Here is a 71,582-nt window from a genome sequence, read left to right on the forward strand (position 1 = left end):
TGAGCCAAATAAATAAGTAAATAAATAATAAGGATGGGGTGTTATGAAAAAACGTGAAATTAAAAACGTGTGGGGCCATGAATATGGATAAGGCTAAGCGAGGAGTTTCGACAGTTACACGTAATGGCATCGATCAAAGATACGAGAAGATAAAGATACTTGAACGTGTCTTAATTTTGAACCACGACCACACTTTCCTCTTGCCACCTGGCCCCACCTCTTTATATTTCTTTTGTCCCCTCGTATTCTAACATCTGGGCTTCACTTTTGGTCGGCATTTACTTTTACTTTTCCTTTTTCTTTCTTCTCTCTCTCTCTCTTTTTTTCTTTTTTAATTCACTAATTTATAGATTGCTGTCTGAAATTACATGTTAATTACTTACATTCTTATGTTGTCCAAAGCAAAACTTGTTATAATAATTTTCTTTCTAAAGAGAGAAAATCTATACGCAGTCACATTGTACCACAAAGATTTTACACAAACGTTTTTCTATTTGCATATTTTTTCTTATATTTTTTATTTATTTTTTCAAATAAATTTCCAAGGAGGCACGTTAATATTAGTGAATCAAGTTTTTTTTTTCTTTTTTTTGTCATTTTTACAATCAAATTATTATTTTAAGATGGAGGAGTGATGGTCAGAGAGATTTTTGTTCACTGTTTTTATTTCTTGAGTTTTTGTAAAAAATCGGCTAGTAAAAATATAAGAGGTCAATACAGATTAATTTGAAAATTATAGTGACCTTTAAACCAAAAATCAAGTCAGTCATTGCACGGAGTCAAATCTGAAGTCTTGAAATAAACGTTGTTGATTATGGGAATTCAAATCTTCAATTTATTCATATTAACACTGTCTTTAAGGCACATGTTAGGAAAATTCTTCTTTCCTAATACTATATATATATATACACCGATCTTTAAAAGATTTTAAGATATTTGAAAGTATAATAATTATTGTTTTTTTAAGATGTTTTTTATTTACAAATATAGTAATATTTTTATTTTTAAAAAAATATTTTGAATATTGATTCATAAAAATAATATAAAAGGATTAATTTTAAATAAAAAATATTTTTTTATAAAACTTCGTTGTTTGAAACTGCATCTAATATATTGGGAAATGGAGGCAATTTTTCAAAGCAGCCATGGTACCATATCCTTTTCCCTCATTTGTATATTAGAGTTGCAAGCAAGTCATTCTAATTGTCAATTTTGGGCAGTTTCTTCAATTATTAAAAATAAATAAATAAAAATTCAAAACAAAATCACCATCACACACATCCATGATTTTCTTGTTATTTTAAGCATAAAATCCGACACCACATCTAATTCGACCTTTGTAAAATTGTCTTTAATCTTTACATGGAGGAAATAGGGCTGCCCCCCCTTTTTTAAATTATTATAAGAAGCTACCGTATTAGGATATATTTAATAATATAGAAAGTTCAAAGAAACACGGAGGATAATAAATGTGCCTCGGTAATCTTATCTGCAAGAAAATTATTATTATTATTTCAAAGAAGAGAAGTATCCCATAATTAACCAAAGAAGAGAAATAAATGGGATTTATTTCTATAAGTAAAATGATATTCCAATAGAATAATATTTTTTACACCACGTAAACAGTTTGGTTCCGTGGAGTAAACACAGAAATATTCCACAGACAAGTATATAAAAAAAGAAAAAGATAAAAGATAAATAGATAACAAGAACAAAGCATCAAATGTAAAACCAGAAACACAGGATTGCAGCAGCACCAAATTTTTTTACGTAATTAAAAAAATATATATATACATATATATACAGGAAATTGTGACGTCCATCCACGGGGTAGATAAGGATAAGGCTAAACTAAAAGGAAAAGGAACCCCCTGCTTTTTCTCTGCCTTATTTATTAATCATTAAAATTTCAAATTTATTTATTTTTCTAACAGATAGTTTGCTTTCATTTAATTAATTAATTAATTTATATTTCATTCTATATATAACTGAAATCAACACACCACCACATGTTGTCTTTCTTTATTCAACGCCAATCCTTCTTAAACAAAAGGCAAGAGCCCAGCAAGAAAAACATCCTCTGTTTTCATACCCACAGACACACAATAAAGAGGATTTTGTTTTCTTGTCTATCTAGAATTATGACAATAGCAGTGGATCATAATAGTTGTGATAGCGGAAGAATAGGGTGTGTGGCGTCCTCGTCGGTGGAGAGGAGGAAGGAGATGGCGGAGGAGTGTAGTCCGTCGTCTTCGACGACATCTTCTTCGTCGTCGATCGGGAAAAATAGTGATCTAACGGATGGTGGAGAAGATGGGTTGGAGGAAAATGAGGTGCAAAGTGCATATAAAGGGACTCTTGATTCCATGGAGGCTTTGGAGGAGGTCTTGCCTATCAGGTATTTTTTTATAAATAAATAAATAAATATTTCTTTAGGCTTTGCAAGAACCATTCTGTCTTTCTTTTTTACTTGTAGTTTGGAATAAATTAGTTTTTTTCGGTAAATCTTAATTAATTAGACGTTTTTATTACTGCATTTGATGAGAACTTGATTTTCTTTACATGAGCGTTTTGCTCTTGAATAAGGGGATCTTTAGAAGTGAAGATCTGAGCTTTTGATTGAATGGGATATGCCCTTGGTGTTTAGTTATTTTCTTGACCAAGGAAGCAAAGCCAATTTCAGTCACTGCTACCGTTGAGTCTTCATTTAGATCATTATTATGTGCTGGGAAGATTTTTTACCATTTCCTATTTTCTTTCCTTTTTCATGGTTATTGTTTGCAAGATATGAATAGTGAAACTTATTTCCTTAGAATGGCATCTTATGATTCGAGAATAGCACTGAAAATAGTGGGACATTTCATATACAGATTGGCATGTATCAGATTTCTTTAGGGTTTGTCTTGTTTTGGATGTTTAGCTAATTGAATCGTGGAATAATTATGTTGTTTTGCATTATTTTGGACTGATGGTTGAGAAATGTTTGCAGGAGAGGTATATCAAATTTCTATAATGGCAAATCAAAGTCTTTCACAAGCCTGTCTGATGCATCCTCTTCTCCCTCCATAAAAGACATTGCAAAACCAGAGAATGCGTATACGAGGAAACGCAGAAACGTAATTGCTTCCTCTCATGTTTGGGAGAAGACCAGGAGTTTCCCTTACCGAAGTGGGATAGCAAAGAGACCGATTAGCAATAGCAAAAGCACATTGGCTTTAGCAGTTGCCATGAGCAGTTCTGAAAGCATCAGTAGTGCTAGCGATGATTCGACTTCAACTTCGAAGTCTCCCCCAAATCTTCCACCTCTGCACCCAAGATCCAGGGCTTCTCATAACAATCTAACCTCATTACCATCCCCACGACAAAAATTTTCTCCCTGGCGGTCGTTCTCTTTGGCTGATTTGCAACAGTGTACCATGGTAAATTCGTTTTGTGACAAAACTGATCACTAACTTGACACTTCCATCTTAGTTTGTGCTGATCCGGAAAGACTTTCAATGTTTTATGGGGATGCAGGGCAATGTTTTCTCGTTTGTCATGGTGCTTGCCCCCTGTGCTTGTTTTGTGTTGATGGAATGCCTAAAGGAATACGAATATTCTCTCGTTCTGTTTTTATCTTTTTGTGATGCTGTTAGGTCTTCAACTACAACCATATGATGATAGTTTGCGCCTATTTTCCCACCTTGTCTTCACATGTGAATAAGCAAGGAACTAGGAGTAGGCTTTAACTCGAAACAACCACTCCCTTTACCACCGCGATCATGTGGAAAATGCTGATGTAGCTTGGTACCTTGGCGGGTAGACAGCAGCAAGTCCAGAACCAAGCACTCTATAAGCTCTTGCCAGATGAAGCAGCAGGAGTGCTTCTGTTCACGATTTACCAAGCCTAAAAGTTAAAACGAGTGGCAAAGCTATGATGCTCGGAACCTGAATGGAGAATTTAGAGTCACATTGCGTGGAAGGGAAAGGAAATAACTACAATAGTTGACTGTCCAGTTGTCTTTGTATGGATGACAAACGAAAAATAAAATCATAATACAATCAAGCAGATGTGTCATCGTTCAACACGAGATAAGATTCCACAGCGCAGAACCAAGAACTGAACACCTACCATGAGAGAATTCAATGTTGAAGGGATCTGTTACAGGAGGTGTGCCATATTGATAGGGAATTGAATGCTGCAAATACAAATTGGAATAGAAAGAAATAAAGAGACAACAAAATACTATGTACTCGATGAATATTCCTCTGAAAACACATCAGAAGATAGGTTTGAAAATAATTCAATGGTAAATCCGAAAGAGAACAAAGATGATCATCTTTTTCAGGAGTAATCAAACAGTCTGCCGATCCAGGCAGATAGAGCTTTTATCAGATACTTCATGACAAATATTTTTTAATAAAGTTTTGACTCTAAAAATAGAAGAAATTCATTTTAACTTGACCTCAAATATACTAATTAAACATGGTTTTACAGCAATTTTCCTTGCAGACCACCTAAACACGAACCTGTTGTTAACCCAAGTCTCTTGCACAAGCACAAGAAATTTTACCTGCACGCTCTGCAGTATCATCATTCGGTCCAGTTGGTCAATTTTTCTACATGTAACTATGAAACGATTTGCAAAATAAAATACAAATTTATATGTTAATCGACAATTACGCATTATATAAGAAGAGAATCACCATCAAAATCATTTAATTCCCACTAAGAGATTAATAATCCAGCCTCTTCACTCTTAACACGTTGACCATACTGTTCAAGTACACATATTTGAGAAAAATCACTACCAAAATCAATGATAAGCAAATCCTACTCGTTGCAGACTCACCTGAAGTGAATGGAAGAAAATAAAAGATGAACTATGTATAGTTTGGATCAAGATTTATAATATAAAGATTAGATTTGCAAGTGTAAAGTTGTTGTTGATAGCTAATTTAATTGTGAGATATTAATGTTTTTATCTATTATCTTGTTAATATCAAATAAATGAGATAACATCATAAGGTATTCTTAGCAAGCAATAATAAAATCATAGGCATTCTTAGCAAACAACATTCATAGTGGAGGGAAAAAAAAAACTCAAGCATATCAACAGTCACACATTATTAGCACCAATGTCAACAACATAAATTTCTAGTTGCAGCTTATCCACAAAAATTATATAATTTTTCATAAACAATAATAATTAAATATATAATATGGTTTTCACAAAATTAATGGTTTTTTTTATGTAACCTTCAATCAACAATGTAGCTATTTTAGATAGAGTGTTGAAAGGACTTAAATGTACTTTCATGCATTTAAAAAATGATATAGATTAGTCAAAGTAGATATTCATTAACATTTGACACATCAAACTTATCTTTTAGAATAGTATGGAGTACTTCATTTGAGATATTTGAATTACACTTTTTATAAACAATAATCTTTTAACATCTTTGATAATTGTTAACCTAATTCAACTATGTTTTTCTTTTAAGGATTTAACTATGAATGTATTGGAATAAGAAATGAGAGAACCATATATTTGCCACGAACAACTCTCGTTTATACATTTTTCCGTAACCTTTTGTTTTTTATTAATATACATTTTTAAGTGATAACTATGTTACACTTTCTATTTTTGAAATACATCTCTAAATTCATTGATATTGCTGAAAACCTAAGATTTTAAAATTTAATAGAACCATTAACTCACCTGAAATTTTTTATATTTAAATTTAGTTGTTGGATCAGTTTTTTTTTTTGTCTATCGCTTACTTATATTGATATTATCCTTATTAATAAACTACTCATTATTATCTCTCAAATTTTTTATATCTTATAATATCATTATCATTATGATTACTACTAATGTTTCATTTATTTTCTAAATCTAAAGTATCATATAATTTTTATTACTAAAATCATCGCTTAACAAGCTATTAATCCAATCATGTTTAACATCATTTATAACTAATCCTTTATCATCATAAGGGATATAGTCATAACCTTTTTTTTTATCATTCTTATTATCACTACATATCTGAATAGCAACATCACCCAAAACAACTTCAAAACTAAAACTTTTTTTAGTTTTAATATCATTAGCATTACTATCAATAAAAGTACTAATATCAACATCAAGATCATTCGGTTATTTCAAATTCAACACCATAACCACCAATATAAGCACATGTTTTTCTTTTTCTTCTTTATGTATACTAATTACCTTTAACTTTGAGGTATCATTTTCAATCATATTTTTGTTTTATCCTTTATTTTTAAACCATGCAAGTTTCTATCAAATACTTGCTTGCATATGAACAAGATATCAAAATAAAAAATGTAGTATGAAAAATAATTTTTTTGAACAAATATTGAGCTGTTATGATGAGCAAATATATGAAGCATTGTATATGTATACTGCAATAGTAAAGGATATAATATTATTACACTAATAGATAAACAAAAATTCATAAGTAAATTATTGATGAGTATACATTGCACATAACTAAGCTATAATTTCTGAGTTTTTAATAGGATTATCAAAAATAATTTGCTAATTAGGCTAAATAATAGTAAATCACAATTAATATAAGCTTACTCGCATTGATCAATCATGTAATTAAGCAAGAATTACAAGATTAGGGTTCTTTAAATAGTAACACCTGAAGAAAAATTGGAGTTTTTTAAGAGTTTTCACAAAAAAAATAACTAATTATGGTCAATAATATAATGGGTTAACATACTTAACACAATGGTTTATTGCATATAATCCATGTTATAAGAAAGATAAAGAAATTAGGGTTTTTATGAACAATGATCAATTCAAATTAAAAAGGGGGTTATCTTTAGGTATTTAGATAAACAATAATAAAGGACTTTTACTACCAAAATCACATTTTTTATATTGATTATTTTTTATTAAAAAAATACAATTTGTTTTTAGGATTTTCTAGCTTTTCAGGATTAATAACAACAAAATTGCACAGAATTATATAAAAATTATTTTCAAGTGTAATTTTTTGTTGATTGACATGGGAGAGTGGATTCATTTTCCAGTGTTTGTGAATTGTTCAAAAAATATGATATGTCATTAGTGTTTATATATATATGGATAATTTGATTTTTTTTTATTTGAAATTTTCTTTTGATATAAGATATATATTATAATTCTCCAAAACATGGTGGGTAAGTGTGATTTTGATCAAATTATAAAATGCAAGAGCTAATTTTATCATTTTTTCTTAACATGCTTAAAAGAGTATTTTTGTAATAAATAGTATATGATATTAATAAAAATATTTTCTAATATAATTATAGAAACCAAAATGAAAGGAACCTTAGTCAAATAAGATGGTTAAATATTTTTAGGGATATATAATCTCTAAGGAGGTGGCTTGATTCGATGTGGGGTCCCTAAGAATGCCACAAGATGGAGCCTTATGAAAGGAATCCTATTTTAAGATAATTTTGGCTTGTTTCTTTGCTAAAAAATATTTTTTTTTACACAAGATGGAGCCTTATGAAAGGAATCCCATTTTAAGATAATTTTGGTTTTTTTTGTTTGCTAAAAAATAATTTTTTTAAAGTAAATTCTAGAAAAATAAATTATTTTTTGATGTTTGACAGTATAATAAAAAATAAATTAGAAAATATTTTTCAATATTTGATTATGTCATGAAAAATAAACTGAAAAATAACTTATTAATGTTTTATTTTTTTAAATTTATTAAAATAATTTACAAATTAAAAAATTAAATGAGAATGAAATTAAAAAATAATAATTTTATAAATTATTTAAAATAAAATAAATAAAAGAGATCAAATATAAAAGATAAAAAAGTTGAAAGATGAAATTAAAATAATAATAATAAAAGTTTATAAATTATTTCAAATAAAATAAGTAACAATAAAAAGAATGAGGACTAAATTTGATAGATAAAAATTTTTAATAAAAAAATAATAAGAAAAAAATAAATAACAATTATAAAAATAAGAACTAAAATTAATATAAAAATTAAATTTTAAGGGATAAAATTGAAAAACAAATATTTAAGTCTATATATATATATATATCAATTAAAAATTTAAGAATTAAATTTAATATAATTAACAAATAATATAATATTTTTAAATTTTTTACAACTTTCCTTTTCATCCAAAATAAAAGGAAAATATTTTCCTGAAAATTAAACCAAATTTTATTTTACTAAAAAATATTTTTTGTTGATTAATTTTTCTAATAACAAATAAATACAATAAAATTAAAAAAATAAGTTCTCAAAAATATTTTTTTAAAAAACAAACATCCCCTTCATGATAATTTAAATTATTCTTATAACATAATTTATCGTACCACGTTAAAGAGTCCCCTCTATATATATTTATTAATCAATTGTACTCTTAACTTATAAATTAGATCAATTACACTTAACCTACGCAACTCAATTTTATCCAAGTATATACGTTGATGATTTCAATATTATATATATATATGGGACGTTAGCCTAATCAATCTGTAATAATATGGTGAATAATTAACACCGATACAAAAAAGAAGAAAAGTAAAGGGGGGAATTAAATGCAAACCTATGCAATTTATACATGGTTGGAGGGTGAATCTAGAAATATTAAGTGATTGTTTGTTTTTGTGTTATGAATTGTTTTTAATTTTTTATTTAAAAAATATTAATTTCATATTTTTATTTAATATTTTTAAATAATTTCAATATATTGATAATGAAAATAAATAAAAAACAATCTAAATTAATCATTATAAGATATTTTAAATTAAAAAATATTTTGGTTTATAATAAAGCTACCAAACCAAAACACGTGCAGTTACACACAGGCTCAGGAACTCTAAAGAGTAACAAGGCCGACAGCTCTCGCCAAAGCATCAAATTTTATTAGCAATCGTGATTAGGGAAAGGCAAAAGGTCTTATGTTTATTCTCTATGAATAAGATTAAGAACAGTTACTCTTGTTGTCTAAAGACTGATACTTGTTTTTGGTTTTCTTGATCAGTTAAATGGCTACAAATCCCAGCAATGGACTTGAAGGTGACAACACTCTCCAGTCTATCTGCTACCACCGTGGTTCACTTCAGCTTCTTGATCAAGTCTCTCTCTCTCTCTATACCTATATATCTTTATTCGTGCTTGCTTAGGTCTTTTTTATCGATTAGTACTGTATCTCACTATAATAAATATGGTTGGTGTTTTAACAGAGAAAGCTTCCTCTGGAGACTACTTACTTAGATATCAAAGATACTTCTGATGGATGGTATCATCATATCTTAAGCCCCTTTTGGTTTAATTTTCTCAATTTGTTTATTTTATTTTATTTTCTTAAGTGAATGGTTTATTTGTCTTAGAAATGATTAGGTTGTTGTAAAAATGGGGGACATGGCAATATATATTTTGCATTTCTTGATTTTATGTCAATTTTTCCTCCACGTTTTGTTGCAAGGTTATTTTGCTATTTAATTGGGAATTTCCAACTTGTAAGTAATTCTTCACTTAATCTATCAGGTTGGCCATACGGGAGATGGTAGTTCGAGGGGCGCCAGCCATTGCTATTTCAGCAGCACTTTCTCTTGCCGTCGAAGTTTCTAATTTAGAGAATTTTAGCGGGACACCTGTTGAAGCTGCTTCTTTCCTTGCAGGGAAACTGGATTATCTTGTTTCAAGGTAATCGTTGTGTTTGTATCCGACACTGTGCCTGTTGTCTGCATGTTTGGTTTGATTGTTTGTTTGAATGGTAGTTAAACCGACCAATCTTCCCTTTCCTATAGATGATTAGAATAGGTGCTTGCCCCCAAGAAGTTAAGATTGTGATTATGCCATTTCTTAGATTTTTGTTGGGATGTAGCTGATTATGGCATCGTCTCTTGTATTTTTCTTTCAGCCGACCAACTGCAGTCAATCTCTCAGATGCTGCAACGAAACTTAAAGAAGTTGTATCAAAGGCTGCTGCTGTTGCTTCCGACTGTCAGAGTGTTTTTCAGGTAGTATAACTCTGTTTAGTTACGTTTCAATCTTTATGCTGTTAATGACGTGGTCTGAAATCTATTGTCAATGACATGCACTTGGTCAGAAATCTATCCTGGGGTTTACTCATTTGGTGAAGTCTTGATAGCTAGACTCCACTTACCTTCTTTCATTTGTTTTAACTTTATGTTGTAGAAAGTTAAACTGTATTCTTACCTGCTCCCCATAATGCTTGCTTCCAATCTTTAACCATGTAGGCTTACATAGAGGCAGCTGAAATTATGCTAGCAGATGATGTTGCTTCAAACAAAGCAATTGGCTCATATGGAGCAAGGTTTATTCAAAACCAACAGAAAGATCCTACAAAACTGTCTGTTTTGACCCATTGCAACACTGGCAGGTACCCCATACGCTTCACAGTTTGTTTTGTCCATGATCCTATCTTTTTTCTACATAATATATTTTCTTTTGATTGGTAAAGAAAGATAAGAAAGACGGTGATTGAATTCATATGATTAAGTTCAAAAACTGGTTCATTTTGTTTTCCCAGTCTTGCAACAGCTGGATATGGTACTGCCTTGGGTGTGATTCGTGCACTTCACAGTGAAGGAGTGCTCGAGAGGGCCTATTGCACAGAAACTCGTCCATTCAATCAGGTGATTATCTGCATAGTTGCTTTTCAGTTATTCTTGCGAACAAACTTTGTTTAACAAAGAGATATGGAGAGCACTTGTCATGTCAGAGTTGAGTTCTTTGGTTTAATGAAAGCTTCAGAAAGTACAGGAAAGCAGCATTAAAAAAATACAAGTAGATCGTGCTTAAAAAAATATATGTAAAGACATTTGCTTATTGGAATGGCTATAGAAAAACTTGGTAAAGCTTGTGCTAGCTGATAATTTACGGGCTAAGATAGGCACCTCTAAGGTTAATTGGGCAGTTGCATGTAATCTGCAGGGTGGTACTGCTGACAGTTTCTACCACCCGGGTTGGACACTCACTAATATAATACTGCTTTGACCTTTGCCACCTATTAGATACTTGAAACGCATGGATTCATCTCAATGCCCATACATCTGCCACCTTGAAGAGTGAGGTTGTAGGACTGGTTTGGTGAAATACTGATGTGAGTGTGGCTGTGATAGTGTCCTCAATAAATTTGGTTATCTATTTTCCAAACACCTAAATTGTAATAGGTTTGTGATTTGGTTGTCATGAGCTGTTGGATGCTATAAATGGTGAAGGATAATGACCAACTTATCTACATTTTAGCTGACTATACCTTCTTTCAATTATTATTTATTACATTTGAATATCTAATTGCAGGGATCTAGACTCACAGCTTTCGAATTGGTACATGAGAAAATACCTGCCACCCTTATAGCAGACTCTGCTGCAGCTGCATTAATGAAAGACAGTAAAGTGAGTGCTGTTGTTGTTGGAGCAGATCGTGTGGTTGCAAATGGTATTGAGTTAGCAGAAAATACAATTCATTTACTTTTGAATCCTAGTTCTGCAAGTGTGTCTTACTGATTTCTGCAATGTAATTGTAGGAGACACAGCTAACAAGATTGGAACCTACAGCCTTGCCTTATGTGCAATGCATCATAACATTCCATTTTATGTTGCTGCACCACTTACCTCCTTTGATTCATCCCTTTCTTCGGGAAAAGAGATCATTATAGAGGAAAGATCTCCTAAGGAAATGTTGAACGCACGTGGAGGACTTGGGGAACAAGTTGCTGCATCCGGAATTTCAGTATGGAATCCAGCTTTTGATGTTACCCCTGCCAGCTTGATAAGTGGTATCATAACAGAAAAGGTATGAATCCTTTTGCAACTTTGATTGGAAATGATCACACAACATTTGGTGGATTTTGTCTGATCGTTTGCATCTCTGAGCAGGGTGTCATCACAAAGACTGGCACTGATGATTTTGACATTAAGGATTTCATAAATAGGGCCGTCGGCCAGTGTATTGCATAAGAGGCCAATGTAGTGAACAAGGTTTTGGTTGGTAACTTGAAGAGCTATCTGCCTGCATTGTATTCAAGCTTCTATGATTACAGACCCATCTGATTGTTATAATGGTTGTAATTTCAGTGCAAAAGCACATATTCTATACGTTCTTCTTGGTAATTGGTCATCACAAGGCAATGACGTAAATGTTTTGGTCATGCCAAAACCTGAGAATATCTTGTTCTTGACTCATTTTTAGGATTTGAGGCATCCCACCTCAAATCCTTGCATCTATCTAATGACGAATTGAAGTGTGCTTTGCATTGTGCACTCTTATGCATACAGTCAATGTCATCTATCTAAGTCATCTATCTAATGACGAATTGAAGTGTGCATTGCATTGTGCACTCTTATGCATACAACTGGAAAAGAAAAAAAGAAAAAAAGGTCGTCCTGTGATTTTCACAAATTCATGAACCCTAGTCCTGTGCTGATTGCTAGAGAAATATGTACATTGATTGATCATCTAAATTGCTGTCTGCTAGCCAGTAGCCACCCATATGTGGTTAGACTTAACCATATGAATATTGTCTTGGTTTTGGAAAGCTACACAAGTTGACCCCACGCAAGCATGGCATGCTCAAGGCCGGGCATGCAACTTGCAGGGTTATTCTTGGCTTGACAGTTCATATGCGTGCCTCCACATAATATAATAACACGAATTTGTTATTAATTAATTGTATAATTCTCCTTAATTCTTACAAAATAAACTCCATTATTTTCCGTCTGACAAAATCTAAGAGGCAGCGCGGCGCACACCCGTTCCATATCTGAAATAAATCTCCAGGATCATCACCAGCGATCAAGCCATTCATCATCTTGGATGAGCGGCTCATTTGATTTTTTTTTTTTTAATTAACGTGGATGTTCAAGTAGTTTAAGTTATATTTTAATTAATTTTATAAATTTTAAAATTAATAATTATGTAAATCTCTAATAATCATAACTCAAACTCATAAATTCAAAACTTGAACTAAGCTACTTTTCAAGGTTGGCTCATTCGATTCTTCTCAAAATGTAGAGATATCCTATTTAACAAATTACAGTAAAAACGGATGAAACAAATTATAGTATTATCATACTTATACGTTAACTGAGATTCATTTTTAGTGATTTTAAGAGTAAATTCTCATTTCAATCCAGTACATTCAAAAAAAAAAATTAAGTCTTTTTTTTTTTTTAGTAATCCGAAGTCTGCTTCTCTATTTCGGCTTAATATATTCAGAAAAATTTAATAAATTCTTGTTGTCCCTAAGGTTTGAAGAAAATAATTAAGAAACATATCTTTTTAACCACCGAACCAATCCCTTGGAATTAGAATTATGCTTGATTTTATAGCTTTATATCCTAAAAACTTTTCAAAAAATTAATACTCACTGCATGTTTATATAAAAATATACTTAGATTTAATTTAATATTTGAAGATTGGCAGAAATCATCAAAGACAATAATGCTGTTGGCACCAAAAAGAATTTTAAGTGAACTTGTCAAATGCAGCGTGTGTGTAAGAAAATAAATTTAATTTATCAACTAAAAATAAAAAAATAAAAAATTGTATACTTGTCTTAATAATGAAATTTGTAAAACTTGTACAGATATGAGTTGCTCTTCAAATTGAAAATAATTATATAGCAGATAGGTGATTTGCATTTCGCTGCTTATCAAGTTTGTTTGTTTTGTAACTTAAAAAAATGTTCAATTAGGGTGTTTTAAAAAGAAAAAAAAATCATGCGAATTGATTTATAGACCCTACTGGTCTAATAAGATGGTTTAATTTTATTATATCACAAAAAATTAAAAAAAAAACTCGAAGAAGCAATGATAGTAAATATGCTAAATCTAAAGAGAAAAAATGATAACAATGACATGTATAAAAGAACTCTTGTAAAAAAAATAAAATTATCAAACTGAATTATAAGATAAAAAATGTTAAAGAATGAAATTGAAAAAAAAAAAAAGACCTAAAGTTAATCCAACTTTTCATGGCAACCTGGTGACCCGAGTTGTGAAGCCAAATTATTTTTATAGAAAGTAAATAAAAAAAATTAAAAAACTTGATCTTTAATAAACTTGATGCTAAAGCCTTCAATAAAAAAAATGGTGTAAAAAATATTGATATCAATTCGGGATAACATTTTATATATGTGATCCAGGTCATGAAACTGGGATTATAGTATCAAAAAAAATTATAAAGCATAATTCTTAATAATTCAATTTTGAAGGATGCAATTAAAAAAAAAAGATTAATCTAAAAAAATCCAAAAAAAAATAATGATCAAATTTGATATAAAAATAAAATGTGATAAAACATTGTAAAATCCACAAGTCAATCCGAGTTAGCATGTTAAATTCATGAGATCATGTTATCCTTATATAATGAAATGTGAAAATAAAAATAAAGAAAGCTTTATCTTCAATAAACTCAAGGTTGATGGATGAAATTAAAAGAAAATTAGTGTAATTTTTTTTTTAAAATGACCAATAACAATCCGGTTTAACATATCATACTGGTGACCAGGGAGTAAAAATAATTAAAAAAATACCAATAACAATTTAAGTTAATATATCATGCTCATTATCCAAGTCATGAAACAGGATAATCACACTGAAAAAATTATAAAATTCAATTATTAAACAATCTAATGTTGAAGTATAGAATTAAAAAAAGAATCCAAAACAACAAAAAAGAAAAAGAAATTAAAAGAAAGAAGATTAAATTTGATATAAAAATAAAATAAAATGATTTAAAAATATTAAATCAATTTTAGTTAACATGTCAAATTCACAACCTAAATTATGAAATTGGGTTTTCCTCATATAAAGCAAATAAAAAAGCTTAATCTTTAATAAATCCATATAAAAGGATGAGATTAAAAATTAAAATTGGTGTAAAAATAATTTTAAAAAAGATCAATTCAAGTTAACATTTCATACTCGTAATCCAGGTTATGAGATTGGGATCATGACACCAAAAAAATTACAAAGTCTAATTCTCAATCAATTCAATGTTAAAAGATGAAATTGAAAAAAAAATATTTTTTAAAAAGAAACCAAAGCAAAAAAAAAAAGGATTAAATCTCACACAAAAATAAAATTAAAATAAAATAAATAATTAAAAAAATGATATAAAAAATATTAATCAAAAGAATAAAAACTAAATTTGATATAAAAATCAAATAAAATCAAATGTTAAGGAATAAAATTGAAAGAAAATCAATCAAATAAAGAACAATAAAAAAATAAGGACCCCAATTGAAATAAAAACAAAAATGAAAGGAAAATTTTAAATTTTAACTTAGTTAATTTAATTTTCAATGAGAAGAAAAAGAAAAAAAAAAGAATAAACTTAATCCTCAAATCACCACAAATAACTGTATATGTGCCTCCTTATAGGATGTGTTGCTTATAAAATGGCACCGCTTCTTAACTTTTTGAATGACATGGTAATTGGATGTTGTTGGTTATAGAAAAGCTCTAAATGTATTGTCTAAAAAGCATAAATATCTTACATGCTAGTGTCACACGTCAATTAAATAATATTTAATAGTTTTTAAAATACTGAATTACTTATTAGTCCACTTGATAATTAAAATAAAATAAAATAACAAAAAAAACCTTAGACAAAAGCCTAAGAAAATTGATTTTAAAAATAATTCAGTCTTTTTAATTTTGAAGTTAAAATGAACTTCTAAAAAAGCCCTTAAATGAATTTTGCTTTTAAGATCTTCTTAGTAATTGTATTATGCAATCAAATGAAAATACAAGATAAATGAGATGCGTCTTATCAATTTGGTAATTATAAATTGATTTTGTTAAAAAGACTAAGATTGTGTTATCCCTCAAGTCAAGTTATTTAGTTTTATTTTAAAATAGTAAAATGGTCATTTTATTATACAAATTTATAATGAAATGTAAGTGTGTACGCAATGAAATACTGACCCCAATTATACATGTAGCAATTTTACTTATATAGAAGCTAGTTTCAGTAAACAAAATAATTAGGTATTAAAAACATAAATAATGTCTGGATAATAATAATTTAGGAATTGAACTGAAGATAAACAGTAAGGGTTAACAATAATTATTCTTTAAGCCACACGTCAAGCTACTGAGTTCACTTAAAATCTTTCTCCCATGCTTTTCTTACATGCCATGAATCAACTTGAGAATCTCAATCAAGAACTAATCTCAAACTTTTTGTTTTAGAAGTAAGACTTCACCTTCCAACTTTAGTTCTTGCATCAAATGATATTAGAGTTTGAAAAAGTATTTACATTTGAATTTATTAATGCACTAAATGGTTTTTACAAGGTCTACTAACACGATTAATAAAACTAAAAGATGAAAACTGATAGTTTTTCTCTCTCTCTTTCTACTAACTTTTTACATCTCAATTTATTAACACACTAAACATCACATCATTAAACACTAATTTTTACACCATTGAAGATGAATCTTGTAATAATTATTTCCATGACTCCATTTTAATGACTCATTTTACCCTTTCACCCAACACCATCCAAAGTCAGGTGAATGGTATTTTAGTGACTCATTTTTCACTTTGAGTAAAGCTCCCCTGTAGAGAAGGATTTTAGAATAAATTGATAGAAAAACAAACTGTCAATGATGATGGGGTTTTTCTTTCAGGACTTCATGTTATCATGACTTCCCTCAAATTTAATTTATTTTCTATGATTGAACTGCGTAGACAAAGAAACTTTACTTATTTTTCGTTTACCGATGAAGGTAATTAATCTCAAGTTTTTTTTATCATTTATTTCAATATTTTCATTTGCAATCAATTTGTAAAATATATTTCGAAAATTGAACCATCGGACCAGCCCTGGGTTAAAAGAATCGATAGGTCCCACAAAGGATCATGAACTCAAATGAATGGCCTACCTTTGAGAACAAGCGGGTCTATAAAAGTGGAAATCGACGAGGATTTTCGGTGGCAGCCTCGCGATTGCAAGGTTTGATGCGTGTCTGCAAATCTTGTTGATTTCTATGGTTTCGATTTGGCTGATCAGGAACCAAGCAAATTCCAGTGTGTGCTGGGTTTAGACATCTGGATTCAAATTCAACTTCGAAGTCTCCCTCTTGAAGCTATTCTTTCTTCAGCTACACAGCACGGCAATCCTGCCCCTGAAGGCCTTTCATTCAATACAAACGAGAAATGATCTTTACTGGCATGAAGGGCGATTGGCACCAATGCGATACCTGCAGCGAATAGGAGTCAACTAAACCAAACAGTGGTCACCTTGAACGGTAAAAATGGTGGAAAATATACAGAGCGTAGGAGGGGTGAAACCAACAGGAAAGCTTCAACTCCTTACAAAATATACAGAGCGTAGGAGGGGTGAAAGCAACAGGAAAGCTTCAACTCCTTCTCAAATTGGTGTGTGTTTACTTTTATGAACTAATGCTGCTGTTAAGAAAAAAATAAGCTAATCAGTAGCTAAGCTCCGAAGTAGGAACCTGAATGAACTAAATATGTAATTCTATATATACAGATTCCAAATTAGGAAGGGAAAAAAAATCATAATCATAATACAACAGGACGCCATTCAGAAGTGAAAACATGTACAAAGAAAGAATGAGCTTCACACAAAAAATAGAAGCATCCTTAACCTATGATGATCACCGACCATGTAAAGCTGACTAGATCTGAAAATAATGTATCTATCCATTAAATAACGCCAATTGGATCCCCAATATCCAAACAGAAGTATCTATCCAGCAAATGGGCAGTATATAAAATCAATATACTGACATTTTGATGGTCACTACTCAAAGTTGTCTTCCTGTAGAAACCAAATAAAATGGTCTTCAAACCTCCACAACAAGCTAGACTTCCAAGGTTAATTTTGCGGTTCTTTTGCAGCTACAAGACTAATCATTTACGTTTGACATAGGACCAGAAACTGAGCACAAGGATGTTCTGTCAACAACTTTGGGAGTTCAACGCTGGAAGGATCTATTACAGGAATTGCCATGTCTATATCCTCAGTAGAGAATGGAATGCTGCAACAAGAAAACGGTTTATAAGCTTAGAAAATAACAGACTATGATGCAAAATACCCATTTTGGGGCTGAAATGCATTCAGTGGTAAAATTAGCATGTTTCCATTAGCAATGAATACATTCAATCAATTTGTGCACCTAAAATTTATGTTAAAAGGACTAATTTCTTTAAACTAAATGAAAACAGAGGGACAGCAAATGAAATAAGTGTCAAAGGATAGGTTTATTAAAAAATCATTGATGGCGTCATAAGATTTTAATAAATTGCTGAAACTAAAAGAGAACCCAAGCTTTGATGAAGCACCAAGTATTGCAACAACAAATTTTCATAAAAATATGAACCTGGCTTATGCAAAAATCTGTCTAGATATCACTTTGGTCGGGATAACTGCAATAATTGAGCAACCAAAACACAGTCCCGCAAATCCAAAGACAAGAATTCAGAAGGTACACCAACACATACCCCCAATCCATTAAACCCCCTCTTAACATGTAAAGGCCAGTTTGATCCCAAGTCTCTAGCACAAGTCCTAGAGATTTTACAAGCAGACCATCTGGTACCTTCATTCAGTCCAGTCAGCCATTTTTGTTACCAAGCAAGTTGGGAGACAATGCAGCATACCTGAGGTCATCATCCAACAAGAAAGAGTTTGAGGTCATATTCTGATTGTCCTTGTTCAACATTTCTCTCATTTGGGCAACCACCTGCAAATGAATTGAAGTTTAAAAACCATGAGACCATTATTTTTGACATATTTAGCCAAACAACAAAAGGTACCAAAACAGAAACTTGCCTCATTTGACACACTCTGAGTGCCATATTTATCATCCCAGTACATGGTACTTATACGATAGATTTGGCGAACGGTCAATGCCTGTCCAAGTGTCATGACACGCTAAGCCTTAAAACAACTTCATATCAATGAATGGACAGAAAATTGAAAAGAGCAGTGAGTGAGATCATACTGGACACAGATCTTGCATGATTTCTTGAAGAGACTTTTTTCTCTTCTGATGAATTACCTAAGAGAATTGCACTATCCATGAGAAAAAGAAACAACTGACAGTCCACAAGTCAAGCAAGAAAAGGGTAGAAAAATTACCAGAAACCCAACAGCTTGTCTAATATAATTTAGCTCATGCCAAGATGTTCCTGCATACTGCATTTTGTACAGATTCAGACAAAAACTGTTGATTTTAACCTCTGTGGCAACTACTTGGCTGGTAAAGGACATTTTTACCTCTTCCGTTGCAACCACTATCCATTTCTCCAGTTCTGCTAGACCAGATTTCACATACTCCCCATTTGAAAATGAGCAACATTCACGTCGTAGTAGAAGGCTAAGAAAGAAATTTGTATTAAGCAACATAAGCAAAAACTAGTCATATGAACACAGAAGAATTTTTCAAATCATGATCACTCACCTGTTAAAAAGGGATATATTGACAAAAGAGAAAACCTGGGTGATGAGCTTACGGATGAAGAAAGATGGTACCTAAATGGATGGTTTTGAGTCAGTCACAGAATATCTGTTAAGTAACTAAAATTCACAGTTACAGCCTGCTTGTTTACCAGCAAGCATCAAGAGATAGGGAATTTAGAGCACAAAGATAAGGAACAAAGCCAAATTGAAGCTTATTAGGTGAGACCAATCCTCTCCGATGTTTGTTGGGGGTATTCAAGGCACTCAAAACAAACAAAGTAGACCAAAAAACAGTAGCAGAAACAAAAGAAAAGGAAGAACTCAAACAGACTCAGCACCTAGATAATGAAAATCAGACAGCAGATTTTCTGAAAGTTGAAGGATGCATGTGAATGTCAATCTATCCAAAGAAATTTTCAGCAGATGCATGTACAATACAAATGATAAATTATGCACGCTGTGAAAAAACTTTGCAATTGGCATGGATAAATGCATTCTGAAGGACTCCATGATAAGTGAATATTACAAGCACAAGGGCCTCGTATTTGAAAATCAATTAACAGGGAAGAATGAACATACATGATTCTCACGTAAACAGTCCATGAGAGAATCCAAAAATTTAATAATGCTCTCCCACTGGCTACTAGCTGCTTGTTGAGGAATGCCACCAGGTGATCTTGATGATTTCCCAGCATGCCGTGCAGATTTGGGTGCCTGACAAGCAGTCATCAAAACATAAATTTCTGATCAATTACTTTGAAAATAGATTCAAGAAACAGCCAAAAAAAAAAAGCAGGCAGAACAGAAACAACATTTCCAAGCATGTAAAATGATAGATGTTACTATAATTTTTTGCTTAAAGAAAAAGGTTTGGAGAAGAGCTCAAAAGATGAAAACAGTTACGTCAACATTATGAAAATTACAGCTGGAAAATATGCATAAAGCATATATACAGTTGAGAACACCCATCCATAGAGAAGGGAAGAATATTGTTTAATGGAAACAATTTGAAAAGGGAAAAAGATTATCCAAAAAGCATGAACTATGAATTATTTTGGGTGATAACTCCACACTAGAATAGTTAATGCTCCCAATTATCATGATTCACATGGTCAAAACTCCATCTGAAAAACCCATCATTCAGAGCACTTTGTTGGAACCAAGAGTAAGTGATTATTCAAACAACCAGTTTGATAGGAATGCAACCTAGAATACGGATTTTTTGTATATGCAATGAAATCTACATCCAAAATTACAATTAGGCACTCAAGACAGGGAAAGATAACTATAAAACTGATCATAGTAAGCCCATGCTGGATTTGCTAAAACTCACCTGAATACATAAACCCAGCAGTGGTGATAATTCTTTCTTCAAGTTGTCTCTAATCAAGCCAAAAATCTTCTCCACACATGCAGTTAGTTGTTGTTTAAATAGTATTGCTGGATATCTTGCTTCCACGTGTGACAGACCATCCTCATATCCCATGATTTTGAAAGGAGATTTAAGACCCTGGGAAGTATAGCAAACTAAAATCAGCTGGACTCAACTCAAATTCATCAAAAATAAATTTAAAATAAACAAAATGACTAAAGTCAAACAAGGAATAAAATTTCACAGCTAGTAAATTCAGAAAAATTGATGATGATTTGTGTCATGGGAAATGCTTGAATGCTGCATTTCTACAATAACAAAAAATACTAATTTCTATGGAAATCTCTAACTCTTGCATATCCAGCCAATAAACTTCTTTTTTTTTTTTTTGTAAGGCAGAGAAGAAACTAAATTGGGAAAATCCCTCTCCTGTAATTTAAGTTTAAGATTTTTGAGTGGCACAAAGCCAGCCATCTGTTTCTACGTTGTCCAGTTGTGTAGGACATGTGTATAGTGTTTGTTGTGTTCTTGTGGTGTACTGATTTGGAGGTTTTAGGGCATTTCCCTTAAAAGATATTCAGCAGGATTAGAATGCCTTTCATACGTTCTCCTTTAATCTGCACAAGAGTACCATAAAAAAGCCTTGAAAGAATGTATTACATGTATGCATTCTGCAAACAACAAAAAAAAAATTCAATTTTACACAAACTCACATGAATGACCCTCCCTGATAATCCAGAAGATGTAGAAGATGGAACAGCTGCAGTCAAAAAGCCATTTGACCTTAAGTTCCTTTGGAGAAGGCAAAGTAGTGCTGAGGCATTTGACAGCCAATATGGTAACGTAATGTTCTCATCCCCAACCTGAAAATGTCGTGACAGGATAAGTTTATAGATGTATATATTGTATCCTAGAAAAACAATTCACGGTCAGACTCTCAGGGAAGAAAAATATGTAAGATACACTAAAATTTAGATTTTGGAGCGCCCCATGGTGTTTTGTCCAAAACAAAGTTTTCAAGTCAAAACATTAATAAATTGTACAGAGATGTTTTTTAGAGTGGGTGGTTAAAAAAGGAAAAGAAAGCTGGGTTTGGAAACTGAAATTTACATTTTTTGTAACCAATGAGTTACTAGAAAGTTCTGAATATTTCCTTGCAATGTTGAGATATCAGAGAGTAACAAATAATTACAGACAAGAGAGAGTAAAGTAAAATGCGAGGAAAGAAGAAGAACCAAGGCTCATTACCCAGACGCATTATCAGGTTGAGCAACATCACTTGATGCAAAAAGAACAATTTCTTTTACAAAAAAAAAAAAGAGTTTTCAGGACAGTTGTTTGAAGACAGAAGCGTGTTACTAACCTTCAGAACTTCATTTATTCCTTCAATAACATAGTCAAAAATGGCTGTGCGCTCAGATTCAAAGGCATGCCAGTGAAGAAGACATCTGTATATGATACAAGCTGCTAGTGGTTTGCCATCAATAAAACCCAAATCTTCTTTGATGCATTTTGAGAGGAATTCATAGTTCTCCTGTATGTCAAAGAAAATTCACTTCTTAGGTGATATCATTTCGAGAGGAATTCATAGTTCTCCTGTATGTAAATGAAAATTCACTTCTTAGAACTGAAGGCTTCACAAACAAGGAAAGAAACCTGGTGACGTTCAGCTGTAAACTTCGATCGACGTGATTCTGATAAACCATGCAAGGAAGGCACAATAAGTTTTGATGGTGTAGGAGATTCCTGGAGAGAAAACAATGTCCTTGAAAAACATACTATGGTTCACAACTACATTAACTCCAAATATTTAAGAAAAAATATCTTACAAATGCAGACTTCTGCTCAGAGCGGGCAAGAGCTAGCGCACTAGAGTATTTCTGTTTCGTTAACAAAACAACAGAATCAGTGAGCACTGTCACCCATGAAATTTTTGTTTTGTCAACAAACAAATAGCATTACAGCAGAAAATTCTCCCTATATCTAGGGAAATGGAGAATACATATCTAGTACCGCGACCTAAAACTAAAGTCTTTAATCAGAAACCAAGCAATAAAACCAAGCATGCATCCAATGTTCAGGTATATATGGGAGAATGATTTTTTTTTTTTTTCTTATGGGAGATAAGGATGGAATTGTGTTTGCGAAAACTTACTTCAGAAAATGCCCTCACAAAACCAGGGCGATTGCTCTTCAAGGATGGGGTCAAAGCTTTTTGTCGAAGGACGTGATTCTCATCTTCCAAATGAGAAAGCTTCTCCTCCAGACTGTAATATGGCAAACATCATGCACAAAGATAACAGGGTATAAGAGTTCATTACAAGAACAGCTTTATAACCCCACCCCCCACCCCCCAACTTGGAAAAAGTGAAAAACCACTGCAACAATAATCCACAGTAAGGTTCAGATGGATTACATTTATGCAGGTGGAAACCTTAAAGAGGCAAAATAACCAATTTATGAAACAACCATCTGTTTCCTCAAAGCATAAATATGCAAAAAATTATAGACACTCCCAATTCAAACTGTTCTGAAAATCAAGTCTTTGATGCAAATACCAATCAACATTCTCAAATTTGTGCCTTCAACACCAGCAACAAACTCCAGTAAATTCAGAAGAATAAACAATGCATGAGAAGATTGATCAAGTTGATGTTGCTGTTTACAAAATTAAAGGGTGGCTGATATTGTTATTTTCAACTGATGAGTACCTTCGAACAGTTTGTTGAAACTGAGAACATTTCTCTTCAATTTCCTGCAACTTCATAGTGGTATCGTTACCATTCTTTTGAGCTTTAATAAGCTCAAGCTCAATAGCAGAGTTTTTCTTTTCCAAGGCATCCAAAGAACTCTGTAAATGCAACAAATGTTTTCATTAGAAAACATTCCACAGTAAAGCAGATGGGACCATGGGAAACCAAAAGGTGAAACAATGAGAAGGAGATGGTGCTCCCCCTTTCAAAATTTATTCAAAGTGAAACAAGCAAACAATTCATCATATCAAACACTCCAAAGAATATCGTAGCCATTAAAATTGCATTAATATACATAAAGTTTCCATCATGAATCCTAAAAACATTATAGTCATAGCCATTAGAATTGAACTCAATATGCATGAAGTTTCCTTCATGAATCCTAAAATCATATTAGCCATTAAACTTTAACCACATGCATTCAATTTAGATTAGGCAAGCAAAGAAAATGTAAAATATATTCAAACAGCTTACACCTTGATCAAAATCTTGTTAATAAAAATGAGCTTGGTTATTTACTAGTGGAGACTACTATGATGTAAATATCACCAATACCGATTTATACTTCTGCCAAGTAAGTTGCTTCATTGACAAAAATTAGCTATTGTAACTCATTTACACAAGATATTCTGATGGTATTTTCATCCAAAATTTCTAATCCATGATGTTGAAAACATGTATATACTTCCAGTAAGTCCCGGAAAAGCTTTCTAAACATTTCTAAGAAAAAGAGGATACCTAATTTTAAGACAACTGAATGTTTTATAATAAAAGTTTATTCTTACAATATGTGGAACCAAAATAAAAGAGCAATGGGAACCCAGCAAGCATGGCCAATCAAAGCCACAATTAATAAACAAATAAATTTGCATATATGCAAAAACTTGTCAATCACCTTCAGTAAAGCATTTTCTTTTCTCAGTTCAGCCATCACTACAAGTTCTCTTTCCAAAGCTGATTTTTCATTCACTGTCAATTCTAATTGTTTTAGCAATACTGCATTTTTGTTGCATTCATTGATAGTAGCGAACTTAGCTGCATCTAACTCAAGGCTCATAGATGACACAGTATTTCGAAGCTTGGAAATTTCAACTGATTTAGCCTCATCATTTGATACCTGTGTTCCAGATACAGGATATTCAAAACAAACACAAAGTTATAAGAAGTTCAGTAAATGAGCATTGCAAGATTTAGTTGAAACAATCATAGCAACTAGCCAATCAAATCTGCTGAAAAATAAATTGTGCCATATTTAGAAACAAGTGAAAGCTTGAATCAGTAATTAACTCAGCCCTTTATTTATAGAAAACTTTCATATTCGTTAATTTGGAGTCAAGACACAAAGACAGGAGACAGGGAAACAAGGAATAGACTGTATTTTTTTTCTTTTGAAGAATGAAAAGGACATAAAATTTATGTCTACATGTACGTTTAATGATGTATAACTATTCAAATGCATTCAAAAGAGTTTAATAACAGCACCAAAAGAACATCACAAGAAAAATCAATACCCGCAATCTTTTTTCTAGATGCAACCGCCATGTGAGATCTTCTAACTGCTTCTCAAGTTTAGTCTTAGCTAAACGCAAGGCACCCGCTTCATTAGCCTCCTGCATGGTAATAAACAAAGAGACAGTAAATAAATGAGGAAAAGCTAAACTCAAATAGAAATGCAAACAATATTGATTTCCCACTTGTCTAAGCCTTCGGAGCTCTCTTTTTGCCAGCTTTTGCCTCCAACGACACTGTATTGCTATGATAGAAGCCTGGCGATGTCGCAAAGCTGAGCGGAACTTGTAAATCTTCCAACGAGCCTAAGCAATTTATTTTATAAAATAAAAACAGGAAATCAGATGAGTGTAGCCATGTGGAAAACAACCCCCAAAGGCATTGGCCATGACAGTGAAAATGACTGCAGATAACTAATTCAAGGTCCCAATAAAAATCACACAAAGCCCTGTAACACTCTCAGGAGACAATACCCCAACTTTTCCATAACATTTTAGCTATAGCCATAGAGAGCTATCACACATTAAAAAAAAAAAAATTTAACTAGCAATCAGAAACTAATTTAACACTTCACTGGCAAATGAAATAAAATATTTGCAACAAAACTGAGCATAGGGACATCTGATATATCCATCACTCAAAACAAGTGGTGAGGTGAATTTTAGGCATTTTATGCATTACATAAACATCCTTGCAAAGTTTTGTAACTAAAATAAATTCGCTTTAATTCCCACTGATATGACTAATGATTTGGCCTTATTATTTAGTACACAAATATGCAAAACATCACCATTAAAATATTAGAAAAAGGCAAACACAATTCTACACTTGGCTAATTTACCTGAATTAGGGTGACAGCTCTCTGCTTCTTTTCTTGCAGAAATCTTTTGCGAGTCAGGAAACCATGTATGTTTGACTGCATGAAAATAGCAGCTGAGAGCAGTTTCAAATAAGCACGCCTTAATAGCCACTTGCGGACATACTTCTGTATGGAAACGGCAGCTGCTCTCTCTCGTTTTGCAGCAAACATTTTTCGTGCAAGGCATCCTACAAATATATCTTATATAGCAACCCCAGAGAGCTAAACCAAAATAAAATAGAAATAGAGATGCAGGGAAATGTCCATCTGATAAAATGTGGTTTAATTAAAGATAAACCATTAACAAACACATAAAGGTAAGGGCAACTACAGTGATTGGAAAGTTAGTAGAGCTGCAAAAAAGAGTTTTGGCGCTAGATATATATAAATGCAGTAGGCAATTGGCATAGAAAATTAGTTGATAGAAATAGCAAGGCTGCTGGAATGACAAGACAAAGCATGGTAGTGGCACTAGTTGTAACTATGGGCTTTATCCTAGACACAGCCCTCATATAAAATCAAACAGATAAGACCCTGTAAACATTTATGAAACTGAAACAAGCCTTTTAAGCCTACACTAATTGATACAACATAACATTTTCAAAGTCACACAAATAATGACGAGCTATGTTGGGAAGAGTGGAGAAGGGAATGCTAATTTGTAAGAGAAAGAATCACATTATAAATAAGACTAGGTCAAATGCAGCAAGTAAAAGCAAACCTCTGCAATATGATTGAATTGCAAACGCAGCAGCACGTGTTGAGAAAAAATCTCGGCGTGCAATAAATGTGTGCAATTGACGCTGAATACGCTTTGCAGCACCATCCAGAACCTCAGCTCGTCGCAGGTCTAAAATGCCAATCTGACCAGCCCTAAGAAACACTTTGGTCCTACCTAGCTGCAAACAAAAATAAATTTAAAAACAGAGAACTCGAAACAATGACAGAATAAGCAAAACGTTAATGATATTACAAAGCTTGATGCCCAATCCTTAAACAGCAGTACCTGAAAATTGTCGAGCTTTAACTTGTGCAGAATTTTCTCCGTCCAAGTTTTTTCATCATAACTGCAACTGAGTAAAAGTAGAACTTCTTGGTACATTAGAAATGCAAAAGGAAAAAAAAAAGTTATCAGCAAACAAACTGTTAAGAAAAAATGGTAGAGAAAACAGTGCAGTGGAAAAACAAATCAAATTTTCTCAAGATCACTTGTGAGACACAAACAAGCATTCATGCATGCACGCACACAACTGATCATCCTAAAAATTTATGTCTCTAACCATTATCTATTGCCCTTTTTGTGAAGGAAACATGAAAAAATTAAAACATAATAACAAATAACTCCACCACTCATTCATAGTAACAAAAAACTACATCCTTCAGAATCATTGGTAAAGATTTTCCAAGAAAAAGCAGTGGTATTAAGAACAACACCTTCCATCAAATTCAGGAGCTAATAGTCCAAATCGATCCACAAACTCTGTGTAGCTTCTTCGAGTGGGATAACCTGCAAGACTTATCCGAACAGCTTCCAGCACACCCTGTCCCAAAATTTAATAATAATTATATCAACCTAATTTGCTAAAATTTATATTTAAAAGAAGCGGTACACCTCTTTCAGCATGCAGTGTGGGATAAAAATCTAGAATAAATGGATATGCGCAAGAACAAAATGCATAGCTCAAGCCAGTCTAACAATGAGGGATAAAAATCTAGAATAAATGGATATGTGCAAGAACAAAATTGCACACAGTGAATGAAAGAAAATTAAAGAAACATCTGCTTGTCTACATGAACAATAAGCAACCATGACATGAATTTTGTCATCACCATCTATTCAAGACAAGACCAGGTCATAGTAGCATGATGTGCTCATAGCATTCTGGTATCCTATAACACTGTATGCTGGTGAAACATTTTTTTACAGTACTCACTGTTTACTATTCATGTGATGCAAGTCACCACACCAATATCAGTCTAAACTCAATGGCAGTTACTTCAGTAAGACGGTCAGGTTTTTATGGCTATGCAATGCTTTTGACACATTGCATTAGAGACAATTTGATCACTCTATGAGAAACAAATGACAAATCATAGACAAAATAAACTATCATGGACGACTTTTGAATGATATAGACTGCATTACATTTAAACTAGGAAATATGACCACTCTTCTCTGAGCTCAGCCGCATAACCCCCTCTACCAGAATATTCCTACGTAGAGTGGCCATACATCTTATGCCCTAGGACCACACTTGAGTTGACTTGGACATACTCATTATACATCCTCATAAGTACCATGTCATAAACATCACTCCTCTGGACAATTTGGTGTAGGCTATGGCCTCTAGGCAATGACATTTTACACTCTCACGGCCTCTCTTATGTTCACTAGTATCTTATACTTAAACAAGCATTCTAACATGGATTATCACCACATATCAATGATTACTCCATGCATCTTAGTTTCTGACACTTCACCAACTATTTTCTAAAGCCTGGATCAAAAACCTTAAACTCCCATATCCAACTAGCTGGTAAACTATTGTATCATAAAAGGTGCTTGAACTAATCATTATATCTACAATCACATGGTTATTGTTGCTTGAATTAGGTTATACATTGGCCAATCTCATGTAATCTAGAACATGCATCTTACAACCCCGGCCATCCTTGTCTCACTTAGGGCCATTCTTCACTGGATTCAACCATACATCCTATAGTCCTTTAACAAGTGTCATTTGGACCAAATTATACTCATCATCTTCCCCACAGCTTTTCTTGTGTGGACTAAGTAATAGATCTAACACTCATGTCTAGACTTGCATGAGTTGAATTGGACTTTGTACACTCCCAGAGCCATTCCTTGTAAACTGGATCTCACGCCTTATGCTCACAGTACCACTTTGTGAGTACAAGGTGCACATTGTATACAAGTCAACTTTTGAGCAGCTGAACTATAATTCTTTTGTAGGTAAAAGCTTATGCACATCTTTGTGAGTGTGAGGTTTTTACAGATAAACCTCAACGTTTTAAAATTTTGATTTATACTCTCCACCAGACAATTAGTATTTGAACATTCCATCTGGATTTCTAATTTATAATTTTACAATTATAATCCAAGGACAAGATTTTGAGCAAGTTTTTGTCTCATACTGGTTGGGATCAACAATAAGAATCTTTTTCTAAATTATGTTGTATTATCATTAGGATTCATACTGTTAGGAAAAAAAGAATACAATGGTCTTTTACTATCACAACCTCCATTATGTTTTATGTTATTGTGGGCACAAAAAAAGTGTACCTTTCCAAAACCAATATAATTTTCATTTTATAAAAAAACAATTATTGAGAAAGTGTAAAATCTGGTATTTTTGCTCATCTGTGTGTGTGTTTGTCTAGAAATAGAGAGTACAATTGACATGTTATCATTTGTTATTGGATGAAAAATAGGCTAATTTTGACAGAAGGATCTAAAATACAGTAAGCTTCTGCGATGGAGGGGTGTAAATCAAACTTTTAATACATGGAAGGATCTCTTACAAACATTTCATAGTTGGTGGGTCTTCATTTTACCTTTGTTCTATCATCAACCAATACTTAAAAATATTTCAGTATTTTTGTAGAAAATATTCAAGTTTAATTCCTTCATTGCTCTCACGAGAATTCAACAAGAAACAATGAACATGTCTGCTGAAAATTCCAAGATCATGACAGCTCAACAATATTTAGCAGGTACACTTGCGAGCAGTCACTTTATCAGCCACAAATGAGGGGAAAAAACAAACTAGAAAATTCTAACAATGAGTGCAGTTAAAATCTAAGGAACACAAGCCATCCATTTAAACAAAAAAGATCAAATAAAAAAATAAAAAATAAGACTCTTATCTCATAAGAATCATGGATAATGATCATATACAATTGCAGAAACTCAAGTGAGCATAAGAAATGATGTTAAACAAGCAACATAAACACAATTACGATCTACTAACCCCACAGCGAAGTTGATGTAATATGCTTGAATTCTCAAATTTCTGAGGTCGGTTCATAGAGTTCGGCTTCACGCAACGTATATAATGAGGCTCTGTTGAATTAAGGGTCTCCATAAGAGCCTGAAGTTGTTGCTGCAAACCAAAAAATAAAATTATTTACAGCATCAACATTAACAAGTTATAAACAGCAAATCAAGCATTAATGTGCAAGCTGAAACCTAATGGAAAAAAAAAGAAAGAAAAACAGCAGTGAAAAAAAAATCTTGACATCATTCCCACTCCAAAACTATTAAGAAGAGAAATAGAGGAATGAATCCAAAACAATCAAAGAACAAAGAAGGGGAAGTGATAAGCTTCTTCCTCAGATTACATTGCTCTCTCTCCCTCCCTCCTTTTGGTGGTTTAGCAATCCACCCAACACAATTTTAACTGCTTAGCATGCATAACGGATCCATATCAACAAAAAATGTTGATACCATAGCATAAACTAGAAAAAAAATTCACCATTGAAAGGGACAATGCCTTGTTCTATAAAACCATACATGAAGCCTTATGGTTCACTCAACCCAAGGGTTATATTCAAAAAAAAAAAAATCATCATGGCTATTATCATTAATTTGCTTAAAGCATCTTAATATAAAGTCAACAGTCGAAGTGGTATGAGAGTTGTTTCTTCTTTCACTGCTCCTTGTTATTGTCTATTCTGCAAACAACCAACCAAACTGATACCTCAATTATAATGGAAGAAAGGTAAAAGTTTTCTACCTTAAATCTTGAGGCCACAGATGAAAACTTGTAAGACGATCTTGAAGATTCCTCAGGAGGCGAAGGGAAAAGACCAGCAACAAAGTGACATTTCGAAGACAACATGAGATTGCAATGTTCTACAACAACATAATCACGATTTTTATCTAAAAAGGTGTCTGTTTGATAAGTAACCTGCAGAAAAATAAACAGTTCTTTGTAAAAGTTCACTTTGCAAGTTCTATTTAAAGTAATATAGTCACGAATAACATGCCTTGCCAGCATAATGTGAAACGGTAAAATCCGTTTCTGAAAATTTTGCCTTTTCCAGCCTTGGGTGGGCCCGGAAATTCTGAAATAGCTTGGTTGTAAAAGTTTCGTGTGTTGATTTTGGGAACATGCTGCAAAAAAAAGAAATCAACTACACTTGAGCAATTTCATATAGAAAACGCACCAATTTATAGGGAAGAACTCAAACAGTACCAAGCTTCATCCAAAAGAGCAATTATTCCAATAGGTTTCTGCAAACAGGTACACAATAACATAAGTCAAGACTAACAGAAATCAATCGGTGGCATATCTAGAAACAGAAAAGAAAAGAAAACTTGAACTACAGACATGAAACATATTCCCCAGCAAACATTCAATTTCCTTCAATTTTTTCAGCACAAGAAAGAGAGAGATAGAGAAATAGAGGAGGGGTAGATCCCTACAAGGATATGCTCGGATATTACAAGTCAAATGATATAAATTTAAATGCCAATATTGTGTACATATAAGCTAATCTAAATTCATCAAAAAACATAATTACATGCGAAAATTTATTGCAGCACATAATATCTGTTCGTGAAAGAAGTCCTTTCCCACAATCCTAATATCTCTGGCAGATGCTATAGTAATTATCTAGCTAAATCACAAAAATGGTAGAACATCAAACACTCACTACTGAGCCATTCTTTGTCTTTGTAGCATCTTCAATAGCAAGCATGGCATCAAGTATCATTAAATGCATCATATAAAAGAGAAACATGGACTAAATTTGTTTGTCCAAAGTATTGTTATCAGTAAGAAGGGGAATGAGAAATCAGCAGAAAACTGCATACAAATTCGGGAAATAACAGATTAGCCTAACTAAAACAATATTTTCAGAGGGGAAACAGATGAAAAACCTTTTCAATTAAATCCAGAACATCCTGATTGTCAATAAATTCAATGTAGCTCCAATTAATTTCTTCTTTTCTATATTCCTCTTGCTCCATCTTGAACACATGCTGAAACAGAGGGAAGAAGGAAATGAGACAGCATAAATTTAGTGAATGTCATCACATCACAAAAAGACAACATTGCACACCTCATTGAAATGTTGCTGAAGTTTTTCATTTGCAAAGTTAATGCAAAACTGCTCAAAACTGCAGAACAGAAAACATTAATCACTCAGTAGACATAAGTTGAAAACAAAAGCATTGCTGCTGAAAACAGTATATGACAATAGAGAAGTCAAATTAGTGCAGAGGAAAAAATGACATGACTCAAGGCCAATAATATTGCAATGGAGATGCAAAATGCAAAAAGGCATTAGAAAGAATGTTAAAACAACATTAGAAAAATCTTTTGAAGTGACAATCTAATAAGGTAACTGCCAGTAAAGGTGACACACAATACAAAGTTAATCACTTACAATACACACACACAGCATTCCACAACACATTCTTTAGAACAGTTGAGTCATTGACTGCGTGTGAAAATCATGAATATAAATAACTTCCAAACACCAAGCAAGTTCAAGGCAACATGAGAACCTCAATAAATAATTTTCCTATAAGATTACACCTTAAGATATAGCAATGGTCTGAAAAACACAATTGAAACAGGATAATGCATTTATGAGATATTACCTATTATATTTGAAGCATTCAAAGCCATAAATGTCCAATACTCCAACTTGTATCAGGGAAGTTGGATCTTGCCCGACAGACCTATTAATCTTCTCAACAAGCCTAAAGAAACATCAAAACCAAACAAGTTTAAATGATGAAAACTATGGAAAACATATAAAGAAATTATTCTCTGCACAGTGACAATAGGCATACCAATCAAACAGCCTAGCATAAACAGTCTTTGCCAGGGCATCTCGACTAGCAACAGCGGCATTACAGTCAAGAGCTTTTATAATATTTCCTTCACGGGTTTGAATTGTACGAGTACACAATGTTGCAAACAAGAGGTTTGCATCACACCTGATTAAAAAAAATAATTTAGTAGCTTCAATTAAAAGCCAATGAGCAATTAAAAATCATTAAAGGCAGGAATGTCCACTGCCAAACTCAGTACGGACAACTTGTACTCATCCCCCCATGATTATTCTAAAGTTGATAGTTTTTTCAATATTTTAAATCCCATTAAAGCAAAGCTCCACAGAATAAATGTGTTATAGATTAATGAAACAAAATTCATAAGAGGAATAGTTCCAATATTTTTTGACTATGTTCCATTTTTAAAAGTTCAGTTTTTTCCTCTCTATCGCTATAGTGAAAAACAATTTTATCTAGCACTTTCAAGTCCAAATACACAGAAACAAAATATGAGAAATTTAGCTTGCTCACTTCCAAACTTAAACAAAAATAAGAGAACTGATTCAATGCTGATAGAATGTCAAAGATTGTTCAAACAAAAAAAAATCCCAAGCAATTAATGCAATCACCTACATAAAAAGATCAGCCGCCATTTGCATGTGAAAGCTAGATTTTTCATCCTTTACAGTAGAAGAATCATGTTCCTTGCCAGGAGAAAATTCAATATTCCCAAGATGCAAAATTGCAGCCAAGATGCGAAATATAGCTTCCTAATAATAACATGGAAAACACAAAATGAGTATGATAGCATCCCAACAAGATAATCCAAGAAAAAGCAAGAAACACACATCAAGAACTAAGTCATTCTATGGTGCTTAAACCTGATCTTCATTGCTTATACCAACAATATCCATTGCCCTCCTTGTCTTTATGTATTCTTCTGCGTTGCTCACCCCATCTAACTCATATGTCTTACTTTGATTTAAGTAATGGAAATGATGTGGGTTATCCAGTTTGTACTTCTCTGCATCCTAGACATATCAGTAAGCTTTAAAATTCCATTAGAAAATAAAAACACCATCAAGACAAAACACCATATTGCAAACACAACTCACAAAGACTCAGCCAGTAAGAACATCACCACACAACGCTAAACAGAAAATACAGGATAGGAAAGGAAGAGAGCATACTCTCTCAGATGCACACAATTGATAAAAACAGTGATAATTCCTTTCAGGATCTGTTATTTGAACTACACGAGAGCGTTCCAGAAGGTAAGTTCTAATCGCAGCACCGGATATCCTCCCAGTTGCATCAAACTGGATCTCAACGAACTTGCCAAAGCGACTGTCAAGACAAAGAATGAGATTTTAAGAAAGAAGGAAATATATTCAATGGACAATTTGGATTGCCAGGTTGACAAGTTGTATAAGAATAGATATAAGATATGGTAATCAAAAATCCAATCATATAAAACCAATAGTGGAAATTAATCAAATTTCTTCCTGAATAAGACTTTATTTGATGCAAACTATCTCCAATCCTTCAATATTTTTTTCCCTTCATGGTTGTATTCAGCTAAGACTCAGTTTCATTATCCTAAAGCTTTCTCCCCATGTCTGCATTTCACATGCTGTGTTTTCTTTTCTTTTTTCAAAATTTTGTTTACAAGCTCATTCATTAAAAATGGTACCATGGATGATGAGAAAAAATACAATGCATCACCATGTTGTGCCGAGTTGATGTTCTTCAGTTGAAGCATCATGTACAGAACATTTATTTATTGGAGCATGGAAGAAAAGGAACAGCTGGCAGCAGATACAGGTTAGCAATTAGAACTACAGAATGGTAAAAGCAGAGTATATTTGGAAAACAAACTCCCTCTCACCTTGAGTTGTCATTTCTAACAGTCCTTGCATTACCAAATGCCTCCAAGAGTGGATTTGACTAAATTATGAAAAAGATGCATCAGCCTCGACAAAAGACACAGAGATGAAAAAATATTGCCTAGACAGATTTCAACAATCACCTTATAGCAAGTTAAAGACAAGTCAACGACCAGTTAATGTTTCTCCAGCAAAAGGGGAAAAAACTAACAGCAGATAGATGAATATGGGGTACATACATATATAGACTGAGAAACTTAACCGAAAAGTAAATTTATAATTTTACAGTGAGTATACGCACTCTCTTCTTTAAAGATAGGGGCTAGCAGCAAATGGGACAAAGAATAGAGGAAAGGATGTGTAAGACTTACTTCAAGGACTTGCTGCTCAACTGTTCTGTCGTCACCAGCAGCTCGGCCACCAACAAAAGTGAGATATTGCATAATCAATTTTGTTGTCTCAGTTTTCCCAGCCCCACTTTCTCCACTAACCAGTATAGATTGGCTTCGACCTTCACTCATCATAGCTCTGGAGTTTAAACCCAACAGAAACCACTAAATACCTTTATATGATAGTGATTTATATCTCAAATCAGCTCTCAATTTTCAAGAAAACATCCTAAATACAACATACCTGTATGATGCATCTGCCACGGCAAAAACATGGGGACTTAGCTCACCGAATGGAGCTCCCTTATATTGCTCCATCATATGCACGTTGTACAGATGAGGAAGCTTGGTGAATGGATTAACCGCTATTAAAATGCTTCCCGTGTACGTCTATCAAAGACAAAATGCAGAGTATGTCACATAAATATCATCACAAACAAACAATAACTTAGATTAAAGTGTTTCGGTATTAAATCATAGACTGATTAAATGACGCCCAGCTAAGAAAAGATCTTATTCATCAATATGGTCCACAACATAAAAGCATAGTTAAATGGGCCAAAAAAATCACCTAAATGCATATTAAGCATCACTTTATCCATTTACATACATTGATCTCAATACCAAAAGGACGGCGCCACATGCCTAATGAGAAATTAATTCAAGAATTGAACAAATTTATTTTGTTGATTTGATTAGCCAAAAAACACAAAGCACTCAAATTGATCATTAGTTAGCAGCACCTTAACAAAGAGCTGCTCATACCAAAAACGCTTAACCCAACATGTCACGTGCCAGCTCATAATTCAGGCACCTAATTTCACAAATTTTAAATACACTTGACAAAAAAAGTACCCTCTATACCACATTAACTTAAAATACCTAAAATTCAAACATTCACAAAACCACAACTAACAACAAAGCTTACTCAAAAAACACCATGATTAATCTTACAATGTACCATATTTGACGAAATACATTCATTCAACACGCAAAAAAGAGACACTTGTTAACAAAAAACAAAAAAAAAACAAAAGGTACGGATTGTGAAGTCCATACATAAATATCATTAAGAGCATATCTTCTTTGAAGATTATAAAGCACTCCAGGCTCGTTCAAGTAAGTCAATTTAGTCATATCATCAACACCTCCATGCTCCTCCTCTTCATCTGCATCTCTCGGACACAATTTCTCAGGCACAGTCAAAACCTACACCACCAAAAACAAAAACTTGAAAAACAAGACAAAATCCACTCAACAAACAACCAAAAGCACCATAAAAACTCCAAGATTTCACCTGTTTTCCAGTAACAGTAAGGATTTGCACTTTTTTGGCCAAGAAATCCGTTACTTCAGCAGCAACCCATGCCAAATTCTTGTCTTCGGCCCATACTTTTGAGCCTTTCCGCATATTCATCTTGGGCTCCTGTGAGATCACCAATTAGTGAAATTCAAAACGCCTAGGTGAAAATTTTGAAATTATATTTTGAAAGAGAAACCCTAGAAGAAGAGAGAGAAGACTTACAGGCATTTCTTATGGGTGAAGTTTTGGGTTCCCGCCCTAACAGGTGCTCTACAGTTAAAGTCCAAAAATAAATAAAAGGAGGAGGAGAAATTTCTTATTAAATATTTATTTAAAAGAGTATTTTGAGATGACACGTCAAACACTGCTGTTTTGGACATGTGGGTATCTTGCTTCCTTCCCTGATGTTAACGCCATTTGACTGGCAGCTGCGACATGTTCTGGCCTTGGGTTGGGCCTTGGAGTCCGAGTGAGGTTTTGCTTTTCTTGGACGGGTGAAATGAAATTCTGTGGGGGTACGAAATGTTGTCGTATGTGTCGTTCAGAAAATTACAGACTAATTTTTAGTGATTTTAAGATAGTAATGGTTATTTTTTAAAATATTTTAATTAAAATAATATATTTTATTTTTTATATTAAAATAACTTGAAAATACTAAAATAATAATTTAAAGTAAAACTAATTAAAAAATTATTTTTTAAAAAACACTTTTAAAATACAAAAATAAATATACTTTTACTACTATAAATTAACAAAGTATCGAAGTGTGCTGTATTTTTAACATTTCAAGTTATATGTTAACGGAACAAAAATGTATGAGTTAAAAATATTAAAATATATTAAGATAATATTTTTTATTTTAAAAAATTATTTTTGATATTAGTATATTAAATCAAAACGATTTGAAAATACTTAAAAACTTATTTTGAAAAAAAGAGAAAATTAAAAAAAATTAAAAGTATTTTTAAAATTCAAAATGAAATGGAATATAAGTTTTCTCTCTACTGTTTATTATATTAATATTTTAAATCTTTTAACATGAAACATCGATTAAGTCGATGACATGTTGCATAAGAAGTGTGATGCTTTTTTGAAAAAGAATTAAAAAAATATTGATTGAAAAATTTTAAAATATATATTGAAAAAATATGAAAATATTTTTTTTGCAAATTATTGAAAAAATATGAAAATATTTTTTTTTCAAATTATTTATTTATTGGTATAAATTATTGTCAAGATTTTCTATTCACTCTGGGTTTTTAAATTTTTTTCGAATAAAAAATAAAATATTAAAAATATTAATCTATGCTTATTTTTTTATTTTTCTGTGCAAATTTTAATTTTATTTTCAAAATCCAAAAAAAAACATTAATAAATAAGATTTATGAAAAAAAATTATAAAATCTTGAATAGGTAAAATCAAAATTTTCATAGAAAAATTAAATTAGAGAATTGCAGCTATAAAAAATACACAAATTAAATTGATGGTGAAAGAAAATAAAGATTTTTTTTCAAAATAAAGTAAAAAATTAAAAGCCCTTGTTATGGTAAAGTTAAAAAAAATAAACAGCCAGCTAACAAAGTAAAAATAATGAAAAATAATGACAGGCCCATCCTAAATCAATAATAAATATTTTAATGTGCTAAATTGTTATTGGTCGCGCTTTCACCATGACAAGTCATCAGTTTTACCGGTCTTTCAGGTCAGGGAACTCAAAAGGTACTAATACACGGCAAAGGGATTTCATATTAGTTACAGAATTACCTAATTAATCAAAACTCAACACTGAAGAGACGTTGGATATAGTTAACCCCTCGACTAATCTATATATATTGACCGAAACGTGGGGACCATTCCAGGATTCTCGAGATTACAGGTAGTTGTTTCTTATATAGTACACAATATACGTGTGAGTGTAGTTATTATTTTTTAAAATATTTTTTATTTGAAAAAATATTAAAATAATATATTATTTAAATTTAATTTTTTACTAACATATTAAAATGATTCAAAAATATAAAATAAATTATTTTTCAAAAAAATTAAAACTCGCTATAAAATACCTCTTGCATATTTATCGATGTTTTTGCAAATGTCTTCCCAAGTTTTTTTCTAGGGAAGAATAAAGATATTATTGAAAATGACAAAAGCGTAAAAAAGAATCCACGGTAATATTAATTTTGGTGTTTTTTTAAAAAAAAAAAATTGAAGACACTTAAATGGACCATCAAGCGCCAAGTGGGGTCAACTTTTTTTGAATTTGAAGTAACTTGAAATGTTTGTGATTGCTGGCAGAGAAAATATATATTTAGGTTCTCGTGATAGTTGTTATTTCATGAAGTATTTTTTTGTTTTGAATTATATTAAAATAATATTTTTATTTAAATAATTTTATTTGTAATATCAGCACATTAAAAAATATAAAAAATAGTTTATAATAATAAAAAAAATGTTTAATTTCTTGTTGTGGTTCCATTTAGTATATATTTAGGAGTGAGTTTCTGGTTGTTTTTTATGTATTTTAAAAATATATTTGTTTTTTAAAAGTACAAAATTAATTATTGTTTGGTTTTTTTAATAATTATTAGTTCTGTTGCGAAAAATTAAAAAAAAAAATTTAATAAATTTTTAAATAAAAAAAATATTCTACATGCATAATAGGAAACTCGGAGTGAGAGAGACTCTTTTATTCACTTTTTTTTAATATAAAGTAAATGGACACCGATCTAAATTTTATATGGATGGAGATTTTGATAAGCACAAGCACCATTGCTTGTATTTTTCTTGGGAGGCGACCCGAATTTTCTAAATTCCTTCATTTTTTTCCTTCTGCTTAGTCCTTGTATTTTTCTTTATTGTTTTAGGAGCCTCGCAAGCATTTCAATGTGTATTTTTTTAAAATAATCTAGAGATATTGTCTTATATCCTTTTCTTTTTCTTTACATTAAAGATAATATTTACTATGCGAAAAGTAATTCCAATGATGAATGGGAGCCGTCGTTGACTAGGTTAAGGAATCTCAGTTACCAACATGGATAATTATTCTCAACTAGCATTGTTTAAGGAGTTATTAAATATTTGTAATATCAGCACATTAAAAAATAGTTTATAATAATAAAAAAAAAAATCAATTTCTTGTTGTGGTTCCATTTAGTATATATTTAGGAGTGAGTTTCTGGTTGTTTTTTATGTATTTTAAAAATATATTTGTTTTTTAAAAGTACAAAATTAATTATTGTTTGGTTTTTTTAATAATTATTAGTTCTGTTGCGAAAAATTAAAAAAAAAAATTTAATAAATTTTTAAATAAAAAAAATATTCTACATGCATAATAGGAAACTCGGAGTGAGAGAGACTCTTTTATTCACTTTTTTTTAATATAAAGTAAATGGACACCGATCTAAATTTTATATGGATGGAGATTTTGATAAGCACAAGCACCATTGCTTGTATTTTTCTTGGGAGGCGACCCGAATTTTCTAAATTCCTTCATTTTTTTCCTTCTGCTTAGTCCTTGTATTTTTCTTTATTGTTTTAGGAGCCTCGCAGGCATTTCAATGTGTATTTTTTAAAAATAATCTAGAGATATTCTCTTATATCCTTTTCTTTTTCTTTACATTGAAGATAATATTTACTATACGAAAAGTAATTCCAATGATGAATGGGAGCTATTGTTGATTAGGTTAAGGAATCTCAGTTATCAACATGGATAATTATTCTCAACTAACATTGTTTAAGGAGTTATTACAGATTAGATATGTAAAATTAGATGCTCTGTGTTGTTTTAAGTTATTGATTTTTATCTCGTATTTTATCATTGATTCTTTATTCTACTTTTATTTTCCTTGGCACTGTTACTTATTTAATCATATCCATGAATAGAATTAGAATAGTAAATTATCATCTTTATTTTTTCAATTTCATATGCTTGTGAAAAATCACATCAAATTATTTTATTGAAATTCTCTAAGTAGATTCATGAATAAATGAATTCTATTAAAAGTAAATGTATATATTAATTATAAGAATTTGAAATATACATAAGCACACGAGAAATTAATGAGGTCAACTTATTTCTATGAAATACTAATGTCAATTGTCTTACTTGTAAAATTCTTTATTTTTACCAAAAAGATTTAGAATAGATTTTGCATAAAAATGATTAAAGAATTGGAAAAGCTTTATGACTCTTAGTTTTATTTTTAAAGATATTGCATAAGATAATTCGTTCTTTTTTTAATATTCTTCTGGTTTTGTGTCATCAATATCTACTATAAATCTTGCCTTGATCCATCATGCTATGTCTTTTTTTAATTTAGTTAGTGACATACATGATGAGGCATATTTGGAAGTTTAAAAAATTAATTAAACACTTTTAAAAACAATTACCACTACACTTTAAAAAACCCAAATAATGGAGCAACTCTCTTTCCAGTTTAATTTACAGAAATCAGAACACTAACTTTTATGGCTATTCATTTGGCTTGAATATTCTCATAATAAAGGAAAGCATACACGTGAAGGGATGAGTGAGGAAATTACTCTGCATCTTCTCAATAATTGTATTAATCTGTAGTTTCTTTTTTTTGTCGCCATCTTAGCGCGAGACTTTTCAATACATACAAGGGGCCTTTTGGAATTGCGTTCCAAACAGCGTTTCAAAATTTTTTTGAAGGCAAACGGGGCCTTTTGGAATTGCGTTCCAAACAGTGTTTCTAAAAAAATGGAAGGCAAACAGCGCAGGGAGCAATAAATTGTTCTCCTCTTGATACCGGGGAACCATAAAAGGCCACCTAGATGGCCTTTCTCATTGCAAAAATTATTGCCGCCCATTGATTCAGTGGGCTAGCTAGCATCTATTACTGCGAAACATCAACATCTAAAAAGGTGTACGAAACAGCACAGTTAAGGCTCCCCAGTGAATTATTACTGATTACGCAAATAATGCACTGCTGCATCCACTGCACAGATGCCAGAGCCCGAGGCTGTAACCCCACCAAGCTTCTCGTGGTCCTACAGCTGAGACTGACAGAACCATTCACATGATTAATAAAAAGTACATCACACACAACCACATGAACTTGAAATTGCAACTTTTTTTAAATTTACTAGTTAGGGAGTACTATCCTTTTCTTTTTCTTAGCTACAATAATTGGAATTCAAATCTTTGTACACAATTTCCACTAACCGGCCATCCACTAAAACCCCAACAAAAATAAGAAAAAGCATAGAAACACTTGCTCGATACTGCTCTGCTTTGGGATGTCTATACCATACTCTCACATTTTAACACCCTCTTTCATTGACTGTTCTGGGATATTACCTCACCAAACTTTAGGAAGAGTTGGGCATCTGAAGTGCTCATGGAGGGACAATTCAAAATGTGTGGAGACTTGATATTCGCATACTCATCGATATAGCATGGGGCTTTCGCAGATGGGAGTGGGGCAGGGGGAGCTTGGGTGCATTGTTTGGGTGGTGTGATGGGTGGCACAAGGCTCCCCAGGACGCGTGTCACTTCGTGCATAGTCGGCCGATCTGCTGGCTGTCTCTTGGTGCATAGGAGGGCAAGTTGAAAAACCTTCTTTACTGCTCCAAGATCTGTACATGTGGCAGTGATCTCAGGATCAACAGTTTCCATGACCTCATTGTTAGCTGTCTTGGACAGAATCTGACACGGATAAGAAACCAAAATGTCAGAGAAATTACCAAAATATTTATTTTCAAAACAAAGTAGTCATGCAACAAGTTAGATTTTCACAAGATGAATGAACAGTACATCAAATTAACAATGAATTAAAAGGCGGAATGACGCATGTTCGAACATGGATGTCTCTCAACTCCGAAGGACTGATAAATATTTTTGTAGTGCCATTTCTTTCTGTGACAAGCTTTTGCTCGATGCAAAACCTCCATTGCAAGACAAAAGATGTCAAATAAAGGAATACCAGAGATGGATAGAAGACAAACCAGATGATGAAGATTGCATTCATTGTCAACTGCTTTCCTTCCAGTTAGCAACTCAAGTAGAACAATCCCATAACTGTACACATCGGACTTCTCAGTGAGACGTGAAGTGCGGGCATACTCAGGGTCTATATAGCCAATCGTTCCCATTATGTAGGTAGAAGTATGGGATTTTGACACGCATAAGCGCTTAGCAATCCCAAAATCAGTGAGATGGGGCTCGAAATCTTTGTCCAGTAGAATGTTTGATGACTTCACATCCCTGTGAATGATGCGAGGACTACAATCATGGTGTAGATATGCTAGCCCTTGAGCTGCTCCAAGTGCTATCCGGAGGCGAGTATCCCAGTCAAGCTTTGTCTTCTTCATGGGGCCTGAAAACAAACATTACTTACAATTATCAGAATCTAGAAGAAAATTCGTAGGTGCATGCAAGGAGAGAACTCAGTTATGAATGAACTCAAACTCACCATGAAAATGATCCCATAGACTGCCATTTTCCATATAATCATAGAAAAGAAGGTTCCCGGAAGTTGACAGGGAGTATCCTTGAAGGCTGACCAGATTCCGATGCTTGATGCTCCCCACTGTCTCCAATTCTGTCTCAAATTCCTTCAAGCATTGGGGATAATGTGAATAGAGCCTCTTAATAGCCACCGGCCTGCAATTTTTCAGGACGCATTTGTAAACGGTGCTTGATGCACCATGACCAATTATGTACTTCTCACTCAAATTCTCAGTCATCCTCATAATATCCTCGTATACATGGAGTGCCATATTCATGTGAAGGATCACCAACTTTGGTGTTGAATAACTAACTGCTTGTTCAACAAACACACGAGTTAGCAGCCAGGCATAATTTTCAACTGCAAGACTATTATACTCTTAAATCACAAGTAAATTGTGCAAAAACCCAAATTAAACAATGTGCAGATTCCATGTTGATTTTATTTGCAATTTTCTTCACACGTCAAAATTATCTCCCGAAGTAGGAATTATTAAGATGTTTCTGATCTTTCAGTTTAAGTTGAGGAACATTCATTTTCCTTCAATGGGAAATTTCAGACTGACAAAACCCCGCCATAGTAAAAAATCATCAAACATGGTGAGCATACTATGATAAAAGGAGAAAGAAAATGCCTGGTTTGTCAAGTGATCCATCTGGGAAAGGAGCTGGATTATGTGGCCGACATGCTGCTACTAAGATCATGAGAAGAATTACAAGGGCACCCAAAGCAATCCCCAGTATTGCTGCTTTAGAAATTGTGGCTGCATCAAACAAAACAATCATACTATCTGAAGATGATTTCATGTTTAGAAGGAAATATTTGCCTTTGAAAGGCACAAATACATTCAAATTCCTATCTCATATAAACTGACCAGTAGTTAGGATGAAAACAGCAGAACAGGTATTATCGTCACAAGTTATATCTTACACTCAGTACTTTGGTACCAAGTGTTATTCCCAACATGGTAAAACATTGGTACAAGGTTACTGCAATTGCTGGTATTGGACTCACATCAAGTCTCAATCAAATTCCAGGACTTAATCTAGGAGCATTGTTTTGGTGAATATTGGATGGTTACTTCTAATACATGAAATTAAAGAGACTTGTCTAACTCATAGGATATTTCCATGGTGCTGTGATGAACTGTAAATCTGAATACCTCGCTCTACTGGATGGGAATCATGGCATGGAGAGTTGAGCCAATAGCCACAAAGACCCGGGTTTCCAATGAAACTGGCACAGAAGGTTCAGTTAGATGCAAGTCTTGAAATGTTAAATAGAAGAGACATGTTAACGGTAAAACAGAATAAATTCAAGCTTTGAATTGAAACAATGTCAACCAATTTCTAAAAATAATTACAATGCAAACTAGAAAATTGCAGTCAGATATTCTAACCTGTCGGGTGAAAACCTTGAAAAGTTGTTGCTTGTAGGAATAACACCAGCTAGGTTGTTATAGGATACATTTCTGCACGGGTTCAGCAAGACAGGTTTAAATAAGTTAATATTTGAATCATACCATCTTAAAGCACAGTAAAAGCGAAGCATCACTCGGAAGAAAGTAAAACCTTTTATGGTAAACTTACAAGACACTTAAACTGAGGCAGTTGATTAGAGACATTACATCGCCAGAGAGATTATTGTTTTCCAGCCTCCTGCATTTTATGACAGAAATTGTAACTGAAATCATTGGCAATATTGATATCAAACCTTCATATAATCCCTAGCTTAAAGGTGCATTCAAGATAGGGCATCGTCTTTTTAAAAAAAATTTAAGACAACAAATGATGTTGACATCAGCGTATAAATTTCTTTCTGAGATTAAGGCAGTTACAAAAACTTACAATAAAAACATGTTTTGAATTTGACTCAATTCCTGTGGAATCAATCCTGAGAGATGATTATCTGAAAGGTCTCTACAAGGAAAAATTATGGAACACTAATTAGAATGGGCTAATCTTCATTCGAGTACATTTACAAAAACAACATATAATCATTCCTTACATCTCCATGACACTTCTCAGGTTTCCAAACTCAGCTGGAATAAAACCTGTTAGTTGATTTCTACTAAGATTACTGCACAGCCAACATGTATCAGCATAGAGAATTTTAAGATGGTGAAATTATTTAGCATTGAACTTGAAAGGTTTAAGATTAGAAAGAAAACTCACAGCTTTAGAAGATGCTCCAAGTAACCAAGGGAAGAAGGAATGGATCCACTAATTTTGTTGTTGGAAATGTCCCTGTGCAAGATTGATCAGGTTAGGGAAGAAGTACTCAGTTATAGAAGTAGAATACACGAGGAGGAAATTTTAATATAGGAACAATCAATACTTACAAAGTATCCAAATTACTAATTCGAGATAATTCAATAGGAATAGGACCTTGAATATTGTTGCTAGAGAGATTCCTGAGGAAGGCCAGGAAACAAAATAATGTGAAATTATGTAAACTTAGGAAATGAATTCACTTGAGAAAATATTGATGAGTCATATTAAACCAATATTTCTAAAAGAACCCAGCTTGATCTAATATTCATCACAAAGTTGGACGATTAGAGAGCCCACTCACAGGTTTGTCATACTCTCGAGCCTTCGCAGAGCACGTGGAATGGTTCCATTCAAACTGTTTCCATGCACATTGCTGACATCAAATGAAATGGTCAAGAGTCATTTCTTAAAATGGCTAAAACTATTAGGAGTCAGAAATAATACAAATTGCTTACAGGCTATTGAGATTTGTGCATGAGCTAAGATTATCAGGAATAGGCCCTTCAAGGTGGTTGCTGGCGACATTTCTGCCAGAACATCACACTAGTTAATATAATATATTTAAAAAAATAAGAAAAGACACTCAAGGATATGAGAACATACAGATCATATAAATCAGTTAGCTTTCCAAGCTCTGGTGGGATGTTCCCTGTGAGTTGATTATCATTCAATTCCCTGGTAAACACAAAAGAGCACTTAAGAGAGCAATATATTTTACATTCATCATGAGCAGAAGGCACCGTGATGAACAGCTCAGTACGTGGAAAAGGAAAGGAGAGAATTTTCACATCCTTCACTAGGATTTTACACTTGCTATCTCAAGAATACTTGCCTTCATTGATATTAGCAAGCAAATACAATATAGTATAATGACAAATAAAGAGTATTATGAGAACCAAGAAGCTTCAGGACCATGCTTGTAATAAGTTACACTAAAAATATGCTGGTGGCACCCTACAACAAGCATTATATTAAAGAAAAAGCTAAAACATATGAGAAAAACATTGTGCATATAACTTTGTTTACTAGGGAAATTGTACATATACCTTTGTTTATTGGGGATTGCAATAGCAAATTAACAGTTTTATCCTTGAAAAAACTAACAATAAACTGTTGTTTTAGAAGTAATACAATCTTTTCATTTGGTTCATTTCACATTTTAGAATTTTCAAGGGATATTTTAGTCTTTTCATCATTCTTTGATACAGTAAAATGACTTTGTTGTCCTTAAAAGCAAATAATCATTTAACTATCTAGAGTCTTTTAAGATATTTCATATTTTTGCAGTGGTAAATGACTATTACCCTTGGATTTAATTTTTCAGAAGCTTTACTCGAGCCAATTCATCATTTCAAAATGGCTTTTTGCAATAATGTTTGGGGCAGCGTAGTATTTTAAAAAATTATACTCTCAAAGCTGCTGCCTACAGGCAGCACGTGGCTAACTTGGATGATAAAAAATGTTATGCCATCGTGTCATTAGATTCATCCTTCTTCTTTATCATCTTTCTTTCGTCGTAGCAATATGTGCTTGGCCCTCCACATTTTCATATCAATCCTTCGATTTCTTTTCTTCTGTTTTTGTCCCTCATTTTTTTTATTTCTATTATTTATCAAATTTTGTTTTGTTTTCAGTTGCATCCACCTTCAATTTCTTAGTCTATTAGATTTAATATTCATTCTTTTGATTTGTTTTCTTTTTCAATTTCACTATTTTCATATTTGAAGTTCATTCCTTCCTTCAGCTTTTTCTTTTTTTGGTTAGTTTTTTTAATTTTATAAGTTAACATTAAATTGGTTAACAATTAAAATTCTTAATTGAATTGGTGGTGTCAATATTAAGAATTGGCGGTGTCAATATCTTGAGTTGAGAATTTGAAAGATTGGCCACATTAATTACCATAGGTTGAAAAATAAAATTTATGAGTTTTTTCTAAAATGGCTTTCATGCTCAACCTCATTAAATTATTATGAATTAACTACTTTTTAATTGATCAAAATTCATATTGTTTGTTTTATTCTTTTTAGTAAAGTTTACTAGGATGCCTATAAATACAAAACATTTAACTTGGGTCTAAGGTTTTCTAAAAACATTTCACATTTAAAGTTTTGACTTCAAGAGCTTAATCATTATCATAGGAGCAATTTGATTTTTTATTTAATATTGATAATAATTAAAAAAACTATTTATCATTTTTTTTTAATTTCATCGTGTCATGTTGGATTGGTTAGGATATAGACTTTATGAATGGATTTATTTTGCTTTCTTTAAAATTATTGATCTCTAACAAGCATATATTTTAGGATCAATGCTCAAAATTGCAATCATCTAATTTTTATCATATAATACAATAAAAATGATTTAAAAAAAATATTAAATCCATCAAAGTTCATGACCCTTTAGATGAATTAATTTATATCGGGTTAGCTCTTATTTACTTTGATTAAAAACTCAAGTTAGGCAAGGAATTAGGTCAAATGATTTCAAGATTTACCTATATGCTCAGGTTTATAGCATTGCCAAAAATCACCCTTCGTGTTCTTTTTTATTTTTTTAAAAAATTAGTCCAGCCCGCAAGACAATGGACTGGTACAGCTCTAAAAGAATATCATTTATACTGTAGCAACGGAGTAGACCAAAGAAAGTAGCATCTAAGAGTACGTACAGGTAATGAAGCTTTGTCATATTCCCAAGCTCAGGGGGGATGGATCCAGTCAGCTGGTTACCATGCAAATACCTATAAAATTTGGCCATTCCAATTAATACATAGCATTCAATAAGGAGGGAGGGAATAAGCATCACGGAAGACATGAAAATTAATCGTTCATGAAAAGTTGATGACAGTTCTGTATCACAATAATTTCAAGCTTTGCAACTTAACACCATAGACACATGCAACATGCTAGCAACTGCTTCCACCATATTTCTTCTTCTGTTCAAGTTGCACCTATAAATCATAAACTCTGAGAATGGCAAGCACGTACTTACAATTTCTCTGTGTACGTTAAATTTCCCAATATAGGAGGGATTGGTCCACTTAGCATGTTGCAGCTTAAATCTCTGGTTTTTTAAGACAAGAAAACAACATACGATGAACAAATCATTCAGAAAAAAATTGGTAGAGATAACTGGAAGGAGGAAAAATAAATGATAACAGAACAAAACCCAGAAAGCTTGACTTATTAATTTTTAAAACCAGAATCCTTCGATGCAAAAAAAAAAAGTCAATAAATAGCACTTACAATACAGCAAGTGCCTGCATCAGACCAATCACTGGTGGAATCTTCCCCGTCAGTTGATTTCCTTGCAATGATCTAGCATCACAATCAGTTGTTGGAACAGTTAATAAACTGGAAATCATCCCATTAAAACTCAATCTGTAAACCAAATACAAGTACATTGCAAGCACATACAATGTAGCTATCTGCAAAAATCCAATGTTGAATGGAATCTCTCCTGTTAACTGGTTGAAGGACAAATCCCTGCCAAATAAAAGGAAAGGCTTATAACTCTCAAATAACCACAGAAAGTGCAGGAAGAATATGAGTTCGTAGAGTTGGATAAAGCACTTACAAGACCTGAAAGGAAGTACAGTTGCCTATATTCTCAGGAATTTTGCCGGTCAAACTGTTGTTTTTTACATCACTACAATAAAAGGAGGAACCTAGTTAGGCAACACACTGAAAGCTGCATAGAGTTTTGTCATATTAATGTTACGGGAATGTATACTAAGAAAACTTACAAGAACCACAGCCCCGTTAACTGGCACATATCAGGAGAGAGAGTACCCACCAAATTATTTCCTCGCAAGCCACTAAAAAATGTGGAGCATCGAGATTTATGAGAAAATATCATAAGATGAGTTAAAATATTCTGAAAATTTTTCAACAGACGAGAAAGGAAATTTCAAACAACATCAAATGTTTTACTCACAGATACTGCAAAACTTCGTTCCAGTAAAGAAGTCTTGGTATTTCCCCACTGAGTCTGTTCTGCGCCAGGTCTCTGAAACCGGTAATTCGGGATGTATCGATTTTAGCTCGTTGATCATTAAAATAGGAAAACAAAATATAGGGAGGAGAATCTTACAAAACTTTTAAGTTTGGAATCTGTGACAGAGTCAATGGAATTGGTCCGGTCAATTGATTATTTTTCAAGACTCTGAAAATCCATTGAGTTGCAAAATTCAGATTCCAACAATAGAGAGATTCAGCAGAACACGCAAGCTTGAAAAGCTACTTACAGTAATTCAAGTTGCTTCAACTTGGAAATTGAAAATGGTATATCTCCATTTATCTCATTAAACGAGAGGTCCCTGGTGATACCATGCCATCAATATTAAACTGAGATAACAAACGACAAGCATAACTGAAGTGATATTGTGGTTTTGTCTTTCAGATAAAAAACTTACAAGTCTTGTAAAGAAGAGCAGTCACCAATCTCATCAGGTATCTGGCCAGAGAGACGATTTCCTTTGAGATCACTGATCAAAGTAGACACTATAAAATCAGTGTTGACCCTAGTTCGCACTCATAAGAAACAAATATGCGTACTCCATTTCTTTGAATTGGAGAGCGGGGAGAATAAAAAAAGGTTTTGAAACATGTTTCTTCCAATTTACCGAATCACTTCCTTGAGATTTTCCATCCGAGGATTTTGAGGGGAACAAATGGAGGCTTAGCATAAAAGCACAACAAAATAACTATAAAATAGAAAAACAGTAATGAGGAACAGTACATGGAGGTCAGGTCTTTGAGATTTCCAATTGCAGGTGATATCTCCCCTTCAAGATTCAACCCTGATAGATTACTATAACAACAGAAAAGGCCAAACATGAATAAAAACGCAATGTAACTAATTACTACTAAGAATGGCAATAGCTTTCATAGGAACAGGAAAACAAACTCACAGTGCAATGACATAGTAGGTGACATTATCGCAGATGACCCCTCTCCAAACACAACAATCAGAAGATGGGGAGTCTGTCCAGTCATACAGAACATTATCTACATCCCTGAATGATTTCTTTATCTCCAATAAAGTAGCTCCTTCAATAATTCAACAAATAGAATCAAAAGTGTCAATCTCACTGAAGAGCAAGAAATATACATCACATACTACAAAAACGATTGAGCCCTGAAAATGCTAAACTCTGGTTTTTGGAAGAAAAGGAACCACACTTTAACATTAAAAATTCAACCTTCGACAATAAAACCTAAACAAACTCACTATCAAAGTCTTGATTTTGGGAGAAAAAATGCCACGAACTGAGTGAGTTTTTAAAAGGACAAGATATAAAAAAGAAGTGGCATATTGTCCACACGAACAATTGTATCATTAAAAAACAGGCTCTCTGGCTGGTATAAACAATTACACAAATAGAGTAGAAGCTTAAAATAATAACACGCTGTGTACTTTAGTGTCAAAAAAAATTGAAATAGCACTGCAGATTCAACTACTTTCCACGCCGCTTTCTATACATCCCCAATAACCAACAAGAACGAGGCTCACCATCATCAGAATGCACAGAATCAACAACCAAAGAGAGAAGAAGAGCAAAAAGGACAAGTTCCAAACGAAATGCCATCACTTCACTGCTCTTCCAAAAAAGAGAACCCAAAATTTGCTCACTTGAAAACAACCATCGTTCAATTGTAATGTAGTTAAAACTTAACCACTCTAGGCAGCCAAAATAACCATTCCCGTCACTTAAAACTTGGAGAAAGAAGAAACCCGTCTAAGCTCTCATTGAGAAGAAGTCGCCGACAATGAAATGAAAATACAAGGTTTTCAGAGAAAGAGAAGGGTTTATGCAAATGGAGTTATGATTTTCTATTTGAATAAATTTTTGCTTTTGGGGCTTATGTAATGTAGTTATAACATGACTAGCTCTCAGTCTGGCTTGGCTTGGCTTTACATCGTTCCATCACATCGTTCTGGCAACACATAAGTCTCTCTATCTCTCTAAGAAAAACAGTAGACTCATTGAGTATTCATCAGTACCAAAAAGATCCAAGTGCGAAAGGGAAAAATATAAAGAGAACAAGCAGCTAGCTCCTATATAGAGAGAGAGTAAGAGAGAATTATTTGATAGATAAAGTTAAAATATATACTCTCTTACTGTCAGAGACCTCTGCTATAAAACCTGCAACTCTCTCAGAGTCCCTTTCTCTCTCTCTTCTATAACTCAATTGGGTTATTGGGTGTGGTTTCTGATTTTCTGATTGTAACCAATGCCATACTAGTGAATAACAAGTCGTTTTCCCCCCCTCTCTCTTTGTTTTTGCATTGAGCTGTCTTTATAGCCTTACGGTAATGCACAGAGAGAGGGGGATGGGTCAGGTAATGTAATTACCATGATTGTATTTAGAGGAGGCATGAAAGTACATCTCCCTCTTCCTGGTGCAAGGATTAGTTGCCTAGAATGGGGTTTGTGGTGTTAATGTTGTAGTTGGCGTTTTTTTTTTTTGGGTCGTTATACATTTTTTCAAGGTGGTGGTAGTGGTGGTGACCACTCATCTTTTCATGTAATTATTGTTTTCTTCCCCAGGGATCGTCAGGAGGGCAATTTCCCGTTTTGACTGTCCTTGAAACCAAATCATCGCCGTATTGTAAACTGTAAAACATTACCTACTTCGAAATTGTTCTGTAATTAAGAAAGTTCTTTTATTTTTTTTAAAATCTAAATCTTAGTATTGGTAATTATTATTATTTTTAATTTATTGTGTGTATATGAAGAGTATATTTTTAAAATCATTCTAAATTTTTTTTGAATTTCTATTGACGCACAAGCTAGCTCGGTATAATACTCTTAATGTCGAAACAAAAAAAAATGTATCCTCTTCAACGTCATTTTCAAATAATTTTATGATAGATTAGTCTTTTTCAGGAAAAAAAAACTGTTAAGTTATTTAAATATCCCCTGAACAAGAAATTAAAGCTAAATCACTTAATTATAATTGGGTACAAAGTTTACAAAACTATTTTTCAAGAGTTTTTTTATTTTTTCATCATGGTTTTTTTAATATCAAGATAATTTAGGGATATTTTTATATTTTAAATTTTTTTTCATGTCATAACATGTAGACAAGGATGTAGAGACGTCGAATCACCTAACAACACCTTCTATAATAACATTTAAAAGGTTTTAAAGTCTCCCGTGATGGGGCAACACGTGCTCCAAATGCATATCTGGTTTGGCACCAACAATTATTTTTTTTCTTTTAAAATTTGCATCAACCTTTTAAAAGTTTAAGATGACCCCTTTAATTTATTTTTTTCCTTAATATTTGATCCATGTCTTATTAATTACTATTTGATTATTTGATGTAGAATTATCTCTTAGATTGCTAATTTGAAGTTTGAAGAAAACTTTACAACTTGATCCAGTAAGAACCTTGCCTTCAAAAACCAAAGTTATATATAATTGATCATCCTCACTCCACACTTGTAATGAGACACGAACTAGCAATACAAATCAAAATAAAGTTAATTAATCCTTTTAAAAGTTTGTAAATTTAATCAAGAAATTAATACGAGAATCACTCAGCCGCACAAAGAGAAATAAACACATAATATACTACAACTTGTAGATAAAATTCATTAACCTCGAAATAATGTTAACAATTGGTATGTATACAATAGGAAGCTAACAATAATTTGATTTGATGGACCCAAACTTGATAAAATAAGCATTAACATATTAAAAGCCCAAGATAACTAGAATAATAAAATAAAATCTAGCCCAGATAACCTTTAAATGCCACGGATCCTATGACAAATTAAAAGATAAATAAATAATAGCCCAACTAGTTAAAACAAGCTCGGAGTTGAATTTTATAATTTGATGGCAGGATTGAAACCCAAGTTTAAACGATTAGTTTTCTCTTTTCTTGTTAAATTAAAAGGAATATCATATGTCATTGAAAATATGTAAATGTCTACTTTCTAATACAACTAGAATCATATTAAAATTTATTTTGTAGCTCCAGTTTTGGTTAGGATAGTAACGAGTGGTCAAAATTGACAGATTTGAATCTTCTTATTCTAGCATTTCTATAGTGTTTGGAAGCTCCCTTGCAAATCCTTTTGAACATTAATCAAATTAATCGAGGCTTGTTCTCTATTCTTTAATATCCTCTCGAAATCCATTTTAAGAAATCATCAAATAGGTAGGGGAAGGATTTGTGAAGGTCAATAATGAAGAACTTGTAAGCATAACAATTATCAAATTCGTTTATCATGACTTTATAATAGTGTTTTGCCGAATAACACTGGACTTGTTTAAGATGTCTTATAATACCCATATATATAACCTAAACAAACTTAAAAGAATAAAAAACAAAGAAAAGACAAAATACAAAAATAAGATAAAGTCTAAATATTATTTAAAATGGTCTTACCGTTTTAGAAACGACAAGGTAGCAACCAAAATGATCCGACCATTTAAAAAAATGGTTAGACTGTTTCTTAAACAGGTCTAGTTGTTTATCAAAATAGCTAGTTCATTTCTGGAAAGTTTCTATAAAATTTTGAGGTTCTTTAAAACAATCTGATCAATTATAAAATGGTTTATTGATTCTACTAATGAGCGAAAAACTATTTTGAGGACTAGTTTCTTTTCTAAACTCTTTAAATAGCCTTTTAATTTCCGAAAACAGATGTGGAACTCCTAGGGTAAAAATCTAAGCTTACTTTTTCTAAAAAAAACCCTATGATACCCTTATTTCACTTGTAATCATTAAAAAAAAAAGGTTAGGTGTGAATTGATAAAATAATCCAAATAGCTTAATTTTTATTCAGATCAACTCTACTAGTATACCATGGAAAGTGTAGGTGACACTATAAATCATTGGAAAAGTCTCAAAATGATAAAATTATAGGTTGTTTAATACTTATCCTTCAACAAGTTTTGGTGAAGGATTTTCTAGTTTTTAACCCGTAAAAAGATTAAGGATAACAATTTTATTCTACGTCCGCAAAAAAATACTAGGTTTGATCTTGTACCCACAAAAAAGATGGTGTAATGGCCTGGTCTTACTCATTAATAAGATCAGTGTGCGATAATGAAAATTTTGAATGAAAGTTCAATGAAGAAGTAAGCAATTTGCCGAACCTTTATAAATATTAGTATAATCTCTCTAAACTCTCACTCTTTAATTATCACATTTATATTGTTTATTTCTTCTGCATTTGGTCGAGTTTTTAGAATTGCAAGTTATTAGGTAAAAATATTTTAAATAGTTTTGCCTTACATACCTCATTCACTCCTCCTTTTAAATGTTTGTGTTGGCTTAATTATATAACAACACATTAGATTTGGCCATTAACTTAGCTAACAAATTAGTCTTTATTATTTTTATTTTGGTTGCTTTTCTTAGAAAAGTCACGTCCCCATTACACTTACTTAATATTGATATCTTTTTTCTCAGAAAAGTCACGTCCACGCTACACTTACTTGATATTGATATCTTTTTTTTTTTCCAACAACACTAGATTTGGCCTAGTGTATGATTTATTTTATATTATTTCAATGTTTCTGCTTCTCTTACTTATACTCGTATATGATTGGGTACACAATTTCTTTTCTATGACTGCCTAACTTCTTTTGCACTGCTTTTAACTTATTTATGTGCCTTTGTCGCTATTGTTTTGGTGTCTTGTTTGTTTCTTTATCCTACTTTTCCTAAAATTGATGCAATGTTAAGCTAATAGCTGAAATGCTTCACGTAGAGCTTGTTGATTTTTTTTTGAATTATTATTAACCTTTACTTATCACACCCTTTTCGTTCAATTAAACTTGAATATATTGGACTTAGTTGTTTTTTAAAAAATTTGATAACTCCTTTGTTTTTTCATGGTCGTTAAAATATATTTTTTCCCTTTTAAATAATATCAACCCCTATTTCATTTACATTCAATGCTTATAATTTCCTTTTAATGTAGGAGGACTAACTTCTAGTGGATTAGTTTGTATTTTTAAAAGGCCACAAGTTTATTCATTTTTTGACTTTGCATTTCCTGGTTTTTATCATCGTGTATAAGATCTTTTGTTGCTGTCCATTTTCTCTATATGTATTAATTATGTGCTTATATGCATTTTAATATACTCTCGTTTTCTTAATATACAAAATGCAGGCTGGTTAATTTTTCTTTTCATGTAAAAAAATGTTAAATGAAAGAAATTCGAGACTCGAGTCATCAAACCAACTGGTAATTTAAATAATATGAATAAAGAATACAACAATAATAAATAAATAACAAAAAAAGTTAATAAGAACCTAGCATGAGCCCATTTGAAGTATTAAAAAGCCCAACACGTGAAGGGCATAAATGTAAAAAAAAAAGAGAAAAAACCCTAGTGAAAGCAAGTTAACTTATAAACTCTATGATCATGGACTAGGATTTAGATAACATTGTAAAAAAAAAATGAAAAAGGAAGCACCATTTGAAAGGAAATGGTTAAAAGCACGAAAACCAATTTTCAATACATAAAATGTAAAAACTTATAATATAAGGTAAAAAAATAAAAGAACATTAGCTTAAAAAAAGGAAAAAAACAACAACAAGCAAACCCGAGCAAATTTCCTAAACTTGGTTTAATCTCCAAAATTTACAACTCGTGAAATTATAAATCTAGGTTGAATCAAGAAGCTGAATCACTAACCAAATGAATTTTGGATGATAAAACAGAGAAAAAATATCAATTTTAAAAACTTGCAAAAAAAAAAGCTAGTAATAAAAACAAATGGAGATCAAATTTGATAAAAAAGAACTCATTAAGGATGAAATTGAAAAAAAAAACAATATAAAAAATGATATAAAAACAGATAATAATAAAAAGAATAAAAACTAAATTTTAAAAAATAAGAAATAAAAGGAGATGAAATTAAAAAATATTTGTAACTTTATGACATAAGTGTGTTTAATTTTTATTTTTAAAAAATAAAAGGGTTGGTTTATAGACAAACCAAAAACAAATTGGGAAACCATCCAAAAAGAATGATTAAAAAAATCATATACAAGATAGATGAAGCAAAAAAGTCTAACCAATAATGATATAAATATTAAGTAATAAAATTTTAAAAACATTAGATTTAAAAAAGGACACAAAAGGTAAATTAAGGCAAACCTTCTAAACCTGGACAAAAATCTCAAACTCACAACCCATTAAATTATAAGCTCGGACTGAATCAAAAAACTTAATTCTTAATCAATTTAATATTGATATGTCAAAGTAAATCCAACAAAAAAAAACAATTAAAAAGACTTAAGAAAACCCAGGTGATTTTCAAAATTAGTGAAGAATTACAAAGAAAGTTAAAATAATAATAATAAAATTCTCAAATAAAACAAATAGAAATAAAAAAAATGATAATTAAATTTGAAAGAAACAAATAAAAGGGTTGAAATATAAAAATATTTTTAAATAAATTATTTTAAAAAATCATTTTAAATATTGAAAGATGAAATAAATATAAAAAAATATTTATTTTAAGAATTAAAAAAAAACCAAGAAAGAATGATAAATAAAAGACTCAAAATAATTTGGTTATTTTAAAAACCAACAAAAATTTTTACTAAAAGCAATCTAAAAAAAACTAAATCTTTAATTTAATAAATACAAAAGGATGTAACGTGAAAAAAATAGCTCAGGCAGGGGAAAATTAAAAATCATGCAAGTTTGAGCAAATTTCTTAAACCTGATTAAATTTTTAAAACTCGTAATATATAAAATTCTACATTTGGATCCAATAAAAAAACTTGTTATGAACCAATTTAAAATTTTTTTATCAAAATAAAAAAAGAGACAACTATAAGAATGAAGATGAAATTTGTTAGGAAAAAAACTAAAAAAGAGTAAAATCGTAAAATAAAGTTAATTTAAAAAATAATTTCAAATAAAGCAAATACAAATAAAATAAACTTGGATTGGATTTGAAAGATGATAAATTAAAGGGGGTGAAATTAAAAAATCAATAATAGAATTGAAGAATTAACAAATTAGAGGGTTTTTTTATATTTTTAAGTGGCTAGTTCAAAATCTAGGTAGGGAAAAAAAATGGCATCAAACCATTGAGAATCTCGGATCATGTGCCACCCTATGATATTGGAGGTGTCGATTTCTTTTAAATGCTGCCTTAAAATAGAGTATTTAGTATCTAGATAGCGCTCTACACATCACTAAAATAACACTGGTCATTCATGTATTCTAATTTTTTTTAATAATATTAAATATATTTTAATTATAAAAATGCCTTTGTCAAACCTTTAAAGATATAATAAAAGTAATATAAAATAATAATAAAAAGGTTACAGGGGAGCTAGTTTGATTTTTTCTTTAAGAATATCATAACACTTACACTATTTTGAAAAAACTTAAAAGATCAAAACAACCCTCACTAATAAGTATTATATTTTTATATTCTAGGTTGCACTTGTAGTTTTATTATACAATAAAAAATAAAATGATCATTCTAATTTATAGAATCCATAAAAAATAATTATATAAGGTAAAAAATCCACCTTACCTTTACGTCTAATTTTTTTTATTCAAAGACAATTTTATCATCTCATTATTTAGATGAATAATGAAGGGCCTGTTTGTTTCTGTGTTTCGAAAGCGCTTTTAAAAAAATTTGAAAATTTTTTATTTTTTTATTAACTTCAAATTAATATGTTTTTAGTTTTTTCAAATCATTTTGATGTGCTGATGTTAAAAATAATTTTTAAAAAATAAAAAAACATCGTTGGCATGCTTTTTAGCACGGAAAGCTATTTAAAAAGCAACAACAACCACAATTACAAACATGTTCGAAATAAAGATGTGTTCTGCTACAATAACTTCTCGTTTTTTTTATAAAAAAATAATTAAATTTTTTTGGTAAAAAATGAGAAACAAAATTGTACAGCACGTGTCCCTTTATCAAGGGGAGGAAGCAAAAAACCATAGAACACGTCGTGCCATTTACTGGCAATCAAGCATAACGGAGACCCTGTCTTGTATGTGTATATTAGGAGTTCGGCGAGGAAATACTAACTCGGCGATGCCAGTAATTATTAGTAAAGTATTTTTGACCATGGTAAGAAAAGGCAGCATCGGTAAATGAGACGGAAAGCGACGGCGAAAGGATAATCTGCAAAAACTGCAACTTAGTGGGGACTCCAACACGTATAGTCGCAGCACCTCTGCTTTAACCTCCGCCAACCAGAGAGAAAGCGAAGGAAAGTTTTACCCTCCAATTTCTCTCCTCCGCTTTTCACCTCGGGAAGGTCAATTGTCCCGTCCATTCTCAGACTTCCTGACACCCCCCCACTTGATTATCATGTGGGTCCCTTCTTGACGGCTCCCTAACGTCGTTAACGTCCCTGTCTAAAGTCATTCCGTGCCTGTTTTCCTTATCTTCATCGGCTAGAGTGCAAACTAATTCAAACCGGTCCTTACTTATTATTTAAAATATTAATCAGTCCCCAAACTATCGATTTATCTGATCATACCATCTACCTGTCATTAACAATCTAGCTTCGCGACTCAATGTACGGTGGAGATGGTCGATTTTTATATGCTCGAATAAGTCAAATACCATTTCCTTTTCAAAATAAAAATCTAATTTTTAAAAGAAAACACAACAATTAATTATCAATTACTATGTCATAACAATTTTTAATACTCCAAACAATTCTCGTATTAGCTTCCTTAGCATGATGTGTTGCCAGCTTTCCTTGACATCATGTAGAATGGGCAAGATACTTATTAGGATGGATGACAATAATAATAATTATTATTGAATTAGGTATAGAATTGAAAAAAAAGGACTGACTTGAAATTTCTATCACAGGTGGGAGAGTGGGAGTGGGTTTCTAGAAGTTTTCTTTGGAGTTGTTTTTTTTTTTAAAAAAAAAAAGGGACGTAGAAGACATGTTTTGGTTTTATAAATATTTATTTTGATGGAGGGGGGATTTGGGATTTTGAGAGTAACTAACTTTAAACCTTTTTTTCTAACCAGAGTAATGTTTCCTGGATTAGGGTTTGTTCCTCTTACAGCAACATATCTCTATCGTCGGCCCCCCGTCAACCGGTACCACGTGCTCGCAAAAAAGTTGATATTATGCTGGTAAGTGGTTGCGTAAGCAGAGGATAGCATGGACCCCCCCCCTTTTTTTAAAAAATAGAAAGTAAATCTTTTCCTGGTCGAGTTAAAAAAAATATATTAAGTGTTCTTTCTCATATATATATATATATATATATATAGTAGTTGTGTTGGTTTTAAAAAAACTTACTGTTTTGCTGGGATAAATAGAATTTTATGTCTGGAGGCTCTTTCGCCCTCTTGAATTGATTTAAAACATAATAATATTAGAATTTTTTTTTTAATCAAGTCAAGAGGGAGAAAGAGGTCCAACTCCAAACATAATAATGTAACTCTAAAGATAGTTTAATTAATAATTTAATATAATATAAAATTAATTGAAATACATAGAAGTTTGGTCCGAATATTTATATTAATAATAATAATAATAATATAAATTTGTGTTTTATCGTAATACTAGATCATGAATTGAAATATTATAACAACTAGTTTATTATTTCCAAATAAAATCATCTGATTGTTTACTAGGGGTATATGAAGGGTAGTATGATTTTTTTATAAGGTTTATTAGTTATTATTAGATTAATTAGTTTTTTTTATATATTTTTAAGCATATAAAAATTACTAAATTTTCCTTAAAAAATCTATTTAATTGGTGTTTGGGAGATGTTTTGTATTTTTTTAAACTATACTAGAATGACTGGTTAACATTAAAAGAAAAAAAATTCTTTAATTGATGTCCAAGAGTGTTTTTATATTTATTTTCACCATGATTTTTTAAATTATAATCAAGTTAATTGAAGATATTTTGATGTTTTTATAGCTATAAAATATAATTTAAAAATAAAAATAGACAGTGCTTGCAAAGCAGGTAAGAGATATTTGTGCTCTTCAGGCAATGTATATAGTGCATTCCGATTGTCAAATGTTGTCACATGTGACAACTTTAAAATTATCGGCTCCTCAATCCTCTGTTTTGCTCCAATAATTTTTTCTCTCTGACAACTTTAAAATTATCGGCTCCTCAATTCTCTGTTTTGCTCCAATAATTTTTTTTTTTTTTTTTTTTTTCTTTCCTTCTTAGTTTTTGTGTTCGCCCTTTTAATTTTAAAATAACACTTTAATTTGTCTCTTGATTATCATTTTTTTATTTAATTTTTTTTTTTCAGATTTATCCTCCTTTAATTTTTTTCATGTGTCAAATTGGATCCATATTATTTTCTATAACTATTTATTTTATTTTGGATCATTTTAAAAATTGATTTTTTTTATGATTTCATTCTCTTTTGATAATTTTTTTTCTTGGCAACTTTTTAAGATGATTTTTTTAAAAAAAATTTCATCATCCAACATTAAATCGATCAAGAATTGAAATTTTTAATTGAGCTTGGGTTTTAGATTTCACAAGTTGTGAGTTTAGAAGATTAACTTAGGTTTAGTTTAGGATATTTATCTAGATTTACTTATTTTTCCCTCCTTTTTTAAACTCATATTTTTTCAGTTTCATCCTTCAATATTTATTTAATTATAGACCAAGCTTTGTTTTTTTAATTTTTTTTCTATATAATTTTTTATTAATTTTAAAAACGACTCAAGTTATCTTAAGTATTTTTATTTGTTGTTCTTTATTGAATTTTAACTTTATTTAAAGAAATTTTTTTAGTTAAATTAAATATAAGTATGTGATGTTCATTTCATGACATTTTATTTAGTTTGCTTTTCAAGTTGTTGCTGTGGCAACGCTTATGATCTCTTTTAATGCTGACGCATAATCTTTCACAGTTGTGTTAGAACCAATTCAATGAGTTTTTTTTAGTGATATGATAGTGTTCATGATGGAGCGAAAATGAGTCTTTAAATGGTCTTTTTTATTCTCTTCTCTAGCATGATATTAATATTTTTTTTTATAGTTAATTATTGCAAAAAAAATTCTTTGTAGATGTTTTTTTAGTTATATTATTAAATTAACTGATTTTTTTAGATCTAAGTGAAGTCAATGACTATAATCCTTTTCTTTTCTTTTACTTATTTAAAAATAATGGTGTCATCTAAATATTTTTTCATATTAAAAAAAATTAATCCGATTTATAGCACAATGGAATAAGCCAGCTATCTAGTAAGTTACTGTAACATACATGTAGTTATAAGCAGTGCGAAATTAATGCTTCTAATGAGGATTTTTAGTGTCAAATAAAATGGAATTTACAGAATTAAGTTGACTACGATATTTAGCAATAACTACAAGTTAATGTAATTAAAAAATTTATTGTTTTACACGCCAGTACGTTCTCATTCAGGGTGAAAGAAATTAAAGACCAGAAAAAATTAATTCTGTAGAATAATAATTTAATTGATTAGCGTGGTACGTCCTGAAAATTCTTATTGCGAAAATTTTAAATCAAGTTAAACTCTCAACTTTTTTATCCCCTTTTTCTTTTTTCTTTTTTGTAGTGATATTGGTGATTGTGATTGTGATTGTAATTATTTTTTTAATTTTTTAATTTAATAATATATTAAAATAATATATTTTTTATTTTTAAAGGAGTTATTTTTAATATTAATATATAAATAATTTGAAAATATAAAAAAATATTTTAAAAATATAAAAATAAATAAATAGAAAGTTAATAAGATAATAGTTGTGCTTCCTGTACAAATTAGCATGCTTAGAGGACAGTGACAGGGAACATTCTCAAACGGTTCAGGCAAATTTTGATAGCATTTTTTTTTAATACTAGGAAGAAAAAAAACTTCTTTATTTTTTAATATTTTATACAAGGATGCCATTTTTTAATCTTAAATTTTACATCAACAAATGAAAGGTGTATTTATTTCTTGAAAAATAATTTTCAGAAAACCTTTTTCTAAACTTTCATATGCTTGCTTATCATTAAAAAAGTTGATTAACAAAAAATATTTTTTGATTAACAAAAAACACTTTCATATCAAAGAAAAATTTATTTTGATTTCTAGGAAAGTATTTTCTTTTTATCTTAGACGAAAAACACTTTCCAGAAGTTATAAAAAATTTAGAAATATCATATTATTTGTTGATTATATCAAATTTGATCCTCAAACTTTTGATTGCTATATATTTTGTTTGAATCTCTTTTTTTTCAATTTCATCCTTTGAAATTTTATTTAATTTAATTTTTATATTAATTTTGGTTCTTATTTTTATGATTGTTATTTACTTTTCTCTTATCATTTTTTTAATTGAAATTTTTTATCTATCAAATTTGATCCTCATTTTTTTTCTTATTACTTATTTTATTTAAAATAATTTATGAAATTATAATTATAATTAATTTAATTTCATTATCTTTCAATTTTTTTATTTGTTATATTTGATCTCTATTATTTTGATTATTATTTCATTGGAGATAATTTATGAAATTATATTATATTTTTTTTCAATTTTGTTCTCATTCAACCTTTTAATTTGTAAGATTTATTCCTTATTATTTTAATAAGCTTGAAATAAATAAAATATTAATAAGTTATTTTCCGCAATATAATCAAACACTGAAAAATATTTTCCAAGTTATTTCTCGTGACATTACCAAACATCAAAAAATAATTTACTTTTTCAGAATTCACTTTATAATGAAATCACTTTAGAAAAAAACTATTTTTCTACAGATAAAAAGGATCTTAATGTGATTAGTGTTTCAATGTGGATTGCGAGGAGAAACACAAAAATTACTAGGTGTTTAAATTATTATAAAGAGGTTCATAAATCAACAGGAGGAGACTTGAAGTTCATTTTTAGTATTAGCAACTGAATTTGATTTTATATCTTGATGATTCTTCCTTAAGCCAAGGGGGGATTATTTTTTAATATTTTGAAAGCTAAATCTTCTTTTTTAGTGGTATTTGCACATTTGAAGGACTTTAACTTTAAAAGTATCAATAACTAGGAATTGTTTTGCTTAAATTGTTTAAGCGATGCCAATACCTTAATGCTCGCTATGAGTTTGTCTTTTATTCAATGATCAAGTATGGTATGCTAATCATTTTAGCTTAGCCACATTATTTGTTTTTTATCATTTCCCTGAGTAGTCAAGTATAGTCTAGGAGTATCTGCTTGTTACTATTTATTTTTTAGTATCGTCATTAAAAAGTGGTCACATTACTATTCACAATCTGTGATGAAGTTATCATCTAATTGTAGCCAGGGTTTTTTCAAACTAAAATACCCTTAACTGCTCTAATTGCAGTCATTCTTCCAGTAATCATTATTAAACATTCATGTATCACCATCATCATTTTTGTTAATAACTTTGCAAATCTAGTCAATTAGAATTTTATTATAAAACATTATTTTTTTTAATTGTGGGACTAGACCATAAATCTTAATTACTGAGCTCATATATCTCTAATTATTGAGTTAAAATGATTGGGATATAAATTTGAAAGTATTTTCAACTAATAGACATGTAGAATTCTTTAATCAAAAGCTCAAATCATATCATTCAAATGTAAAAATGCAACTTTTGATATTTTTATTGGCATATGAGGAAATGGATTTATGAATAAAAAGTACCTTTAAATTTCTGGTTGTTTATAAGAAATGGATGGAACGGATTCTTCAACAAATTAGATGCTTTATGTAAAGAAAAATTGAATTTTAAAATTTATTAAAAGAGAAAGTGTCTTGCTTTTTGTTATGTTAATTTTTTTCATGATCTGATATCATATAGAATGATGTGAAGTACGCAAACAAGTCATATTTTTTTTCTTAGCAAACATTTTTCTTTTTTCTTCATAGGTTAATGCTTATCAACACAAACAAAATATTTTTTTTATATATTTTAAACATATAATGTAAGCTAGGGCTCACATTTATATATATAAAAAAAAGGATAAGCACGCATATAAGGCTTAAATCATGTTTAAGAGTATAAAGACATAGGATCACTTGTTTATATATTAAGATGTTCTACTTTTGAACCTTGATTTTGAAATTTTAATTATTTATCACATTACAACTTCAATTCTCTAAATTTTATCTCATTCTCTATCTTTGATATTTTATCTAAAATTTTGGACTTTGTAAGATCGTTAGAAACATTTTGGAAAGCTTTTTTATTTTTATTTTATCTTATAACATTCTTATCCTTTTCATATTTTTTTTATATTTTTTTTATTCTGAGAAATATTTTTAAATTATGCTTCCGATACGAGAGGTGATTATAGTTTAAATTATCATCTAATAAATATTCAAGGCTAAAGGGATAACAAGAGGTAAATTTTCACTTATAAATAATATATAGTAATGCTGATAAATCCTAGGCTTATTCAAATGTAATTATTAATCACATGGTTAACTTTAAAGAAAAAAGTGATAGAATCATAACCTAGATGCAAACTATTTACCATCAAATTATTTGATTTTATTTTGAACTTATTTTAAGCAAAACTTGTATTTTTTAGGTTTATTAAGATGAAGAAGGAAATCTCATGATTGAAAAAGGAGAGTTAAGTTGGACTTTATCTATTAAGATTTATCGATATTATAAAATGAAAATTTTAGATTTAAAGAAAGATTTCCACTCTTTTGAACAATGAGAAAGGGGCCATTTCATGATTGATTGTCATGTCTTGAAAGATTTTTCACTCCTTCAAACAATATTATCATTACAGTATGTACTGCCATTAAAGGTAAGGAATTTATCTAATATGAAATTCATTCTCTATACACACATCTTTTATAAGTATTGCATGTTCTACCAGATAAATGATATGATATCAAACAATGATATGCCTTGAAGAAAGAGATTAAACAGTTGATAGCTAAAGGGCTATATCTAACAGTCTGTGAAGAGAGATATCCACATTAAACTAAACAAAAAAGAATCCAACGAATCCAACCAAGTATTGCCAGAGATCAGCATAATTTTAAGTGGAACCTCGACAAGAGGTGATGGTGGAAGTGGGAAAAAAATACATGAAGCAAGTCCTTACTACTATCCACCTTCTAAATTCGTGGCATGAACCTATCCTATTTACCCTAGAAGATGGGGAGGGGGTAACTTTTCACATGAAGATTCTCTAGTTTTCTCGATAGTTTTATCTAATCACCGTGTCTATATGATATTACCGTGTCTATATGATATTAGTAGATGATAATAGTGTGTGATTAATATTCTTTCCAACGATGTGATGACACAAACAAAAATAGATCCCTCAAAATTAATTCCTGGAAAGACTCCCCTTGTTAAGATTATGGGTATGAGCTTGCAAGTGAAAAAGGGCGCTTTAGATATCTTTGTCTCTAAATGTTTAACTCTCTAATAAGCCTTTATAATCACTTAAACAATTCTAGCCGACAACGTCATACTTACCCAAATGCTTTAACTTTCCAATAGATTGTTATTGGTATTTACTTTACTCTTCAACTACCTTCAAATGTTATTAAACCAACATTCATGGTTTGTATTATTTTTTTTAAAAAAAATCAAAACAAACAAGTTGTTTTTGTTGATCTTGATTTTAAGAACAACTACCTATAAAACAAATACAACCTAACTTTTAATTTTAAGTTTTTTTTCCAGCTTTTTCATCAAGATTAGATTGAAGTTAAAACTGGTTACATGTAGGAATGGGAGGCTAATCCATGTTGTTACTCAAAGTCTCGTTTGGCTATGCAGTGATCATCTTGCAGAAACTATAGAGCCAGGAATCAGAATACAGGAATAATATAATAAATAAGGCTTACCCCACTCTAGCTAGAATCGTTTTCTTGCACATAAGCAAAATAAAACCAGTATTATTGTAATTATAGCAAAGAGACACCACAAGTCACCTTCTTATCCAACTCACTATGCATCAACTGCATTGATCTAGACAAAAGGTTAATTTCCATTGAAATTTCATCCTCGGTCCCTTTTGGGCATGGGAATCTTAGCTAAGGAGGGTAAGCATGCCAGAAGGCATGTGATTGTAGCATGGTAATTTATTGAGGATGGTGAGCCCTGCCTATTATGTTCATACGTCAAACACATCTTCCCCAATTTGTTTATATCTCGCGGTAGCCTGTACGTACAATCCTTTCCTAACTGATGGGCTGTTTCAGCGGTGTAGTTTTTGTAGAAAAATTGTTCATAATTTGCCTGTCTTCCTGCTAGATTGTTAAATGTTCATAATTGCTAGACAATAGGCTCTAGTACCAGTACGTAGTAGGGGAGGGAGGAGGTCCACCACGTGTAATCAATTGGGAGCACTGTAACGTGGTGCCTGGCCCATGCAGTGCCAAAGTGGATCCTAATTTTCCTTAAAAGATTTTTTTTTTTTTTTGGGTGGCAAGATGGCAAAAACTTCTGCTATTGTACTGGTAGTGATCTGCGCCAAGTTATCGCATGTAAAGCGTTTTTGAGCAGAGTCACGTGCCCATTTAATGCATGTATTTAAGGGATTCATGGCCTAAGAGTCAGTCTACTACTCTTCTCCATTGGTAGCCAAACATCATAAGCCTATAATTTATAAAAAAGGCAACAAGAGAATATCCCGACCGTTAAGATTAACTAAAGTAATATATTATATAATAATATCCAGTAGAGGACAGTGGATTTTCTAATGTGATGTCACTGTTGTACTTGTTGACGAGGGTACCCTGCCTGTTTTACGCTGCTAGGTAATTGATCAATCTACTTCCCGTAGAGGAGGAGAAAAACTCAATATAATGGAGTCGCACGTATTGGAGGAATTATTTTAAGACATGCAAGAAAAAAAAAAAAAAAATTAAAAACATTAAAAAAAATAATCTAAGATAAAAAAATATTAAAATTTTCATTAAAAAACATGTTGAAGTGGAGCTCCAAACAGTCACTATAAATGCAGAACTCCGGTGTATCTATTAATTTCTCGCAAGTGACTAAGAAAATATAAGCTAAAATAAGTAGGAATAATGACTTCCTGCTACTAAACCCCTGCTTCAACTAGAGTGGATTCTTCCTCTACATTTGAAAAACGCAGACCTTTCGGAATGAAGTGAAAAACCACAAACACCCACCTTGGAAAAGTGGGTTGGTCATCTCTCTCAACATGATGGGGAGAATGCCCTTAAAAATTAGATGGAAATGATTCTTCTAATGACCGTAAAGCACTGATGTCATACGTTTGGAAATACGAACCGAACATGCATGCAAACGGGAAATTATGCTTTACATGGGTTTTTTGGAAAAACCTCCACTGTTATCATTCAATCGAGTTCTTGTATTTTTTTATTTTAGCCAAACCCGTGAGGTTATTCAATGAGAAGGGTGTGGATGGTGGGAGTGAGAAATGACACTAACAAAAATAAAAGAGAAAACGATGATAATCACTCAAGTGGCAAAGAAAATTACTCAGCACGATGAGATTAATTTTCAATTTTAAGAGATTATACTTGGTTGATTCTGAAAATACATGACTGAAATGATAATAGAGGTGCTATTTTAACTAATCCAAGAACAAACTGGGGGTGGATAATGGGTTTAGCCTATTTTTTTTTTATCATGCAAATTTATGGTCAAGTGTTTGATCTCATAAATTTCAAGTTATCAGCTATGTGAAGCACGGAACATCTAGTTTTACTTGCGTGACGTGAAAGAAATAAAAGACAAACAGACGGGAGTCCTGGCTGGGAGGTAGAGTTGAAAATGTCTGCTCGCCCAGTACTGGAAAAGCATCCCATGCTTGCACTGTGGAATTAACACGAGCACAGAGAGGCATTTCTCATTTTTATTCCACTACCTGGGTGTGTGGATTACCTCGCTATTATTTATACAGGCCATCTCGTAAGCAAGTTGACACGTTAACTATCCATCTGTTCCTCTCAGTTTCAGACCTATGGAGCTGTAGAAGCAATGAGTTGGTCACAAGAAATTCCGAGCTCAAAGCCATCAGTCCACCTGTCAAACCAAACATCAATAGTTGCTCCGTAAACATGGAAAGGAAATTTTCTGGGATAGTATCCATGAGCAATGATGAATCAAAGACTTGCTCAAATTACGATTCACGGCCTTTGTTTTAATTCATTTTTAAGGATTTTTCCCAGTTATGGAATAAGCAATGTAACTTTACTCACCTGAAAGTGAAGTGAAGGAGTCATGGCAAAATCGTATTGGGGAAGTACTCCGGCTGCAATAGGAATGGCAACAACGTTATATGCAATCGCCCATGATAAATTTTGGTACACCTTGGCCATTGTTGCTCGTGAAAGATTCAGGGCATCTACGACCGGTCATGACATATATCAGAACCATCCACGAGGTTTTTATCTTGGTTCTACTCACTATTAGTTATGATTGAAAATCCCAGTAGTATCATCAATGGGTAGAAATTTCATGCCTGAAAAATACAATCTCGTTTCTTCTTTTTTCAATTTCTAGAAAGACAAATCTCATTTTCAATTGTTGGACAAGGACTACATCAACATTCTCAAAATTCAATGCCATTGATAATAGATTAAATGATGAAGTGCCAAGAAGCTTCATGGCTCAACAACACCCATTCGGCCTCTTGTAACTGAAAAATAAAATTGGATGATGAAGTTGGTATCGACTTAATACTCTCAATACTCTCGGCGACAAATAATGCCTAAGAGTAACATAAATCATAATACACAGTGAAATGAGATTTCAGGATTCATCATTCATCAACAAAAAGAGATTAGTTAAAGAAATTTTATCAGAAAAAGCAAATCATACCTGTGAAAGCCTGTTGCCAAGAAGTACAATGGATGCAACATCAGATGCAGCATTTTCTTGAGTTTCATTCTGGATGGCAATCCCAACATCAGCAAGAGCCAAAGAAGGTGCATCATTTATCCCATCACCTACCTTCAAAAACCTAACAGTCAGAAGGTGCATCATATTTTACATTTCAAATCTTGTGTATACAGTATGGTTTGACTGCGAAAATTAAAAAATCCACTGCAGAACTATATTTGTAGCATCCATAGCAGTTAGATTTAAACGCATGGAGAATTCACACTAATTCCCATATAGAACAATGAGTTGCAACAGCATTTTTTCAAGTTCTCCTCCAATTAACATCGGCTGCACGCAATATTTCACTGAAAAGAATGACCGGATTTCTTAACCAGATGAGATGATTGTTGTATTATTGTTTTGTCAAGGTCAAAATAAAATTCTGGAAGCACTTGAGAGAGAGAGAAATTGTTATAGCTTTATATTTTTGCCGTGGATTCGAGGATGCATTGATAAATTCACTACCTATTCCAACTCCCTTTTGCTATGGTTGCAACTGCTTCTTCCCTGTCTCCTGATAAGAGGACCATGTTGATACCGTTCTGCTGGAGCCTACCTATCAGAGCAAAACAAAGACGAGAATAAAGCAGCAAACCATGTGCTTAGATGGCAAGTAAAAGATTTTAATTCGATATGCATGATGCAAGGATAGCAAATTGATTTGTATTCAGTATCCACACAGCTTGTTAGTTATCATCCAAGTTCTGCAACAGCACCTAATAATTAGGATAAAGTACTGAAGTAAAAATCCCCTGCTAAGCTTGTATCGAAGCTCCTATCATGATTCAAGATCCAGGGAATACTCTAGAATTTCTTTAGTGGTTGGCCAATATTGTCACTGACTGACCATTGACAAAGGCAAAACAAAAACATCAGATGCATTGTGCATCACTAAGATTGTCTTGAAGAGCTCAAAGCAATGCTTCTGTTTGGATTTTAGAAAACAAAGTATTTACCAAACAATGATCAGGAAATAACAACCATTTCATTAATTCTAGTTGGAGGTACTAAGGACAAGTCTGCTAGTCATGGAAAAGAGAAATCAAATTGGAACTTGTATTTATGAAACCCGAATCCTGGTACACATGTTAAGAAAAAAGGAAAGCTGTCATAGCAACTTGCAACAAAATTCACTCAGAATTGTCATTTGAGGAAGAAATTTACCTAATTACAGTAGATTCAGCATCATGGTGCAAACCGTCGATATTGCAATAGCACCAATAATGCCTTCCCCTTCATGTCCAAACATAGACAACTGTTTTTGAATAGTTTGATGATGACATCCCTTCTGAAGATTGATACATCACTTCAGTTTCCATGTTCTTAAGATCAGACATGCTTGTCCTTCTCTGGAATCGTTCCTGAACCCAATCCAAAGAACCTAGTGCAACCAAACTTCCATCTACCTCAACCAAGGCTCCAAAACCTGGTTCTGTCAATTGCCCTCTTGTTACCGGGATAGTCAATTTCAATGATTCTGCTTTATTTACAATAGCCCTTGCAATTGGATGCAATACTGTTTTCTCTACCGCAGCTGCCATTTGAAGAATTTCTGATTCTTTGTGAGAGATGGAGGACACAGCAGAAACGGCTGGTTTTCCTTCGGTAAGTGTTCCTGTCTGAAAATTGGAAAATGGGCAAGGATGGAGTGTGAAGGTTCTCGATGATCAAGAGTCAAATGCAACAACCTCATGATTTATTTCCTATGTCAATCTCAATTTACATGTGTGCAGTGTGTATTGACAGAGAAAGAGAGCATAGTTCTATTATATGTAGAAATAACCTTATCTAGAGCAACATAATTAATGCTTGCTAAGCGTTCCAATACATCCCCTCCTCTTATTAGAAGTCCCTGCTTTGCTCCTAATGTTTTCAAAAGAAAAGGGACTTAGCGTTTCTAAAAAGAACAGTGACCATTAAAAGGAAGATACAAGATTTTGCTTCTGTTATCATTAAAATGGAGAAACTAAAATCTCATAATGGCAAGTTACCACTACATTAGAAGTGACATTGTATACAGGTTATTAAACTTGATTGAAACAACTGACAAGTTAGACAACATACCAAGCAATGTTCCAACTAGGATTGCAGTGGGTGTGGCAAGTCCCAGTGCAGATGGGCATGAAACTATCTGGAATGAAAATCAATGTTACAGTCAAGAAATATAAAGAAATTGTATATACAGCCTCAAACTCAGTTAAATAGTTCATTATGGTTAGGTTGGGGAATAAATCCATATTCACTAGGAGGTAAGTCCACTCACCAAGACATCCACAGAAAGTTTCAAGCTCAACAGCGAAGGATCTCCATCCGGTCCAGCAATATCATTGAGCAAAACATCAGGAAAAAAATGTGAACCAGTGTAATACCTGAATGTGCATGCAACAAAATGTGAGAAGCAAGAAGGATAAATCTATGAATTTATAATTACAACAACTTAAACCCAATACTTTAGTGAGAACTAAATGATATTATTCAAACAAAGAAGCAAAGAAAAATTCAAATTAAGACATAAGTTCATGACTGATTAAGATCACTCCCCACTCCTGTCAGACTGAAACATGAGTTATCTGCATCAAGTTCAAGGCTAGCACTGATAAATGGAAATCAATAACGCAAGGAATCTAAATTTAGTAATCTAGAAAATGAGGAAAGCTAAAATATGG

General features: G+C 31.8%; 5 protein-coding genes and 1 pseudogene across 7 annotated transcripts; 2 read left to right on the forward strand and 4 right to left on the reverse strand.

The window, feature by feature from the left end:
• The first annotated feature begins 1,999 nt into the window (after positions 1–1,999).
• Positions 2,000–4,241, forward strand: LOC105122113 (hybrid signal transduction histidine kinase M-like protein). 2 transcript variants are annotated; one of them, XM_011021035.1, is made up of 3 exons: positions 2,000–2,398; positions 2,990–3,419; positions 3,517–4,241. In XM_011021035.1, exons 1-3 carry the CDS (start codon positions 2,010–2,012, stop codon positions 3,655–3,657), a joined length of 960 nt encoding a protein of 319 aa, XP_011019337.1. In that variant the 5' UTR covers positions 2,000–2,009; the 3' UTR covers positions 3,658–4,241. The 2 variants fall into 2 exon arrangements, with proteins under 2 accessions (XP_011019337.1, XP_011019338.1); XM_011021036.1 differs by having other exon boundaries at positions 2,001–2,398; positions 2,990–3,615.
• Positions 4,242–8,812: 4,571 nt separating this feature from the next.
• LOC105122114 (NagB/RpiA/CoA transferase-like superfamily protein) lies at positions 8,813–12,277 on the forward strand. The gene is made up of 10 exons (XM_011021037.1): positions 8,813–8,928; positions 9,017–9,110; positions 9,219–9,274; positions 9,523–9,681; positions 9,899–9,998; positions 10,239–10,381; positions 10,532–10,637; positions 11,305–11,443; positions 11,532–11,800; positions 11,884–12,277. Exons 2-10 carry the CDS (start codon positions 9,021–9,023, stop codon positions 11,962–11,964), a joined length of 1,143 nt encoding a protein of 380 aa, XP_011019339.1. The 5' UTR covers positions 8,813–8,928; positions 9,017–9,020; the 3' UTR covers positions 11,965–12,277.
• A 5,199-nt stretch (positions 12,278–17,476) lies between these two features.
• Positions 17,477–36,637, reverse strand: XI-I (myosin). Of its 2 annotated transcripts, none has more exons than XM_011021039.1 (39): positions 36,547–36,637; positions 36,319–36,447; positions 36,081–36,230; positions 35,266–35,411; positions 35,004–35,160; positions 34,635–34,693; positions 33,937–34,093; positions 33,628–33,777; positions 33,380–33,516; positions 32,765–32,911; positions 32,570–32,671; positions 32,026–32,083; positions 31,844–31,945; positions 31,158–31,195; positions 30,949–31,075; positions 30,696–30,869; positions 29,931–30,062; positions 27,373–27,479; positions 26,945–27,005; positions 26,660–26,837; positions 25,921–26,126; positions 25,265–25,384; positions 25,082–25,180; positions 24,466–24,687; positions 23,529–23,668; positions 22,973–23,084; positions 22,647–22,697; positions 22,474–22,563; positions 22,181–22,351; positions 21,531–21,680; positions 20,779–20,955; positions 20,025–20,159; positions 19,447–19,517; positions 19,263–19,362; positions 19,125–19,181; positions 18,988–19,044; positions 18,816–18,896; positions 18,644–18,726; positions 17,477–18,021 (listed from the first exon to the last, which is right to left on the reverse strand). In XM_011021039.1, the coding sequence occupies exons 1-39, from the start codon at positions 36,550–36,552 to the stop codon at positions 17,898–17,900; spliced, it is 4,563 nt and encodes a 1,520-aa protein (XP_011019341.1). In that variant the 5' UTR covers positions 36,553–36,637; the 3' UTR covers positions 17,477–17,897. The 2 variants fall into 2 exon arrangements, with proteins under 2 accessions (XP_011019341.1, XP_011019340.1); XM_011021038.1 differs by having other exon boundaries at positions 26,945–27,011.
• A 4,725-nt stretch (positions 36,638–41,362) lies between these two features.
• ER (Leucine-rich receptor-like protein kinase family protein) lies at positions 41,363–51,356 on the reverse strand. Its single transcript, XM_011021040.1, has 27 exons — positions 50,583–51,356; positions 49,981–50,119; positions 49,809–49,880; positions 49,483–49,554; positions 49,315–49,386; positions 49,161–49,232; positions 49,005–49,076; positions 48,814–48,885; positions 48,645–48,716; positions 48,485–48,553; positions 48,314–48,385; positions 48,060–48,131; positions 47,737–47,808; positions 45,675–45,746; positions 45,527–45,598; positions 45,373–45,444; positions 45,140–45,211; positions 44,973–45,044; positions 44,806–44,877; positions 44,646–44,717; positions 44,388–44,456; positions 44,198–44,269; positions 43,961–44,034; positions 43,433–43,561; positions 42,763–43,110; positions 42,296–42,666; positions 41,363–41,996 (listed from the first exon to the last, which is right to left on the reverse strand). Exons 1-27 carry the CDS (start codon positions 50,656–50,658, stop codon positions 41,625–41,627), a joined length of 2,943 nt encoding a protein of 980 aa, XP_011019342.1. The 5' UTR covers positions 50,659–51,356; the 3' UTR covers positions 41,363–41,624.
• Positions 51,357–67,626: 16,270 nt separating this feature from the next.
• On the reverse strand, positions 67,627–69,018 carry LOC105122401 (copper-transporting ATPase PAA2, chloroplastic-like). The gene is made up of 3 exons (XM_011021492.1): positions 68,852–69,018; positions 68,232–68,382; positions 67,627–68,055 (listed from the first exon to the last, which is right to left on the reverse strand). Exons 1-3 carry the CDS (start codon positions 69,016–69,018, stop codon positions 68,047–68,049), a joined length of 327 nt encoding a protein of 108 aa, XP_011019794.1. The 3' UTR covers positions 67,627–68,046.
• Positions 69,019–69,066: 48 nt separating this feature from the next.
• The window catches only part of LOC105122119 (copper-transporting ATPase PAA2, chloroplastic-like), a 9,432-nt pseudogene continuing 6,916 nt past the window's right edge, over positions 69,067–71,582 (reverse strand).

Source organism: Populus euphratica, unplaced genomic scaffold, assembly GCF_000495115.2.
Source record: "Populus euphratica unplaced genomic scaffold, PopEup_1.0 scaffold19.1, whole genome shotgun sequence".
Classification (NCBI taxonomy): Eukaryota; Viridiplantae; Streptophyta; class Magnoliopsida; order Malpighiales; family Salicaceae; genus Populus; species Populus euphratica.

Excerpts from the sequence above, each read along its gene's own strand:
- LOC105122113 (XM_011021035.1), top strand. The coding sequence starts at position 2,010 with ATGTTGTCTTTCTTTATTCAACGCCAATCCTTCTTAAACAAAAGGCAA. Across the intron at positions 2,399-2,989 it reads GAGGAGGTCTTGCCTATCAG|GAGAGGTATATCAAATTTCT; the intron begins GTATTTTTTTAT and ends AAATGTTTGCAG. Across the intron at positions 3,420-3,516 it reads ATTTGCAACAGTGTACCATG|GGCAATGTTTTCTCGTTTGT; the intron begins GTAAATTCGTTT and ends ATGGGGATGCAG.
- LOC105122114 (XM_011021037.1), top strand. The coding sequence starts at position 9,021 with ATGGCTACAAATCCCAGCAATGGACTTGAAGGTGACAACACTCTCCAG. Across the intron at positions 9,999-10,238 it reads ACTGTCAGAGTGTTTTTCAG|GCTTACATAGAGGCAGCTGA; the intron begins GTAGTATAACTC and ends TTAACCATGTAG. Across the intron at positions 10,638-11,304 it reads AAACTCGTCCATTCAATCAG|GGATCTAGACTCACAGCTTT; the intron begins GTGATTATCTGC and ends ATCTAATTGCAG.
- XI-I (XM_011021038.1), bottom strand. Across the intron at positions 31,946-32,025 it reads TTCAGCAACATTTCAATGAG|CATGTGTTCAAGATGGAGCA; the intron begins GTGTGCAATGTT and ends CCTCTGTTTCAG. Across the intron at positions 30,870-30,948 it reads TTTCACATTATGCTGGCAAG|GTTACTTATCAAACAGACAC; the intron begins GCATGTTATTCG and ends ATTTTTCTGCAG.
- ER (XM_011021040.1), bottom strand. The coding sequence starts at position 50,658 with ATGGCATTTCGTTTGGAACTTGTCCTTTTTGCTCTTCTTCTCTCTTTG. Across the intron at positions 45,599-45,674 it reads CTAACTGATTTATATGATCT|AAATGTCGCCAGCAACCACC; the intron begins GTATGTTCTCAT and ends ATGTTCTGGCAG. Across the intron at positions 44,878-44,972 it reads TTGGAGCATCTTCTAAAGCT|TAATCTTAGTAGAAATCAAC; the intron begins GTGAGTTTTCTT and ends TTGGCTGTGCAG.
- LOC105122401 (XM_011021492.1), bottom strand. The coding sequence starts at position 69,018 with ATGATGCACCTTCTGACTGTTAGGTTTTTGAAGGTAGGTGATGGGATA. Across the intron at positions 68,383-68,851 it reads GGCAACAGGCTTTCACAGGT|CGTAGATGCCCTGAATCTTT; the intron begins ATGATTTGCTTT and ends GTCATGACCGGT.